We start from the raw sequence: 72,089 nt of genomic DNA, 5'->3' as shown, positions 1-72,089 counted from the left end.
CTGGGGAGCTGTTTATATTAACAGAAAAAATATTAAGACAAACATTTGCACAAACTCAAAATATTGTTGATAAATTACCTGGTCCATGAAGAAGTATAGAAATTGAAAAAATAACACTTTCAGGCGTTGCCTAGTATGTAGGTGAAATAATTCAATTAGATGAATCTCACCTGCATAAATAAAGGTTTCAGCTCTTTAACTTCACAAACATCAACAGATGAAAGAATTGAAGGAATATAGATGTTCAAATATAGGCAGAATGGTGAATGTTACACAGTGTGTAAAGTGGCCACTTAAACCAGCCATTGACAGGTCATAAGCCCTGTAGATGCCTAGACTTCTATATTACCTTAAAATGTTAACAAAATATTATACTTAATATACCTACTAGCTGTAGGAATATATATTTTTAAGTTAAATAAATTTTATGTAAAAAAACAAACAAAAAAGCACATGGACTAATGCAAGATAGAAGTTGTATAGGAGTGACTAATTGAGTGAGATATTCTTATTTTACATACGTAATTAAAAAAAGTTTCAACTAAAATATTTCAATAAATATTTTTTTAAGTATTACCGAAGGCATAATTTTACGTGAAAATAAAGGAAATTGTCACAAAAATGTATATGATTTAAAATGCTTGTATTTCTTTTCAAAAACAAAAAAAAATTAATTTGATTCGGTCTCTTTCATGTTCAATTTATTATATTTAAATTATTACGACAAATTTTAGTTCAATACCCATCAGTCTTTATTGAGATCCCAGATACCTAAGTTTAGTCTAAATTTGAAATGACGTAATCTGCCGGTCTAAAAGTAATTATATTTCAGTAACATAAAACTATCGAGTATATTTTTTTTTAAATACTTTTGCGTGATTAAAAAAAAATATTTGTTTTAAAATGGCAAAATCGTATGATTTCCTCATTTTGAGTGCGATTTACTAGACTACAGCCTTAAACAGAGATACTGTAGTAACATCTTTGATAGTGGATGAGAAATGATTCCACAGTCGAGCCTATAGGCACTATATGAGTAAAATAAGAAAGAGGAATTGTGGATGGGTATTTAGAGGATGCTTTGGGAATTAGAATGAAAAGGTTAACTATGAACTGATAAGTGTGAAAATTTTCATGGAGGTGTATAGGAGTATAGTAAACAGAAGTGAGAGGTAGTGAATCATGATCGTTAATAATTTTAACTCAGATTGCTCTATACTTTTAGGCTTTAAATACCAGAAATCATTATACTCGTACATACTACGATATTTCAGGTTGTCAGAAAAATTAAAAATAAAAATACCGAGTTGACACTTGGGAATTTAATCCAGGATTTCTTCAAATACAAATATTAAGCTAATATGTTATTTACTAATATGATGTGTAGCTAGTACGCATTGCGTCTACCTCCATAAATATAATAAACTATGGGTTAATTTTTGCATTTATATTTTTATATTATGATTTAAATATTTTGTTGTGAAATATTTAATGCTTACTGGGAACGGAATAAACATTTTATCAAAAATCGGAGATGAATCACAAATGCAATAGAAAGTTTACCAATGTGTCGCATGTTGCGAAGTACGCAGTAAAATAGTAATCCTAATATATACTTGTTTCACACACTGTTTACGTCTTACTCTCGATAATATAGGTATATTCGAGAACGGGAGAGATAATTTCACGCGTCACACGCGCGAACAGCAAACTTTCTGGTACTTCTCCCAGACACTATTTAGTACTGTTAGTAGCTATCCGACTTTCGTCAAATGTGGTTGTTTCGCCTGCGCTGCGAGCATTGACTAATGGGTTTTTCATGATTTTAGTAAATAAGTTTAAAATATTATTGCCTTTGACTTCAACTATAAATAATTTAAGCAATTGCATTTTTTCAACATTTTTTCGATTTCAAATCGTTCATTTTTTGTATGTGTAATGACAATATAGCACTGAAACACGCGGTTGTTTTTGGGACAGGAAGGGAGAGGTTAATTGGTAGATTGGGTAAGGCTTGATTGCACTAAATTTCATTCATAGCGGTAGGAAAAAGAAACGCCATTGGCGTTATATTTTACTTTTATCATTCACTGGTATCAAGAAAATATCATTTTTAAAACACCAACAATACATAATGTGTCTATTATAATATGTTGTTAATCTTGGTGACTCCTGAGATGGTCAAAGAAATTCAGTTCCAGACAAACTTAAAATATTGTTAATTAAATCAATTGGTCTAAAAAGAAGTACCAAAATTACGGAATGGTGAATGCTACACGTATACAGTGCCATTTAAAGCAGCCAACGGCAGATCACAAGCCCTATAAATGCCTAGAGTTCCGAATTCCCTTCTCAAAAATGTTCGCTGTTGTAATATGTTGACAAAATTCATATTTCTTAGAAAGATAATAATATAATTAATAATAATCCCCGAAACAAACATTTCCCACCTAAATTATACCTTAGAAGACACGTGTATACTCTAAAAACATGTTTTTTTTCAACTTATTTTACGTACGCAATCAATTGTTTAAAATATCCTCAAAGAAATGCCGCTCTGCCATAATAAAATTGCGAATCGGTAACGACTATCCAATTACTCAATACGGCCAATAACGTTAAAGGATAATCATCAATTTGCCGAGAACTTTAACCCGCAGTTTACCTGAAACAGATGCGCACTTAAACGGTTCGTGATGTATGCCCATTGCACATGATCACCACATAATTACACCCCCCCTCTTATATAATGCAATACTCATGATTAGAGATGGATTAAGGGATCAAAGAAAATTAAAAAGTAGCGTGTATTATGGAGCAAAACAGCAGTCAAAATAAAACAGGTTAGTTTTATGAATAATTTATTTTGTCCGTTTTTTCTGATTTTTTGCAAGAACAGTACCGCTCGCATACTAAAGAGTTGTATCACAGATCAATTTGGCTTTGTTCGGTAAACGCAAAACTCAAAGCAGTTATCATGTTCGGATTTGCTTCATTGCTCTCTATTGGGTCTCGCTTTGCGGTTACAATACAACCTGATTCAAAATTACGGGGCAAATTGTTATATTTAAAATCATTGGCGATTTTGTAAAGAAGTAGCATTGAACGTTGAAGGTTTACAACATAATACTCACAATCCTTCTATTATCCTGGTAACAAAGGAGGTTTGTACAGACGCATTTCTGAAGAAAGGGTTAAATACCTTCTGGCTTAGAATACACATGTGTAGAAATTGGATTACTTCTGCAAGCATAATTTTAAAAAAAAATCTTTGAAATTTCATCATTATCCTGTACTTAACTGACACCTTATGGTGCGTAGGAAATCTCTCGATCATTTGTAGAGGGTAAAATGATCAGTCTTATGCTTCATTCTTATTATTCCCCTCTCTGCATCCAGTGGTGTATTGAGCACTGTATTGGTAAACCAAATGCAACGTATATCGATCATCTGTTATATGAAGGTAAGGTTATTAGTCTTACGTTTTAGGTGCTAGTCAAGGAACAATGAAATATTGCAGTTTGATCAACCTTAAAACAATACTTGAACACTTTCCATTCCTCGGCATGGCACATCATTTTTCAGCTATTCTTTTTCCGTTCAAACTGCTAGCTGGAGTTTGGAATGAGCTACCTCTTCATAAAAAAATGCACTTTCTCTATCCACCTCTTTTTCTTTCCTTGGTTCCTCTTTCTCTCTTCTTCCAAACCCCTTATCTGATCCCACATTCCTCATCATTATTATCGGAAATCAAATATTTTGTGCATAATCGCTTACTTTGACGATTCGCCCCTGGTAGCTAGTAACATAATATCTAGTATCTATGTTCACGATGCCTCCTATATCGATGTAGGTTTGAAGATACCAATTATTCAAATATGATTTATTTTTAATAAAAGTTGTAATATAGAAAAAAAATATTACTTTATATTTATATGCAAGTATAATACATATTATGATTTGTGGTTAGTTTATTTTAATCTTATCCAAGTCGAAAAATATTATTTTTGTGGTCTTGTGGTTCATTTATTTTTCATCAGATTACCTATGTATGTAGGTATCTTGTTTTTAAAAACAATGTCACATTACTACCAGATTGGTAGAAACTTAGGTAGAACAGTTTTTAAATAAGTAAAAAAAAAACTGTATGCACATTTAGTATTAACTTTGTTAACAAGTTATATAATTGTGTACGCTTTTTTCCAAAAAAGTTGAACGAAATGGTATAGGTTATACGTCATTTGAAAAAACATTTTCTGTTCTAGAATATATTTTTATTTGTTTTTAAGTTACATTTATTATTTTATTTGTCTTTAATCTCTATCTCCAGTCCATATAATTGGCTAAGTGAGTCTTGTAAATAATATGTACAAAATACATATATCCCATTACAATTTAAAAAATCTTCTTTTCGTTAACTAGTGCGGTGCCTCAGAAGTAGGTACCACCAATCGTCGAGCATAGTCAACAAACACGACAGGTTGGCAACACAGAGGATCAGCGACGTAGGTAAGCATATAAAAGCACCGACGCATTGATCTCTCTTTCTTCTCCACCTCTGCAGCCCACCACTTACTACCAAGATCCAAGATCTACGTCTTCCGAAATTATTTTCAACAGCGTAGTAGAAAATATTCATATATTCTTTACTTGTTCAATTTTATTAGTTAAATACTCTACAACATACCTCGTTCATTTTATTGTATTTTATTTTGCTTTAATAAATTGTGTTCAAAATGCATGTCAGTACCGACTTCCTTTTATTTATGAAGATTGAAGAAACCTCTTGAAGAGCAAAGTAAGGGCCACGCGTGAGACGTAAGAAGTACTTCCTATTGTAATCTTCTTATTTTTATGAATTTTGCAATATTTGGTTCGCCATATAGTGCGTCTATTTCATGATTAAACCACCTCCACACTCCGTTCTGGTTGACAGCACCAAATATCTTCCTTAGTATTTTTCATTCAAATAATAATATCATTTCAATTTGTTACAACATCTTTGTTTGTCAAAATCGAAATCGTCGTTCATCTAAACTATTTTTGAGAAGGTAACATGGAAGTCTAGGTATATCTAGAATATCCAGCTGGTCTACAAACATTTTACACACTCAAAACCTTGTTTACTGATACCATGTTTTTATTTCTTTTAGTCAAAACCCAGCATTCGGCACCATGTGCATGGGTTTTGTAAATAATGATATATTTCTCAATAGATAGGTACTTACAATAAAAAATAAGTGCGAGATCTATGTGGATTTGTTTAGTTCTTTTTTTATAATATAAAACGCGAGGAGTACACATAACTATAACCTAATTTCCTGAAGTGGATAAACGTTGCGCTTCTAGAACGTAATACATACAGTTATATGTATTTTATTTTCTTTTATTATTTCTTTGTTTAATTGCTAAGTGAAAAAAAAACTTTTCAGTAACAAAGGAAACGCCGACATGCGACATTGCTAAGAACATTGTAGTGTGATTATTATTTGGCTGGTAATCAGTAATCGCGGACTATCAGCGTCGACACCGAAAAGTCGGAAACTGGACGAGATAAAGGTTCTCCCACGATGTAAGGGAACTACGCCAGACTGACTCTCCCAACACCAAATCAGTAGTTCTTCGTCTCTCTATTATATACTCTTTTATTACCATAATTATATAAAATCATAATTTACAACCCCCGCTTGCACTTGTATATAACTTAAACTACTGGGATGCTCAAATTAGTAGAACGATAAATTCATGCTTTTGCCAGCTGAGACAGATTAAATGCATACGCAAAAAGATTGCCAGTTGTAGTGTCTAAACTCGATTTTTGTAATAGCATCTACGAAGGTCTAACAATGAATAAAATGACTCGCCTACAGTCTGTATTGAATGCCGCAGCGAGACTTATTTTTGAATCTCTCAGTTCACTCCACTACTTTGGGAATTACACTGGCTACGTTTCCCACAGAGGGTGGAATACAAACTCTGTTGGCTTATGTATAAGTCACTGCACAACTCTGCTCCAGAATATCTAAGCGCACTGAATTCGGCGAACGTGCATTTGCGGTCGCAAGCCCTACGGCATGGAATGCTCTCCCAGCAAAGGTACGAAACTCTGAGAGTGAAGTGATGTTCCGGAAGAAACTTAAAACCCACTTGTTCTCTAAATCATTTGAATAGATCCTTAGCATGTGGTGACAAAGTACATTGTTTTTCTTAAATCAAAAAAGCTAAAGCGCCTTTGAGGTATTATTACGAAAATGGCGCTATATAAGTTATTTATAATAATAATAATAATAATAGCTACCCTTCGGACATCTATCTTTATTTTGTTAACCATAATGTTGAAATAGTGATTTATTAACTTAGTTTTTTATTGCTTACTTCTTGGCATGAACACTAAACTTGACAAATTTACTACTATGATCTATGTTTATTTTTTGTAAATTTATTAGTTATTTTAAGCTAAAATTTCACTCGTCCATGCGTTTTGTAGCTGCACGACGATTGGTAATCTAGCTTCCATATGTAAATATTATAAACTATAAAATACCTACATTTTGTAAATGGGATCTAGAATTTCAATGAGGAACTTCAGCCCTATGGGATATGGACACAAAAAATGTTTTCTTGTGTGCGGTAAAAATTAGAGCATTAAATTGTGCTACAAAGTTTCTTGAAAATGTATGAAAAAAATAATAAAAAATATTTTAATATAAACGCACTACTTTGATCGACGGCACTGTTTCATATGAACCAACCAATGATATGAGAGCTGCGAAGGATATCCGGTTGGAACCAATCGGAAAAACTAACAGAAAACAACTTCTTACGTCACACGTGGAGTTATTTCAGAAATACGAAAGTTCAAAAAATCATAGCGCTGATAATACGTTAAACTTAGCCAAAATAATTCATTTTGGCTAAGTTTAGCTAGTCTTAGTTTAATAGTCTATTAACAAATAAAAAAATAAAAAAAGCCTCTGAACTTCCCCATTGTCCATGCGCTTAGTAGCTGCAAGACGTATTATCTTACTCCATTATATTACAACTTTTTTAAAAAACTTCATTAATACACCTAATTTCTTTGTCAATTTTAAACATGTGTGAATGGGGCGCTAGATTTCTTACCATCCATACGCTCTGTAGCTGCAAAACGTGCGGTAATCAAGCTCCTATATGTTATCATATAAATTGATCTTGATTAGAAACGAGGAACTAGAATCACAAGCCTCCATACGCTCTGTAGCTGCAAGACGGGCTGGGATATTAATTTATTGTACAGCGCCCTTGAGGTGATTCTTACAAAAATAGCACTTTGTAAATTATCCAACTACATATAAATGGAAATATTTTAGTCCCAGTGTAGGTGGGAACCATTCTGACAATGTCGGTCACGTTGAAATCCAGCCACTGGTAAAAATTATAAATACAATTTAAATAAAACTACATACCGTTTTTAATTATAATAATTAAAATGCAGTTCCACCAAGAAAAGTCAGAACAAAAACTCAATCTATTGTATGATTATTATTTTGAATACAATCGACAGATTAATAAAGTTGAGCCCTAATTTATTGGTTTATAAATAGTTTGAAAAGTTAACAAAGTCGGAGTAAAGAACGTATCAAACTTGAATTTAAGGCATTTTCCAAAAAGGCAATACATTGCCTTGACGGCAAGCTTCATTTATGAAAAAATTACCTTATTACAGTGATATCCATAGATCTCTGATTCCATGTTTTTGTATGGCGGTTTTGCTGGAAGAGCACACCAAACTATCTTCCTTTGACGCGTCATTTGAGAATGTTATTATTTTTTTGGATATTTTTGATAGCGTCATTTTCCTAAAAACACCTCAAGAACCCTGTACAATAATTATTCAAAACACGCTATCTTGCAGCTACACAGCGCATGGGCGGTTGGGATTCTAATTTCCCATTTCCAACTATGAAAATTGTAAAAAACATATAGAAATGTGGAGCCACAGACGAAGAGAAATAATATAAACAAAACCTATTTGTAATAAATACCACTTTATCCGTTATCTCTGTGTACCGGCGGATGATTCTTCATACAGCTCTGCTCTCAGGTAAAAAATCTGAATAAGGAAATCGAGTGGAGATTAGTTCGCCTCTGTGTAGTGGTTAACGCATACACCCATCATTCTTGTGGTCCTGGGTTCGATCCTGGCAGAGTGGACGAGAAATATTGATTTGATAGGTTTTTTAACGGCATTTTTTATTTATTTCTGGACTGGCACCCGGAGCCTAAGACTGATTACCTTACCTTCATATAACAGATGGTCAAACTATGCTGTATTTGATTTTCTAATGCAGTACCCTATTCACCACTGGATTCTTAAAAGAGGATGATAACTCGGTAGTCAGATGGCAGAAGGGACCATCGGTAATTTTCAAAAATGTTCAGGAGAGCTGAAATATGACTAAATTTCAAGACTTCAATCCGCATACTAAAATATTTTAGTATTATACTTAAATAACAAATTACCATTCTAAATAATGCTGTTTTTTTTTCTATGTGTATTTACCGAAATACTTGTTAAAACTTTTGAAAACTAAAACATAGAAAAAAATACAGATGGGCCATTCTGCCATCTGGCTACCGAACTTTTTCCATATCCGCGTGAAATCAAGAATTCATTTCTGTGTATGAAATAGAAGCAGAACCCTGAAAGAGTGTTTTACGTTCGACTGGAACTCTAATTGAAACGCTTGAGGTACTGGATACGATTCCTGATAGTGGAAATGAAATATTGGCTTTAATAGTGGTTCCTGAAACGTAAGACTAATCACCTTGCATTCCATGTAATAAAAGGATTTTAATACACTCCGATAAGAGAGTCAATGCATTTTTATGCACCACTAGGTGCAAATCGGGAATCAATGACGATTACTACCAAAATCTGTGCTTTTTCCTTCTGATTCAAATTAGAATTGAATTGCCGTTGGTCAGTTTCTATAATATTCTTTCCAACGCCAACGTAAATATACTTATTCATGGTAATGAAAAAATGAGGATCTACGATTGATAACAAACGAATGGACTAACATGAGTATCTGCTGTTATCACTAACCTTGCAATAATGTCCTGTTTCTCGCTAGTTCGTTGTATTTTCGGGAATTTCCTGAGTATTGCGTCGCCAGCTCGCCCGCGCCCGTGGGAACTCACAATCTAATTTGGACCGAATTAACAGGAAAGCCGATAAGGACTTGATTGTAATTACGTCTAGCCTTGCTGCGACCGCGGCGCCGTAACGAGCGGATATGCGTGCAATAGAAAAGGCGTCAGAATTTAGGATTCAGTTTTGAAACATTCACGACTGATTACAATGTAATGAAATACTGTAAAACTCAAACTATCCGGATTAATAAGTGCCAGACGTTATGCGGATATGCGGAAATCCTGATAAATAGATAAACCAAGGCTAAGGCAATTTTTAAAAAGGAAAACGCAAAATTTGCTCTTAAGACAAGTATTTTTTTGCTTTAAAAAAAACCAACAAATTGGAAATCCATTAAAAACTTATTTAAACAGTTGTAGCGCCTTTTTTTATTTGTTACTTTATTTTTTATTTCCTGATAACGATCTGGATATTTGGTAATCCTGCATTACTGGAGCTTAGACTGACGGAGTTTTACTGTAGATAGTATTGTAATGAAAAGAAAAAATAATTATCAAAATAAAATTCAAGTGAACACCACTTAAGCCCACTACCAGTTGTCATTTCAAAAAACTCAAAAGGGTAAAATATTACATGGTTAGAATACAAAAAAAAACATTTGAAATATACTTAGAAAAATAATTTGTATTTTCAAAATCAATATTGTAGAAAAATATTTTCATTCATAATTTTTAAAATAAAATTGTTAAAAAAATGGTCTCCACAAAATCGCGACATGCTATGTCGCAAAAAATAGCTATTTTTTATGTTTATTTTTTTACACTCTTACACCTCACTTATTAACAATCATCATCATCATTCCCTTTACGCACCTAATGGTGCATAGGACACTGCATTGGTACACCAATTGTAGTGTATCTTAATATATTTTTTTACATGAAGTTAAGATGATCAGTTTTACGCTTCAGGTACCAGTCCAAGGACTATGAAATATTCTGGTGTGAAAACACCGTTGTAAATAAATATTTCATATCGACCACATGGTCGAATCGAATCAATATCGGAATCGAACCCGAAACCCCTTGCATGGTAGACAAATACGCTGACCATTACACTACGAGGCCGACTTATTAACAATACATTAATTTTTTTTCTATAATGTTGTTTTTTAATATGATTATATTTGTTGGTGGGTTCTTTCATTACAAAATTTATTGACAATGTTTTGAGTTTGTTAAAATTTTGGTAGACCTTTATATTTCCTTCTCTAAAATATTCTTAATCTCTTTTGTAATATGTTAATTTTGACAGTTTCCCAGGGAGTAAACTCCAGTCCCCGTCTACAAAAATTTGGACAAACTCAAAATATTCTTGATAAATCCACCTGGTCCATGAAGAAGTATAGAAATTTAAAAAATACAATTTTCAGGCGTTGCCTAGTATGTAGGTGAAATAATTTAATCAGATCAATTTCATCCGCATAAATAAAGGTTTAAGCTATTTAACTTCACAAACATCAACAGACGAAAGAATTGAAGAAATACAGATGTTCAAATATGGGCAGAATGGTGAATGTTACACAGCGTGTAAAGTGGCCACTTAAACCAGTCAATGACAAGTCATAAGCCCTGTAGATACCTAGACTTCTATATTACCTTCTCTAAAACATTCTTCATCTCTGTTGTAATATGTTAAAATTTATTAAGATAAAAAGTTTATTATGAGCGCATTCTGTGCTTGCTTTATTTTTATTTATTTATTTTACTTTTTGTACATAATGTTGATTGTACATTGGCGGGCTTGTTGCCAAATGGCATTTTTTTCCAAAAAACCAATAGAATAAAAGTTTATTTTTATAATTAAAGTAAAAACATTTATTCAATAGAAAACATAGAAAAAAAAAGCCAAAGATATATAAAAATAGAAATATTTTTTTTTTTTATAAATTACCTTAAAGCCTTCTAGTACCAATGTTCGTTAGGTTAGGACAAGTTTTTTTTCTTTTTATTTCTTTTGACGCCCATGGGGCTTTTACATTATACATACCATATAATAAGAAAAAGTTACACATTAAACATAATTAACGTTTTTTCAAATATAAAAATTAAAAAAAAATATTTTTAAAATTTAAAAATAAAGTTACATAGTTAACATAACACACTATTAAGATATAATACATCCATTATATTATGTTTATAATATAAGGATAGTAGGATTCAAATAAAACATTTTTTTAAAATTATTATTATTTTTTTTTTTTTTACACCGGTAAACTAAATTTTGAAGTGAAGTTATCCAAAATGTTTAAAACTGAAACTTTGTTATATTACGTAAGGTTACGTGCTATTTTTTTCATGTTGATAGTCATCCTTCTTAGGATGGATTGCCTAAATATAAAATAATAAAAAATTGAAAGTTTATAAATAAAATATATGAAATGATTTAAATGAGTAATGCGGAAGTAGGCGTCAAAAATGATAATGCCGTCCGTTCAAAATACTCACTTCCCACCCTATGTACATTTTTAGTATCCCAAAAGGTAATACGGAAGCTATTAAGTACGTTACAAAACCTTCGTAATCTTGCGTCACTAATCTTCAATTAGGCGATGAAAACATGCTGCTTTTATATTATGTGAATTGAGTATTGAGACACGGGAGCTGCAACTTGCAACAAAGGTCTTGACAGTAGAGAACCAAAGCATCGCCTTAGAGTAAGTATGGGATGCCGTAGCCAGTTGCTATACTGGGCTCTTTTCAGTCTGAATTGTTAGAAGATGAGGAGCCAATAATGAAAGCATTTTACCAAGACGGAAGTGATAAAGATTGAGGATCAGTAACAGTGGCAAAGTGGAAAAATATTAGTTTATTTATTTATTTATTTATTAACGGACATAGTCCATGTATACAACTTATAAGGTTTAAATATTACAATAAAAGAGTAGTTTAAAACATTTAAAGAAAAAAGAAAGAAGCATTGACAAACATAAGGGACATCGAGACAAGATCTGGACTATTTATTTAGTGCTCGTTTAAATCGTTGTAAACTTAAACCAAAAAAGTCCAGATCCTGTCTTGAGTTAACAATACGACAAAGGCGGGTCATTGGAGAATTTAGGCCATAGTTTGTTCTATGCTGATCGATGAACAGTACTTCACTGTTTCTCAATCTACGAGTCGGAATATTGAATTTTACTTGTCCCAGTAATGATGGAACATCGATTATACCATTTAGTATGCCGAACATATATATGGAGTCAATATTAGTTCTACGTTTTTGTAGACTAGAAATATTTAACATTGACTCTATTTCAGCATAAGAATAATTATCTCTCTCTAGTCCAAGCATCCACGCTATTTTTCGAAGCAAGCGATGTTGGACTGATTCAATGTGATTTATGCGATTGACATAGAATGGAGACCAGACCACTGTTTATATAAAATATCTGTCGTGTCTGCGTAGATGAAATTTATATACAGTTCTGTGAAATAGAAGCTAAGTACTGGGCGATTGGTTTAGACTTAATACGGTATTTTAATAATTTTTTAAATACCTGAGAGTAGCCATTGAGTCGAAAGCACTCGTCCAGGGTTTTGATGAAACAACAGAAACAAACAAACAAATCATCACGCCGTCTTACTGTAGGGGTAGGCAGAGAGGATAGAACGCCATATCACTCTGTCTTTGCATACATACCTCGCTTCTTCTACATTCATACATCTTCGCATGCACGCACGCTGATTATTAATTTATTAATTACGGAAATCATACAGTCTTTATATAAATACAAGGTACAAAAGAACAATTAAAAAAAGTAAGACCAATTACAGATTTCATGAATAATTTATTATGAATCCAGGAAGAGAGGGGAAAAAATAATTAAATTCCAAAAAAGGAAAAAATAATTAAATTCCAAAAAAGGAAAAAATAAATATTAAATAAAAAGAACATAAAAGGGAGGAGCTCCAACTTTACTTTCCTCCCTCTCTCTCTGCTTCCATGAACATTTATATTTCTTAGTAAAAATACACAACCAACAATAATTAATTAGATGCAGATAGTAGATGTACATATGAATAAGTATAAATTAACAGTTGAAATCAAATGTTAAAATTAAAATCAAAAGTAGAAGTTAAAATTAAAAGTTTGAATTAAAAGTTTAAATTAAAAGTTAAAATTAAAAGTTAAAAGTAAAAATTAAAATTAAAAAGTTAAAATTGAAAGATAAAATTAAAAGTCAAGTTAAAAGTCAAGCAGGAGATAAATTTAAAATGTCTTTAACTACTCTTGACATGTCCATTGTCAAGTATTTGATGGACTTGATCGTGGCATGTCTTTCTCGGTCTTCCTCGTTTTCTGCATCCATCAACATTCGCATCGTAGATTCTTTTAGCCGTTCTTTCGCGGTCCATTCACTCTACGTGTCCAAACCAGCGCAGCACCCCTTTCTTGATTCTGCCGATAACGCATGTCTTAGGCCGCGTCCTGGCTGCGGGCCTGAGGCGGTGGTGACGGCGGTGGCGATCTACCGAGCGATTGCGTGTCCAGCTGGTCAAGCGACAAGCCTAAGGAGCCTATCTAGCGACAAGTAATTAAATTCAGGGGTTTTAGACCATAGAAAAGTTTTTTTTTTAAATTCGACAGTCAGCTACTGCAATGGCAGAAGTTAAATAAACGCGATAGCTTGCTTAAAATTTACACAAATAGAGAATAAATGGTGAATTCTTTACTTTGTATGAGAAACGGAGACTAAACCCAGCAAAATAACCCATACATTAGAGTTGATGTTGAGTTTTGATGAAATAACAAGATAAGCTGCAATTGGAATATCTATTGGGCCCTATGCACCACTTGGTTTTAAAAGGAAAATGATGATGATTAAATAATTTAAAAAATACGATTGTGACGGACGTAAATGTATTTATTACGTGCGACGTCGTGTTTACAATACGCACATTTTGAATTACCCGAAATCGAGGCGTTTCACGTCCTATGGAACAAACGGCGCGTATTATATTACCACGCTGTACTTGTGCGCAATGTGTGTTAGAAGCGCACTCGGTGGGCATGACATTTGTTTTTAAGGAATAACCCGCTAAGCTTCTCTCTAGAGGTTTGTCAGCAGGTGGGGTAGAGGGAATATGGAAGGAGGTAATGAAAAATGCATCACAACACCTAAACTAATTGAGAAAAAATATTTCTTGGATTTTTTCTTGCAACTGGCGGGAATCGAACCCGCGACGCCAGTTTCACAGTTGGTTGTCTAACCAACTGCACTACGGCGCCTGTCGTGACGTGAGACGACAAAGTGACGTGACGCCAACTGCGAGTCGTTTTGTATGTGCTAATGTCTCCAAAGTTTTGTAGATAAGGACTAAGTTTACTATTATATATGAATATATCAAACGTTTAACTATATTGAAAATGAACCAGGTCATGGTCGTGATAAATCATAAGAACGCAAGTATTTATTTGCTCTCTATGGATTTATAAGAGGAAACGCGGTCTGACTTTTAGTCATACAACACATTCCCGTATTTTCTCCCCGAGTTCACTGAATTTTTCACTAATAAATAACCACAATAGGGAAATATCACATACTCCGAATACTGATAAAAATAAATGAAATGGATTACTGATAAAAATATATTAAATGGATTTATAATAATTTTTTTTTTTTCAAAATCAATATGGATATTGTGAAGAAATATTTTCATTCATAAATGTAAAAAAGAAATTTAATAAAAATACGTCGCAAGAAAAACGCGATGTGTTTGACCTTGGTTGTTGTGACGTCAAGATTCGCGATAATGTTCTAAACAAAATTCCAGGAACAAATAAATAGAATCGTGACGTATTAGGGGCGTGACCAATGGAATGGCCGTTTATGCGGGAATTCAAAATATTACAAATTTAAAAATATATTTTATGCTACTAATAATTTTTAAAAAATAATTTTTACAGGACAGTAATTCATAGACCTTTATTACTTTAAAAATGTAAATTTAAAAAAATACCTGATATTTCCCTATTTTAGAGCTTCAAATGTAAATTTTTAGATCCTTTGTTATTAACAATTATTTAGAAGGATTTTGGCTGGTTTGATATTCTTGCACAAATTAATATCTAACTGTATAGATGCCCATGATATCCTCGCTCAGATAAACCTTAATGTACCTCGCCGTAACTTGCGTACCAATTCTGTCTTTGCTGTGGGAAATTATAAAACTAACATCGGATTTATTTCCCTTTGCCAAGGATCCTCAGAATAGTGAACGAAATCTCACTAAACGGTACTGTCGATGTGTTCCTACAGCAAGGACAGGTATTTAAGAAGCAAGTTGTGTTGTCTCTCCTGACTCGCGATGTAACACTTACCAATTCCGCCTAGATTATGCTATATCCATACCTTTGTTAATTTAAGTAGATTTTAAGAATGTTTAAATGAAGTATTACTCATTAAAGCCAATCTATTAGGGTTTACTTAAGCCTGTTGATTGGCTTTAAAAAAATAAAAAATAATATTGAATACGGAAATCGCTTGATAATAATAATCGTTAATCTGAAAAACAAGAGTTATGATACACGCTGATTTGGGTACTTCTAACTTCCATAGTACTTCTTACGCATACACGTGAAAAAATGTATCAATACAACGAAGTTACTCGGTCCATTGAGTCCTACTTTATGGAGCTTTATCTTCCTTGTACCTCCGGTATCTGCCATCTTGCCTCTCTTTCCTCTCCCAACACTACTGCAGGCATATTATCATCTTCCCGACCGAGTTCCTTCAAGTTTGCAACAATGACGCATGGTGCAAACTTACATCAAGTGCCTTCTGAACGTTGCTATCTGCATCACGTATCATTAGATCTTTGTCTACGTCTAAAATATACTTAAATGAACAAGTGCTATTACTTAATAACTATTATGGATAATGTAAAATATTGTCAATGCTAAAAAGTCGACTGTTCAAGATAGACGACAGAAAGTCGATTATTGAGATTTTAATTTCGAAGTAAAAAAATGTTATTTTAGACGGCATTTTTTTTAAAATGCCTATTTATAATATAAAAAAATGTATTTTAGACAGCGTTCCTTTCAAAATACCTACTTATAATATAATAGTAAATAAAAAAGTACCTTATAATATTTTACAGAATAATTTTTTTTCTCTTTCTTATTTTACATAAAAATATTATATCCGTCTATTTATTATAGGAGCAAAAATTCATAAACATTTCTTGTATACCTACGAACAGGCCATGCCTTTGTGGGATTTTTTGTTTACTATTTTTCTGTTAATATGTATTTCATTGCGATGTAATTATCCTCTATTTTTTTGGTACTCTGTTTTACCTCTTGTGTATATTGTAAAAAAAAACAACAAAAACAAATAAATATAAATAGTATTTTACACAGCGTTCCTTTCACTATTACTTACTAATAATATTAAGTTTTTCTACTGACATTTCTTGGTTGAACTACATTTTTAATTATAATAATAAAAATACGTATACAGTTATATATTCATATAATTGTTATTACCTTATACTTAAATGATTTTAATTTAAACTCTTTTATTTCCATAATTATATAAAATCATGATTTACAACCCCTGCTTGCACTTGTATATAACATATAAATTTGTTTAGTCTCTCACTAGTCTGACGATATCAGTCACGACGAAACCCGGTCTCTGGTAAAAAATTATAAATAAAAGTGGAATAAAACTATATACGTATTTTTATTATTGTAATTACAAATAATATACTTGTATTATTACTATTATTTTATCATTATAATTTCCCTCTTCGCGCTTAGTCCATAGAACACTGTATTTTGAACCGAATGCTGCATTATTATTATTAATTATAATGCTATGATTACTTTCCTATTGGATTTTTAAACACAGTTTGGTTGATTTTTCTTTCTTAGCTGATGATATTTTAAAAAATGAAATAAAAAACAAATTTATAAAAATAGAAGTAAGATAACAACAAGTCTTGCAGCTACTAAGCGCATGGTTGGTTGGAATTCCAGACCTCATTTACTAAATTTGGATATTTGATAGTTGACAACATTTACCTATTGAAGCTAGATTACTAATCGTCTTGCAGCTACAAAGTGCATGGACGAGTGAAATTCTGGCAACTTAAAATTATCAATAAATTTTCAAAAACAAACATTGAGTATAATAGTAAATTTGTAGAGTGTTAAAAAAAAGGAAACAGTAAAAAACTTAACAGATGAAGCACTTCAACACTGTGGATAGCATAACAGATAAAAATATCCGAAGGGTAGCTTTCGTAGATGTTCGGTAGTCACTAGTCACTGTCGCAGTATCGCACAAGTGCAAATGTTTTTGCTAAATTCCTAGAAGATGGTCCGGTCCACGTGTAGTTGCCGGAGGAGGGAAAGAAGCCTATTGTTCCAACGACTTTGTATCCATTTTAGTCTGTATTATTTCGTTTTATAATGAGTATGAAATTCCCGCTCAATTTAATTAATTTTTGACATTATTATTAGACGAATGTGTGTATGAAAGTGGTTTAAGGATTGACGTATCATTTTGTATGTACGAGTATATTAGAAAGAATATTTTAAATCTATTGAGTATGTATCAATAAGTTCACTAAAGTAGCACTGTTGTAGTGGGAGGTAGTATTCCAGATAATTAAATATTGGTACATGCATCACAAATTAATACATTCTTAAACGATTTTAGTGGGTTCATTTACTTTTTTATGATTTTAAAGTAGGCGCACTGTTTTTTGAAAGTTTCCGTTATTCACTACTTGTCACATATTTTAGTAAGAACAAAGCGTAAATAATCCTTTAAAATTAATAGTCTTCTTTTTCCACTTTTTGTCTACACATCGACCACTTATAAACATTAACACAATGTTTGTTTGACAGTTAAGAATTTAATTTCAAATTTTAAGCTACTATTGGAGAGAGAAACTAAAATTCACGCCCAGCCGGTACGGAGGCTGAGCGCCTCAATATATGGCCACAAAATGTCTGATTATTCCATTGTACGAAATTCCCCAGATTTCCTTAATTGAAAAAAAATCCTATTCTCATTCCCAGTGGGGACTTTTAATCTGACATTATATTACTGAGTAAGTAGCTCTCCGAGTTTTATCAGGGGTAGTTCTTTCGCCCACGCTATGAGCTTGAGCTAATGGTTTTTTCATGTTTTTAACAATTAGATTTTAAATATTGTTACTTTTGATTTCAAATACCAATAATTGAAGCAATTGACTATAAATATTCCATTTTGCATGTGTAAGACTACACAGCACCGTAACGCGCGGATGTTTTTAGCACTAAGCCAAATGAAATAAAAAAATATTTATATTTCGTATTATCAGCGCTAGGTTCTTTTTTTAGTTTTATAGTTACAAGTTTTAAAGTTTAGAAATTACTACGCCTGTGACGTCACGAGTTCTCTACCGTGAATTCTTCTGATCAATGAATCCCACTAACTGGAAATCTATGACAATTCTAATTATTGGTAAATTCACAAGAACTCGTGAAGTCATTCGAAGTAGTTCATTTTTATAAAAACAATTTTTATGATTTTTTCCATACATTTTAGAGATACTTTACCATACAATTAAATGCTTTAATTTTTCTCGCGTGTAAGAAAACATTTTTATATCCGATTTACCATATCAATTACCTTCCTTATTGACAAGAAAATATGTTTGCACTCACACAAAGCTAGTACACTAGTAAAAATAATGAAATAAAAAGTAGGTATGGAATTTAAAAATTTTGATCTATTGTAAGGGCGGTCACGATCATGTAGCGTAAGAAACTCCCTTCGGATCATGAATTTACAAGAAATGAACAATCCCCTAACAATGCAATAACACAAATATTTATCAATTTTAAAGTAAATCCAGTTTCTGATTACACAAATATCATATATAGGCGGAGGATAACGTCTTCACAATGGTGTTGAGTTTGTCAAATTTCTATAAAAGATGCGGAGTAAAAAAGCTGATCAGCTAACAAAGCGTGTCCCAATATGGGATTAAATATTGTGAATGCGCCATTACCTCGGAGTTCTAAGAAAAAAAGGAATCGAATTGCACAGGTGGGTTCCGCACTATTACGTAAATTTCTCATGACTTGGAGTAGGGTAACCAACACCCAGAACCCAATTACTCCTTTATCTCACCGAGAGCGTTTAATATTTTGTAAGAGCGTGGGGTCAAAGCATCAGTAAATGAACACCCCCCCCATTAAATTACCATTGATTAATAAAACACAATATAATAAGAATTGCTACATGTGTCCAGTCAAAAAACTTTTAACACTAGAAACTATGACAAAAGCAGTAGGCGGACACATATTTTGGTAAGAAACAAATCTATCAGTTTTGAACTGTGACTTATCAAAAGGTAATAGTGCGTCTTCCCGTTATTGTTTTGAGATTGATAGTGTTTTTATAAGGAAAGGTGTAATAAGTGTTTTATTTGATGCTATTTATTATGCAATTCTTTAAATATATCCGTATTCTAATGTGTTAGTGCGTTTTATAATGTTATGATGTAACTAAATCTGAGTAATATTTTTACTGGGGTAGTAGTGGTCATTCACTGGTGATTCTGCTATTTTATAGAGTAATATTAATTATAATTGTTACACTCCTATTTCAATAAAAAAATAAAAGTATTTTGAAAAATTAATGTGTTTTTTATTGTTTTCTTTTATGTTGTACGCTTCAATAATGAAATTTATACCTTTAATGTGGATTTCACTACAAGCTGAACCCAAAACGGTCATTCATTGGTGCTTTGGCCCTACTCAGCTCACGAAAAAAAAAACATTTTTAAGAGAAAGGTTCAGGATTGGATTTTCCGTAACTCTCAAAAGGCTGTGATACGAAATTCCTTTACGCGCGGTGATGTAACAGCGTGTTACCTCAAGCAAAAAACAGAATATTCTGAAGTCCAGACATTTAAAAAAAAAACATAGTAAATAATTGTTTATCCATAATTTATAAAAAATATGATATAATTTTGGCCTCCTATAGTAAATTTGTCGGCCTCGTGGTGAAATGGTCAGCGCATTTGCCTACCATGCGAGAGGTTAGGGTTCGATTCCCGGCATGGTTGAAATGAATTATTTATTTAAAAGGGCGTTTTCACACTAGAATATATATGTTTATTTTATTTTTTTAATTATTAAAGGAATAACCCGCTAAGCCTCTATTTTTGAGGCTTGTCAGCAGGTGAGATGGAGGGAAAACGGAACGTGGTAGTAAAAAATATTTCATAGTCCCCTAGACTGGTACCCGAAGCGTAAGACTGATCATCTTACCTTCATGTAGCAAAAAATGATCAAGATACGCTGCAATTGATGTACCAATTTAGTGCGCTATGCAACATTATGTGCGTAAAGAGAATGATGATGATGATGATAGTAAAATAAATTAAAAATCATAAATACGCCGGACATGTAAATAGCGTCCATTCCCGCTTACTGCCAATAACCGACTGATTGAATGAATTTCTTCTTTCGTTTTTGTCTCTTTCACACAAACACCGGCCACAGAACAGCGTCTCTGTCTTCCTTGTTATTTGTTCTATTTTCGTACTCATTCCTATACAGTAAAACAGATTTATTGTGGTTTTGGCATCACTTTCATTTGTATAATTATTCTTCGCATAGTAAGGATACATATTTTTTGTATTAAAACACAGTAGGTACATTTATACTAATTTTACTTTCGAAATTCGATGTGAAAATGTCTATTTGAAGATTATAAAAAATACAATTACATCATTTAAATAAATAAGAAAGATATCAAATATTCAACCATATTTTGAGTTTGTCCAAATTTTTGTAGACAAGTACTGGATTCAACTCCTTGGGGAGCTGTTGATATTAACATATTACAACAGAGATAAAGAACATTTTAGAGAAGGTAATAGAGAAGTCTAGACATCTACAGGGCTTATGACCTATCATTGGCTGGTTTAACTGGCCATTTTACATACTGCGTAACATTCACCATTCTGCCCATAGTTTAACATCTACATTTCTTCAATTCTTTCATCTGTTGATGATTGTGAAGTTAAAGAGCTGAAACCTTTATTTATGCGGGTGAGATTCATCTAATTAAATTATTTCACCCACATACTTTTATATTACCTTCTCTAAAATGTTTTTCATCTCTGTTGTAATATGTTAATATCAAATCTTGTATCCTATGTAGACTTGTGTGTCATCTTAGTCACACAAGAGTTAAGGTAATAGATTTGAGTTGGAAGCGTCTCGATGTTTTATTTTTTTTGGTTATAAGTATTTATTAAAAAAATTACATGTGTTTTGTGTATTAATTCAATATAAAATACAACATATTAAACAATAACTCTCCCGATGAACTATGAACTTATAGTTTGTCTTCTGGTGCTTAGACATTTAGTTTTAAAAATAAACAAATAAAAGACTACAAACACAAATAAAACCTTTCGCGTATTTTTAAATAAAAAACATAAAAAAGGAGAGAGGAAAAAATACAGTGAAATAAACAATTGATTATGGTTTTAATGCTTTTAGAACGAAAAATTATGAGAATTAAAATGCAACTAAAACACGATAAAAAATTAAATTAAATAAACAAAACAATATAAGAAAAATATGTGCGTATATTAAAAATAAAGTACCTATTAAGATTAAGATAACTATGTAATAAATATAACTATGAATGTAGCTATAATAACTATGTAATAAATATAATTTACTTTGTCCCCATTTAGATATTTTTAATACAAAATTTTGACTAAAAAAAAATCTTTTTGAAATACTGTAAAATGAAACATTTGTCAGTGTGTAATAAGTTTATGTTCCTTTAATTGTGTTTATTTTATTATAAAATAAAAATTTTTAATTGGTCAACTATATTATGAAAATCCTTCTCCTCCACTCCTCCACTCTATTTCTCATCCCTTAACCTTCTTACGAGCTCTTTTTTTAACAGGTTCTCTCATTATATTTGTGAAAAACTTTAACTGGATATATGTACTATTTTTATATTTTGTATTCTTATATAACAACTGTTGTTTTTCCTTAATAAATAAAAATAAAAATAAAATAAAAATAACTTGAATAATTACTTTAAATATAAAAGATAAAGCTTAGAGAAAAAAACGGATAAAATTATACAAATGAAGAATAAAAATAGTGTATTTTTAAATTAAACTTACGCATAAATAATTAAGCAGTATTTGAAGAGTCGATCCTCTAGCCAGTTTCCTAATAAAAGCTAATTAATGATAATAATAATTTTATTTATAATAAGAAAAAAGATTACGATCTATTACATTTTTCCTATTTTAACGCATAGTGTATCTTTGATAGGAATTGTTGTCTAGTTTTATTTAGAAAACTTCACTATTAATCTTATAATTTTGAAAAAATGCTGTGTATAAAGGTAATTTTGACATCTAGAGGATATCGTTATTTAGTTCCATATTAATAGTGGGACCGGTCACCCCAAATAGTATCAATAATAATTCGTGGCAGTGAATGTGTATTATTCTCGTAAGTAGGTAATCTATCGGTGTAATGTTTTGATAGCAAAATATTACATTGTTAGAAAGAATACTGAATGGACGTGAAATCTACCTGCTTCACTCTCGTCCTACAAAACACAGAACTGACAAAAACCTTTTTCCTTGTAGGCAAAGTCGCTCTCAAAGGACGTCAGAAGGGCCGTAAAAAATGATACATTGTCCTTTTTAATCCGAATGACCCTGAGATTGGATCCTCGCGACTATTCATAACGTTTTACTATAAATTTTGAATTTCGGAAATACATCAATAAGGCGATTTATAGTTCCGAGAAAATTGCCAGCGGACGATTGTCTGTGACGTCAGAGGTGTTGAGTTGTCAAAGATTGCGCCGTAAAATAATATTCGGCGAATAGATCCTTATCAACGGTTTTTGGGAATAGTTCTAGGTATGTTATTTATGAAATATTTAATGGTGTGTGTTATATTTATTTAATTTTTTTTAAAGGAAAAATAACAGATAACTGGACTACATGCATATTATGTAACATTGTAACAAAGGTACAAGAAAAAGTTTCTAATTAAAAATGTAAATATGGTTTAATGTATAAATAAACAAATATAATGTTACTATACCCGTCACCCTTTATATTTGTACACAACATACAATGTGTTACGAACTATAAATCAGCATAAGAAATAATAAAATGTAAAATCTAAAGATACCGTTTTTTAGGAAATAAAAAAAAAACAATAAAAAAAACATTTTGAAAAACGAAAATATAAATTTAAGTTAAACTATTAATAAAAAACTAAGAAAATAAATGAGAAATACATAAAAAAAGCGTCGTAAAAATTACCTTATGGTTACTTGTAAAAATTATCTTATGATAATAAAATATTTTTGGATTGATTCTTTTTTAACATTCACCATTTTGCAGATGTTTAAACATTCACGTTTTCTTAACTCTTCCATCTGTTGACTTTTGTAAATCAAAAGAGCTGAAACCTTTATCACGTGAGTGAGATTCATCCGGGTGAAGAGTTGAGGAAATGTGAATGTCAAAACATGGACAAAATTGTAAATATTACATAAGCCCTGTAAATGCCTATACTTTTTACTTTTCATTTATTATAAATTGTTCTTGGCATTTTACAATAGGTGTAATTTAATTAATTTAAAAAAAAAATAAAATAGGTGTAAAAGTAAGAAATACAAAAAAAAACTATTACATAATTACAAAAAAAATCCACAAAGGCGTGGCCTGTGTAAAGGTTTACATTTTATTTTAATTTTAAAAAAGGCTTCAGGTAGAATACGATAGATATCAAAAAATAAAAAATAAGTAGGTACTATGTAAAAATGTAATTTTAAAATTCAAAACTTCCATATTTCCCTCCTCAATAATATTTTCCCTCTCTGTTGCAACAAATTAAGATAATTTAATTGTTTTTTATTAGTTAAATCCTTACATATTTACTTGTTATACCATAAAATCCTCGAATTTTACCCCATTAGGCGTATAAAGATAAAAAAATAATAAATAAAATTTTCGTTTTTATTTGTAAATTTATTTTGTACTGGTCATTTTTATTTGTCAGAAAATACTTGGATACTAGCTTTGAGGTATAAAACTAGAGTAAGCATGAGCGTTTGAAATATGGTCCCTCAACCTGCGGCCAATTGGCATATGTTTGATATAACGGACTTTATTCTGTTGCGAGCGTTCGCCGGCTACTTTTGGACTTTTGTCTCCTCGCAATTACTAAAATGTCTATTGTGCCCTAAGATACTGCGATGGTATAACCTTTTGCCGGTAAATAATGTATTTATCTTAATCAATACTTGTTTAAAACAGCTTTTTTGATGTTAAAAAACGGTTTATTAATATATTACTAGTCGTGAGCTATCTCCTGTCTTTGTCCTGCTCAGTTAGTTAAGCGGATATTAAAACGATAATAAAGGTGACGCGTACGCGGAAGGGAGCGACATTCTGAATAGAACTTACAGTAGACCGATGCAAACAGTTAGTGCTTTTTACTGTAATACGTGTTTTGCTTGCCAAAGTCGATGTGATATGACGTGCGACACTTGTTACCTCCACTGGTCATTCCCTTTCCTTTGAGGACGACTTTTTAGCTCGGATATGTATGGATATGGAGTGCCATCTCTTCATATTATATCTCAATGAATACTAGGTACTATAATGATCATTATCACTTTTTAATTTAGGGGACCGTTTTTAGTAATATTAATCTGTCATTACTCCATTCGCTCTTGGTCGTCTAAGGCAGAATAGTAAAACACAATAATAACATAGCCGTCTGTCAAGCTGCACCATAAAACGTTCTAACATGCGTAACCAATCGCTCCAGAACGGTGCTAACAAAGTAATCGTCCATTAAACACCATAAAGCAGTCATGAAACTTCTGAAGGTATCCACCGACAGAACTAAATAATTACGATAAAGGCCTGTTGAAAAACATAGTGCCTTTATTCACCCTCGGACTTAATAAATAATTATTGTTCCGTTGATTTTTTTTTATTTCTCTTCTATTCTTCATTCCTATTACAAATAGCTACTTAGCAAGTCACCATTTTATTAATTATTTAATTCAATATAATACAAATAAATAGTTTACAAAAAAGATGTTTATACAATAGGTACATTCAATATCATTTCCTTTTTAATTATGGATGTAGCCACTCCACTGGCCCACAGGCACGTTCCGAAGTGTCAGAGTATTGTTTATTTTATACATAATAGTACATACTTTCACATCAATTGTCAAGTCACATCAAAATATTATAGGTGTAAAAATATAAAAAAGATTTTAAAAGATACCTACATGAAAATGAGAAACGACTTTCAAGAAATTAAAATTATGCTTTGATATATGAAACATATTCCTCAGCTTCCTATCTAGTCCTTTATGTAACACATTTATGGACTAGAGTTTTGAAAACATTATTTTTCATTTTGCTTACCCATACTTAAAAAGTTCAATAGCTTAGTAGCCAGAAAATTATAGTGTATTTATCCCTAATATGTTTTTTTCTTTGGTAGCAGAAGTATTGTTTTTTGTCTTAGCGTCGTAAATTTGCAGTCCGTCATTATGTCTGTCAGGCTTTTGAATAAAGTGTCTCAAAATTGTCTTTGTGTATATTTGTCTTATGTCTAGTACTGGAAATTCCAAAAAAACTGTCGTCAGTATTGGTAGCGCTTTTTGTTAGCTTTCTCAGTAAGGGTTTTTGTGCTTTCATTGATGGCTCTTATGTGGTTTTACTTATTCCTTCTCATCCTATTATTACGTAATTGATAATTGATTGTACTAGAGCATAGTATACATGAATTAAAGTAGTTTTGTTTAGAATGTTTCTAATGTTTTTAAATAAATATATAATTTTTCTTAGTTCGGTTGCTGTCTTATCCACGTGTATGTTCCATCTTCAGTAACTATCTATGTGTATACCTAAATATTTTATATCATCGACCTTTTTTATAGTTTGGCAGTCACAGTCACAGTTTAATCTATATACTTATGGTCAAATTTTGAAAAATGCCCCCATCAGTTTTGAACAAAAATTAGTTCATACAATTGAACATGCTACAGTAATTAAACATTTTAAATCTAATAGTGAAGAAATAATAAAATTAAAGCGTTCATTTTAAGAAAAAAATACAAAAAAAAAGTAATTATACGGTGGGGATAATTTTTTTGATCGTTAGATTTAGAGTGTCCAATTACTAATCTTCTTCTTCTCGGTCGTTCCACAGTTCTAAAGGTCGGGATTGTTGGTACTCTCCCCAGACATTCCATTGACAATGCGTCTCCAGTCTCCACCCTTCACGGCTCTGCGCCCTCCCACAACTCCCACAACTCACCCGTGACGTTGTTTTCACCTGGTCGATCTATCGAGCAGCAGCTCCGCCTCTGCTTCTTCGTCCTGGCACATTGCCTGTGAGCATTATTTTTTCCAGATTTTCTGGGTCACGTCTAATCTAGCTATGTGTCTAAAGAACTGCAGAATAAGTTGGCAGCATATGGCCAGTAGGCAAACGTTTACGGTGAGTTCCTCCAGGAGATATTTGTTCTTCTGGCAGTCCATGGTATTCTCAGCATTCGACGCCAATACCACATCTCGAAGGCATCTATTCTCTCGTGCTCACGTATTTGCTATAGCACCAATTACTATAGCACTTGCCATGTTTGTTTAGACTATCAAACAAAGCAAAAAAAATATTTTCTAAGAATCGTATTATCATCGCGGAGATTTTTTAAGTTTTGTAATTTTAAAAATTCCAATCGAAACTTCAAAATTATGCCGACCGTGTCCACGAAGTCACGAGTTTAAGTTGGCAAGTGTTTCTGACATTTGAAAGGTGGACTTTACAATTACAATTCTAAAAACAAATTATTCGTTCCCGCTAAACGTCAAAACATGACTAACCCCGAAACCCGAAATCTGTTTCCGGTTGCCACAAGAACATAATAATGCTTTAATTGATTAGTTATTGTAAACACGCAGTTACACTAACCTGTGAAGTACGAGTACATTAAAAAATATATATTATTGATTATTTTTAATAAACTTCGCCGATCAATTGAATGCTTTAATTTTGCCGCGTGTAAGAAAAAAAAAATATTTCCAATTTCCTGTAGCACTTAACTTCCTTATTGTCCATTATAATGATAATCTGCACCGTCTTTATCATCTTGAACGGAAACTTGTTAAATGGGATATCGTACCTGGTTGGTCCGGTGTCCGCCATTAGCAGAATTAGATAATCTCGCAAAATAAAAAAGAAAAAAGATACGGAATGGATTTGTCAATGAATCACCGATACTGATGGATACATAATGATGGGTTTTATTCGGGTAAAAAGGTCTTCGTGGATGGTCCATAGTGAGAAAGAATGTCGGTGTTTTTAAGGTTTTTTATTGATCAATAGACAGTAGGAACAAAGCCGACAGGAAAGGAAGTATAAATTTTACCAAATGTAAAGAAATATATCTTATATATTTTTATTAATATCCCTACAGAGATGAGGTAGAATTTTTTCAAATTCGGGATTATGGATATTCGACCGTTTACAGGGCTTATGACCTGTCATTGGCTGGGTTAAGTGGCCACTTTACGTTTTACAACATTCCCCATTCCGCTTATTAGCGTTATAAATATATCTTAGTTATAAATTTTGTTTCTACTTCTGGGTCTGCACTTCAATAGAAAATCAGAGAGTCACCAAAGTTTTAGAAAAATGGAGAAGTTTTACGCAATTTTCTGTTCTACAAGATAATGTGTATGTTTTTAGGTTATGTATTCTTTTGGACTCAAAATTAAATTACAATAACCATACTAGGGTAGCAGCAGAAAGTCGCAAATTTGGGTTGGATTTCCAATGTTTATTTAAACAGAACCAAAACGAAGTTCATGATCGTTGACAGAGAATTAGACTCCAAGACCTTGAAAAAGTGTTTTTTTTTGTTTATTTAAGCTCATCCCTCTCTGCGGGTGGTGCATGCACATAAAAAAATTAAAAGACGCATCTTAATTTCAAAAAATGTCATGACTCGAATGACCAAAATTTGGCAAGATCGGGGCGTCTCGAAGAAAACTAAAATATTAATAATGTGGACGCTTGTGTTTCCAATATTCTTATATGGCGCAGAAACGTGGACAACGAAAACACGTGAGTAAGAGAGAATATATGCCCTCGAGATGTGGTGTTGGCGTCGAATGCTGAGAATACCATGGACAACCAGAAGAACAAATGTCTCTGTACTGGAGGAACGCAACGTAAAAGTTCGCCTATCGGCCATTAACTGCCAACGTATTCTGCAGTTCTTCAGACACATAGCTAGACGCGACCCAGAAAATATGGATAAAATAATAACCACGGGCAGTGTGCCAGGACGAAGAAGCAGAGCTATCTAATAGTGCTATCAAACTGTTTCAAGAATATCTAAGTGAAAGGAACCAAATAACAAAAATAGATAACTCAGAATCGGAACCGATTGAAAATGAACTAGGTGTCCCCCAAGGATCAGTGCTAGGACCAATATTGTTCATTATATATAAACGACATCACACAGATAATAAAGCACTGCAAAGTACGACTATTCGCAGATGATACCCTTATATATATAGCGGGAGAAAACTATGAAGACTCAATTAATAAATTGAATGAAGATCTACAGAACATATCGTCATGGCTAAAGATAAATAAATTGAAATTAAATGTTAGTAAAACAAAATATATGGAAATAGGTAATAAAGCACATGGCATAACAATGAATGTAAATATTGATGGTAAAATTATTGAAAGGGTTGATGAAATGAAATACTTAGGAATTATTCTTGACTCCAGATTAAATTTAACATCACACTTTGAATATATACATAAGAAAATTTCAAAAAAGATTTTCTTCCTAGGAAGAATTCGAAAAAAAATAAATAAAAAGAGTGCAGAACTTATATACAAAACAATAATTGCCCCTCATTGGGACTATTGCTCTACTATATTATATTTAGCTAACGAGGGAGACATAAACATGTTTGAAATACTACAAAATAGAGCAATGAGAATTATACTGAAAAAAAGCAAATATAATAGTGTTGAAAAAATGAGAAAACAATTGAACTGGATAGGAATAAAGAAAAGACTATTGTATAATGTATTTGTATTTATATATAAAGTGTTTAATAATCTCATGCCAAAGTATTTTATAAGTGAAATTATATTAAATAGAAATGTACATAAATATAGGACAAGAAATAGAAATAGGATAAGACTACCACTTAAGAAAAAAACAAAATCACAAAATAGCTTAATGTATAAAGGGTTAAAACTGTATGATGAGATGCCTGAAAGTATGAAGAATGAAAGAAAACTTACGGATTAAAAAAAAAAATGTTTTGTTTATTGTAATAATGTAGTTATGTAAGAAATATTTAATAAGTATTTGTTATAATTGTAAATATATTAGTTAATATACAATGTAATATTAACTAACTTAAGTAAATAAATAAATAAATAAAAAAAAATAGAGGCAGAGCTGCAGCTCGATGGATAGACCAGGTGAACGTATCCTGCAGTTCTTCAGACACATAGCTAGACGCGACCTAGAAAATATGGATAAAATAATAACTACGGGCAGTGTGCCAGGACGAAGAAGCTGAGGCAGAGCTGCAGCTCGATGGATCGACCAGGTGAAAACAATGACACGGGTGACCCTATATGGAGCTGTGGAGAGGGCGCAGAGCCGTGAAGAGTGAAGACGCTTTGTCAATGGAATGGCTGGTGAGAGTATCAATGATCACGAACCTAAGAACTGAGGAACGACAGAGAAGAAGAAGGAGAAAAAGTCATATAGAAACAATAATTAACAGGGCATACAAAATACTAGATTTATCATGCGGCTGTGGAGATCTTTTAAAATCTTAGGTACATTTATAACGCCATGCCTACATAACATATGGACGCCCCCATCTTAAATATTGCACTGCTATCTAGCCCCGTGTTTATAAATCGAATATTGATAGAATCGACAGTGTTTAAAAAAATCCTGAAACAAGAAGAATGCAAATTTCATTTGCATTTTCCAAATTATATACTTCTTTAATATTTCATAACCTTGATTCATTAACATGCAGAAGAAATATTTTTGATCAGATTTTGCTTTACAAAATTGTACATAATAAATTTGATTACCCAGAACTAATTCATCCACTTGCTTACCGTATCCCCTCCAGACCAACTTGACTCTCTGATATTTTCTATATTCGTAATATTAAAACTAAGCACCCAAAACATTCTACCATCCCTCGTATATGTTAATCATTTAACAATAATTTTACTAGTCTTAAGTCTTGATATAATATATTTAACACTCCATTTAATAGTTACAGAAGAGATCTAATAGGCTTGATTCAAAATAACAAAGAATAGTCGTTTTGTCGCTTTTCTTGCTCTTAATCATTAAAACAAATGCAATTTTCCACTCCTACTATCCTTCAATCATCCTTCCCCACTCTTTGTCAATTTCCTTATTTTCGTTTCCACTTTCCTTGTTTTGTCCATATTTCTTTTATTTTAATATGTGGTATAATTATATAAAAGTCGTCGAGTGGAATAATTTATTAGACGGTATTGTTATTTACGCCTTACAACGGAACGCGGACCTGACGTAGGAGGACGCACACGAATTGGCAGCTGACAGAAAAAGCTGGAGACTTTTTCTGGATGCGTTGAATGGAATGGACATGGGATCACGCTAAACGATTCTAGGATAAATTTAACATAAATATAACAGAGAAGAGCATTTTAGAGAGGGGAATTTGGAAGCCTAGGCATTTACAGGGCTTATGACCTTTTACTGGCTGGTTTATGTCGCCACTTTACACACTGTGTAACAGTCACCATTTTGCCTATGTGAAAACAGCTGAAACCTTTATCGATGCAGGAAAGATTCATCTGACAGAATAATTTCACCTTTATGCTAACTAAACGAAAATCAACAGTTTGAGGGATTGAATAAATATAGATATTAAAGCAGAATGCTGAATATTTCAAGGTTTTTAAAATTGCAATAAAACTAGCCAATGACAGATCATAAACCCTGAAAATGCCTAGACTTCCGTATTCCCTTTTCTGAAATGTTTTCTATAATAACTTCCTAGGGGATGAAATCCAATATTTGTCTATAAAAATTTGGACAAACTCAAAACATTGCTGATAAAAAATTTAGGTAATAATATTGTTTAGAGGGTGTGCAGGTGCGTAGTTAAAATTATGTAATCACACTACGCACAGGTTTTTTTTAATTCCTCGAAAAATCGACTCAAACATTAGTAAGAATGAAAAGAAGAAAATAAAAATATTTTTGTCATTTATTCACCCCTGATTTTTGAAGGGCGGAAGTCGCGTGCCAACTGATGGGTCATTAGTAAAAATATTTTCAGACCTTTTAAAAAAAAAATTCAAATCGTAAATTTATTGATTTAGAACTCTTGTTTCAACATATTATATTACCAAATGAAACAGTCGCTGAAAAAATACGGATATTATTTAAAGGCCCAATGAATTATTCCGACATCCTTTATTTATTTATTAATGGACAGTCCAAGTTATGCATGCTGACGCAAAATATAGAATATAATATAAAATATAAAACTAGGACAAAAAAAAAATAGCAGACGCGGATACCGAATGTGACTATCAAAACGGCATTTACAGAACGCACGATCGAGTTAATGCTGTAAAATGCGATTTCGTTGAGCATGGAGCAAACGGCTAAAAGGATGTATGATGCGAACGTTAATGGATGCAGAAAACGAGAAAGACCGAGAAAGAGATGTACGAGGTGTGTTCAGAAAATAACGGGAATTTTTCAATACCGCGCGTTTGAAGAGTCCGATTGTCAGAACATTAGCGGCTGCTACGGACAAAGTAAACAATTAATATTTTGATATATTTTGTTGCCCTTTAATAATAAAGAATATTTTAAAGTTTTTTTTTAATATTTTTTATTTCCTTTTTTAGCTACTATAAAAAAATACCATATAATCTTTTACAGAATATATTTTTTTTTTCTTATGTTACACAAAAATATTATAACTGTCTATTTATTATAGGAGCAAAAATTCATCAACATTCCTCGAACAGGCCATGTCTTTGTGGGATTTTTTTGTTTACTATTTTTACTATTAATATGTATTTCATTGCTATGAAATTATCCTTTTTTTATGGTTTGTTTTACCTCTTCGTAAATAGTAAAAAAAAAAAAAATACATCTGAAAATTTAACATACTTAGGGGCATGTATACCAACATAATAAAAAAATTGACAGTCGGACTCTCCAAACGCGCGAAATTCAAAAATCCCCGTTATTTTCTGAGCACACTCGTACAACAAATACTTGTAGACAGACTTGTAAAAAGTTGGAATAACACACGCGTAGAATATATTTCATTATAAATACATTTGGTGCACTTCCACTAGGTACTTTATTAACTCTTAAAAGGCTGTGCTACAAAATTCCTTTACACGCGGTGATGTAACATTGTGTAACCTCAAACAAAAGACAAAATATTCATAACATTTGAAGAAAAAAAAGCTACTGTTAAATCATTTCTAAATATAAGTTTTAGTATAATATATATGTTGATATAAGTTTTAAGTTATAATTTCGTACTGGGATTAAGACATTAAAAATATAGTATACTTATTTGTATGAAAAAAAAACTGGAATAATCGGCTAGTTTCTTGGCTCACCGCAGGCGCTGGGCGCGCTTTATTAATATTTATATTTATATTAGGATAAAAATACAAACGGTGGAAATGATTAAAAATAAATGGCAATCATTTATTTGTTTTTCTGTAAATAAAGTTACAATAAAACATTATTATCGTAAGTCAAGTTATAGTAAGCTGCGCATTATCACTTCTATACACGGTTCGCCCCTGATAAATACTGTTAAATCATTTATTTTCCATAACTTATAAACATTCTAATATCATTTAGGCCTGTTATATAAAACTAATTAAAAAACATAAATAAGCCGGTCATAGAACTAGCGTGCACTCCCGCATACGGCCTATAACCGACTGATTGAACGAATTTCTTCCTCTATTATTTTTATTTTTAAGCTGAAAGATCAAGTCTGACTCAGTCGAACTTAAATCTTGCATTTTAAGTCAAAACTTTTTTGCTTCCATTAATGTTACGAAACTGATTATTTTATGCGTGGAAGATAAATTAAAAAAGAATGAGTGAGAAAAAAATATTCCGAAAATTAAAAAAAAAAAAAAAGATTAGGTCGAAATGTTTAAAAACTCGTTAAAAAAATCGTAACTCCGAAACTACGCAAAATTGCGGAACATACATCGCATCGGGGTGGTTCGGATACCCCTTAATATGAGACACCTACACTTTACCTTTAGACGTCACTTCTCCGTCCTCCTCCTGTATATCGGTATCAAATAATTACACCCGTAAAATGTTGCATGTCATTCGAACAATATTTTACTTTACGTCCTTTACGAAGTACAATATCGTAAGTCATTCATACGATATTTTACGTTATGTCTTTTCCGAAGTATTATATAGCATGTGCATTTTTACAAAAATCGCAAAACATGTTTTATGCAAGCTTATATGAAAAAAGATATAAAAATAAATACGCACACCGTTTTTTTTTATTGTTTTTATATTTAGATTTTTACTGGACAAAAATATATTTAAATACTTCGTAGGTGGTTGAGCCGACAATTTATTTCAATGTAACTAGCCAGATGAATCGCATGTAAGTAGATACTGGCTAATTTTGGTTTTGTGAGGTTGCCACGCCTGACGGAACATTTTGTTGATTGGCAACACTGCTTGTCTTCCGCGCTTCTCTTCGCCTTTTCGACGAGTTATATTCGCACGCTTTTCTATTTATTGAAAAGTATTTTTCGCTATTTCGCCGTGAAAGTTAATATAACTCACACAACGCCGCAAACATTTTATCATCCATCGCCATTGATCATCATCCGCCGCGCCGCCTCCAGACTCCAGACAATTGTGTACATGCGGTTTTCCTGACCACCAGTTTCCCCGTTAGCGCGTGAGCTGATCGTCGACTAGGAAGAAGACTCAACACCAGGTTAGTCAGTGTTATTACATATTGATTTTCTCTAGTTCGAGTAGATCTTAATATATTGTTGGCTGCATAATCCACTAGCTCACATTGGCAGTTTTGGAGAAAATAATTTGAATGTCCGCTATCATAAAATATATATTTAAATCGCAAAAGGTGAATTCTATTTACACGGATTCTCCAGTAGGTGTCGTGAGATACTATCGGCGCATCGACATTATGTAGTTTCTACAACAAGTTTAATCTGGATAGAAAATTTATTTTAGTATTAGCAAGATATCAATACAAATAATTATGATTAAACTTAGTTTCCCCTTTATAAGATTTCGGATGAAAAAAAGAGCTATAGAAATATAGAATTAAAAAGCAGTATGTACTTATAATACCATGTACCGATGTACCCAAGTACAGAAGCGATGTTTTCATTGTAGATTTAGCGTACAATATTTCTTACCAGTATTCTGACGACGTACATAACTTGCCATTTGGATTTCCCCGCAACAACATTTTTCGCAGTACTGTTCCTAAGTAGATACTTTGTTTTGGTGATATGTGACCGGAATAATAATAAGGGTCATATAAATACGATTAGAAGAAGACCAACAAAACATTAATAAAAACAATTTACATAGATATACACATACTAACATTCATGTCAGGTGATGCTCAGATTACTTGTGCCTAATAGTTAGTGACAGACCGATGTTTTAGTTTCGGCCAGTTTCGACCCATTGAAAAAAAATCTATTTAGTCTATTTATTTTAAAAAATATCAATTTTTTACACTTTTAACATTGTAAGTATTATTTTATTTATTTTTACATGTAACTAAATTCCCACCAAGACACTTTATGAGGCTTGTTGGTGGAGATTTATATTAATACTAACTTTTATAATATTACTTTAATTTATAAAAAACAATGATACATATATTCATAACAGCCGGAAAGATCAGTAATATAGATACATAAAAATTGTTTTTTTTTTCTTTTTTTTCTTTTTTTTCAAATACGAGAAAGAAAATATATACAAAAATGGACCTAATTTTCAGATTACGTTATTTTTTACGGAAGTATCCTAAATTTACATTATTATTCATGTTTAAAAAATAAGCACGATTAGAGATATTGGATTGTTGTCCAAATAATAAGTTATTGTATTGCCATTGTCTAACATAAAAATTAAAAACTAGACTGATTTTGTGATTTGTTTACTATAGTAATATAAATATATTCTTAAAATAAAGATCTTTAATTTTTTTATCATAATTCTTTGATAGGTAGTTAATAAGTTAAAGTTCCTATAGCGTACATTGAAGAACTGTTATTTATATGTTATAAATATTGAATAACATAATAACGCACCAAAACGCTAAAGATTTACAAATTTCCTCATTAAATTTATGCCTTTTGAATCTTTGTGTATTTTATTTAACTTTTATTTTTTAGACTCGTAAGGATAAATAATGAAAATGCCGAATTTTAGGCGGTTTGAAGTGATTTTTTTATTTAAATACGCTTCGGTTTCGGGGCCGAAACTAGATTTGGTTTCGGTTTTGGCTGAAAATCTTGTTTCGGTCGGTCACTACTAATATGCAGTTGTATATGCAAGTCTTGTTCCTATAAATATTTTAAAATTTGCAAATTCATTGAAATATTTGTAAAAATATTGCATCGGGACAAAGTGGGAGTAAAACTAAAAAATCCAAGGTATTTATTGAAATATCTTATGTCGGTACCTCAAAGCGAATCGGTATTTTGCTTATCTGCGATCGATATTTAGCACAACACGAACGAGTCAAGTACACTGTGAAAACGGACACACTTCATAGTTCTAGAAAAAAATAAAAGATTTCAATTTGCAACAAAAATGAAAGTATCAAGATGTTTACATTATTCTGCCGACAAAGGACGACGATTCGATCAAATCAAAGATAAAAGTAGGAAGTTTATTTGGGATCTATGAAATGTCGCTGGTTGCAAGACACTTAGCGAAAAGCCACGTAGCAAAATGATGTCTTGTGACGTGATAGGTGGGTCTTCGTTACTACGTGGTAAAGGCAGCGGCACTTTGTAGGTTCTGGGCGGTAGGGTTAGCCAAGTGGAAATGTTTGCTTTCAGAGGGGGATGAATTGTTCAAAAGCGGAGAGGTCTATTCATTTTGCAAAACATTTTTTTTTTTAATTTCAAGTATGCACTAATAATATCTGCTTTAATGGCATTATTATCATTATTAATGTTTTTTTATGAAAATTCGTGTATGTGTGTTATTTATAAATAATTTGTATTATTCACCGTGAAAAATGTAATAGACCCCCTTTTTTAATTTTCAATATTTTTTTGCATTTTAATTCAAATAAAAACTACTAGTTTTGGAGCAGCAAATGCTTCTTTATTGAAATGTTATTGAGAATTAGATATAAATACTATTGTATTATTTTAACAGTTTGAAGTCCGGCACATAATATAAGGTAATAAATCAAGTGTATATGGAGTTAGGAGTGAGGGGTGAGAGGGGTCACATCGTGGTCCGAATCCAGTTGATATTTTTTTTAAAAAGGCAATGAGAAAAAAACAACCACAAACTTCAAATATAAATTTTGAAATAATAACGTTTTTTTATGTATCTTTACAGATATTTAAATTTTGGGAGCCGTTTTAAAGAGTTGTCAATAACTCGCTATTAGAGAATGGTAATCAAATTGTCGAGGAAATCAATTTATATCACATTTATGTTTTTGATATTTTCCTTAAATAAATCAAATAAAATATATAAGTATTGTGTATCTGTATTACATACTACGTAAAAATCTTAGGCGCTGTATAGATTAATATTTATCTTATTTTATTTTGCACGTTCTTATCCAATCATCCTTACTTTAGGTTCGGCAGTGGGGATGGAGCCTTCCATAATAAAACGCCATATACCTTATAGTGCCTCTACAGGAGGGTGCTCCGGACACTTCCTAATGGCGGCGCCTTTTCAGATCTCCCAGATCGATATCACCCCTCAATAGAAACACTTACCGGAGATAGCAACATCAGGGTTGAAGATTCGCCGACGGAATATATTCGGAAATAGAGACGCTCAAGTGAACAATGGAATATGGAATGGGAAGGGATATACCCGACACACTTAAGGAGATTTTATCAGATTTTTTCTTCGTGAGAAGAATACTTCTATCATAAGCAAATAAGCAGTTATTCGCACAAGCTATATTTTGATATATGACACTTTTTGTATTTATCAACTTTTGGCAAAATTAAAAAAAATCTGTAATTAATCATAAGTAAAAAGCAGTGTGTCAATTGTATCGATATTTTTTGTAGATATTTTTTGATAACACTCCATGGTTAATGATTTAGATAAAATTATAAATAAAACCAGTCCTGAAGATGCCTTCTTAGACGAAAGCGCTCGTTGGTCAAAAATAAGATAATAGACTAAACCAAAAAGTTTTATTGATAATTTTATCTAAATCATTAGTATGTCAATTATTTTTAAAGCAAAAAACCTGTGTGTAAAACCGGAAAAAATCATCTTTCTTTATTTTGAGCAAATCACAAAAAACTGATACAATACTTAACTTCTACAGTTTTAAACTTCAATTTTTTATTATAATAATTAAATATTTTATACGTAAGCAGTAATGACATAAGCATGATTATGTTGAGAAACAGTAGTGAAATAATAAAATTAATTTTATACATTCCAACTTTACAATACTCAAGTAGAGGTTGCCATGTTTGCAACAAACCCGATAATTTAAAAGTCAAGCTCTTACAAATAAAGCCGTATTTTTAACCGACAATGTTATGATTATTGTAAAAAAATGTATTCTGAATAAGTTTCAATTAATATCTCAAATTTTTTAGATTTCAGATTTTGCCGGGTTTGCAAATAGTACCCTCATATTCATATCTAAACTGAGTTTTTGCTAATTAATCTATATATATTTTGTTATTGCTTAAAAAACATTAAAAACTTTATATTGCTTTTCGTACTGTAATATTTTTTTTACCGCTCATTGCTACATATCAAATGGTACGAAATCGATTGTAGAACATTACATCAATATAATTATGAGTAGTTCAGAAACCGCATACGCGCATCAAACAGAAGGCGACTAAACTACTCTTAAACGAGTAGTTTTACGTTTTGACATTTAGTTTTATTGTAGACGTCGCTCAGTACCCAACTCCCGATTTGAATTCAACCATACCGTGTTGTATCGTTTTAAAGTGTAGAAATGCTGCTGGGATAAGAAAGAAACAAGATGGGATCACATCTCATGTGTTAGTAGCAAATGCATTACTTAAAATTGAATTATTTTTCCAAGAAAACAAAATAGACATTTTGTTAGTGTTGCCATGGTAGTCCGATTTTTTACACTTCTTTGCTCATCCAATGAGAGAACTAATGAAAATTAGACCCCTCGGATTAAACAACGCCGTGGTGGACATTACATAAAAATATCAGTTTTATGTAAAATAATATTTGTTTTATTTTTCAAGTTCCAAGTTCATTAATGAAATTACTCTTACTAAATGACCCTTTACTCATCTACTCTGTTGAGTCAATAAGTATTTCTGCGTGTACAATAAAATTTTAGAGAAATTAACAAATTGCTTTTTTTTAAAAATAAAATAATTATCTTACATTTGTGTTATGCTTATATTTTTCACGATCTGGCAAAATTACGCGACGACTTTACGCATGCGCGCGGTGAAAGTAAGACAAAGTGGGGGGGGGGGGGTTTAGGACACAGACCGATATATTCAAATATGATTCTACGCTCCTTCTGGACTATTCTTAATTCTATGATTATAACTAAATACAATGCCAAAATAAATAAAAAAAAGCGTACCCGTGAAAAGCCACTCCGTATCATTCTACTTGTAAAAAATAAAAAATTTACAATAAAAATGAAATTGGAACAGTGAAAAGCAATATATGAAAAGAAAAATTAAATTGTAAACATTATAATAAAATGTATTTATGCGTAATGAATGAACTGTGAATAAATTCTAAACCAATAATAATTTTTCGTTTTCTTTCAAACCATTAATGCCTACCACATGTTTTTAGTATTTTTTCTCTAATGCATGAAAAGTGACAGAGAAGTGTATAGACATGTACGCAGCCAGCTTACAAAATTCGAAGAACGCGCATTTGCGGTAGCAGCCCCCATGGCATGGAATGCTCACCCAGCTGAGATGCGAAACTATGATAGTGAAATGAAGTTTCGAAAAAACTTAAACCCACCTACGCTCTAAATCATTTGTATTAATCCGTGGCATGTGAAGACAAAATAATCTGTTTTACTTGAATTATAAATGTTAAGTTAAAATTAAATTAATATTCGTAAAATCACTTTGCAAGGCGCCCACGAAGTATTATATTACGAAAGTGGCGCTATCAAAGTTATCCATAATAATAATAAAACAAAGAATTCTAATAAGCAGGTAGATTCATTTCTTAAAAATACTAAACAGATTTTTGCATTGTTTACCAAATAAGGCAATCAACTAAAAGTACAGGTAATTCGGTAATTCCAAATTGGAACATATGTAATCAATTTTATTTCTGTTTGACAATTTTTTCTGTTAAAAAAAATCCGAATTAAAAAAATTGTAGTCAATGATAACACCGAATTTATTTTTTTAAAAACCGCTCTAGAAAATGCGTTTTTTTCCCAAAAAAATATTTGTACGAAAAGAAACCGAACAAACAAACATTTTCTACATTTCTATAGATAAACGAGTATTTTTATACCTACGTCCTAAAAATAAAACGATCAACGAAACTAAATTTATATAAATATAGAAAGGTAACTACTTATTTATTTAAACTCATATGTGTGCGCTCCTATATGATAGAAGTACTGAAGCACTATTAATTTAACAATGAAAAGCTCAAAGTCGTTTAGAGAAAATTATAAAAACAAATAATATTGCCCACCCCTCTCAACGAGAGCTTTCGGGAGAGGGGGTCGGAAAATTCAGGAGAGCCACCCTTCCTGAACTTTCTTTCGCCCCACCCTCTTTAAAACAGACCAACCACGAGCCTCTATTCCCCACTACACCCGTCTGTCATGCGGGGACCGCCTTCTTTGCATTCAGAGGGGACAAGGTTGCTGCGAAAAAAATCAGTGTCTCGTCGAAGCTCTTCGGTTGAGGTCGCGTCGCTCTGAAACAAAATATTTATCTTCCAAATTCACGATCGACAAATCGTTTGTTATTCATTTACATAACTGTAATATTTATAACTCGTTTTTAATTTGAAGTGACATTGAGATACCGCGGTTGAATACAGTTGGTAAATTTTTTTATGATAGTGTAGTGGTCACTGAGAAGTGAAGTTTTTCACACGCAGTTTCTAAACATTTGTAAAAATACCCCGCTCAAGTGAAGAGTCCAGGATGCACTCGATGTCTGATGCAGCAGCTCTTGCTGGAATGCTTCCCTTTGACTCCATGGGGTTGTATGAACAGCCCAAACCAAGATTCATCTTCAAGATGCCGAGGGTAGTTCCAGATCAGAAGGCGAAATTCGAATCGGATGATCTGTTTAAAAGATTAAGTCGAGAAAGCGAGGTAAATACTACCTATTTACTATTTTTGTGCAATTATTTCATTAATATCTAAAATGTTTTACCAAAACATTTCACTCTGCATAAAACTATTATGCCCAAAATAACTGTGGCGAATCTACGATGTTCTTACGTAAATATAAATTTAATTAAATTAATTATTAAAAATAAATATTAACAAGTGCTATAATTATTTTAATGCATTCGGTTGACGGTTTATCATTAATTTGTTTTTAGGCGACTGGCGATTCTCCAAAATATTCGCAAAGATTTACAAATTATTCATTGTTTAAATAAATAAAAAAACTGTAATGTCAGATCGGGTATTGAATTCGGCGTGGTCTGAAAAGTTTGGTTTAGATAAGGTAATTTTAATCCAATCTTAAGAAATATATTATAAAATACATTGTATCATTACATCCGTGTATTTATTTATATTGGTACTGAAAAATATTTTTAATGGTTTTGAAAATTATACAACTGACCTAAAAATATTTTGTACTAAAAATTTAAAGCAAAATTCCTCTCTAAACAAAAAACATCTTCCAACATTAGAGAGGTAGCAACGTTAAATATATACACAGGCGCCGCGGCGCAGGTGGTTAGACGGCGAACTAAGAAAAGTCGTCGCGGTTTTAATTCCCGACAGTTACAAGGAAAAATCTAAGGTTTTTCTTCAATTCGTGTTGTGGTGTATTTTTTTACAATTTCCTTAGGCATCTTCTCTCTTCCATCTGCTCAGAAACCCCGAAAAAGAGACTTGGCAAGTTATTCCTTTTAAAAATAAATATACCTATAGATGGGGTCTATGTTCGAGGCGCATGGAAGGAATGCAATAGTGTGCAATAGTAAAAAAACAAAGCGTCTTTTTTATTGAAACTCAACCGGGCAGCGTCACAACACACGACATAATTACTTTTGATAGGTATTAAACTTAGGTACGTTATTTTGATATTGTTTTTTTGATTTACCTTTATCAACGCTTTTATTTATAATTATTATAAAAACGCTCTTAAAAAATACGTCGTTTTTTTATGAATACAAAATAATTATTTGAGATTTTCCAAACCATTGTAAACTAATTAAATACTCGTATAACTGTTTTTTTAGTAAAATAAATACACTTCTTCGTAATATGAGCTAATTGCTACTACTCTTATGTCTCTGTATTCAATTTACTATTGTTGTAACAGGTAGTATCAAAAATGGAATTTAATATATTAATACTTAAATATGGTAAAATATTGAAATTGTGTTTTAGTAATTAAGTATTTGAATACATGTTACATTTTTGTTCAATTTAAATGCTAATGAGTTTGAAAACTATTTTGAGTTTGTTCAAATGTTTGTAGACAAATTAAGAATTGTAGTTGACAAAAACGCTTGGAAGATTTTGTATCTCTAAACCTGATAATTTGAATATAAAAATAATTCGTATTGCTAACATGACGTTCAATTTTATTTCAAAAGTACAATGGGGGAAAAAACAAATAATATTAAGTAATTTAGTCTTCAATTATTCTTTACATTTAATATCCTTAAAGTGGTGTAGATACTAATTTACGATTGCCTATCATCGTCACTATAATATATTATGACTATCAGAAACGAGATTTGCAGCCGAAACTGAAACCGAATTTCGGCTTCAAAACGCCCAAAATTAGGCGTTTTTATTGTTAAACTTTATTTATTCATTTACCATAAACAGTTTAATACGCATTTTTGGGACAAGTTCCAACTCCATGGGACCAAAAGTCCTGTTTTGAGTATTAAGTTTAAAAAAATATATATGGAACATCAATATGGTAAACAGCAAACTCAAACATTTGCTTTACATTTGATAAAAACAGATTTTTCAGTGGGACAAGATTATTAATAATTTATAGACCGGATAGGAGTTGATTTAAAATGAAAAGGCAGAAGGTTAAGGTGAGAAGAACCAATGTAAAGGAGTGACTTCAATCCGAATTCAGAAGAGAGTTCAATTCACGAAGAAAAATAATAATAAATGAATAAATACATAAATGGTTTTCTGTTCAGGCTGTTGATTCGCCACGTGACTTTTCAATCAATATTTACTCTCTGTTAATGACTTAATCCTTAGTAATCACAGGTAACCGCATTGCGCCAAAAATATACCACACTGAATTACTCTTCAAACACTGTGTAACGATACAAGTTTTCTCTTACTAAGATGTTTTGCCAAATATTATCTTAAAACACGATTATCTTATCGATAACTTAACAACTCTGACCAAAATAAGGAAGTTCAGTGCTACGGGAAACTGGATATAAAAATGTTTTCTTATGCGCGGTAAAAATTAGGGGGTTAAATTGTACGGTGAATTTTCTTGAAAATATATGAAAAAAATAATAAAACGGATTTTAATGAAAACGAATTACTTTGAACGACGTCACTAGTTCTTCAGAAACAACCTATGATTGATTTAGTGTTGGTATAGATTTCCGATTTACGGGAAGCCAATTCACCAATTAGCAGAACTCACCGGGGAGAACTTATGACGTCACACGAGGAGTAATTTAAAAATAAAAAAACTTAAAAAGGAGAATACGATACTTAATTTTTATATTTTTTATTTTGGCTTTTTTGATTTGAACAAACATTTTTTTAAAAACACTGAGCTACCTCATCATACGGTGTGGTTGTTCGAGATTTGGCTTTATGATGATTACGAGATTTTTGCCAATTTGAATATTAGGTAGATATGTTTTGAAGATAAATCAGTAAATAAATGTTAGTAAATATTCGTATCGATGTGAGATTTAAAATTTGCATTTAAAATACTACTTTACGATCAACCAATGTGTTTTTTTAATCAAATTTTGCCTTCAGCGTAAAATCTTATATTTTACGGCAAGTCGTAACGACGTGATATTTAGAACCGGCATTTATAACGCCAATTGTATGCTGACTGCGCTGTTTTCAAGTCAAAAGGTGGAAAGGGGTAAGGGAAGAGTATAAAATAAATATAAATAGGGTGACCATTATAATGGGTCATCGTCTGAGCTATATTAAAAAAATTATAAAATATTGATAAAAGTTTTCGAAGATAATTCAACAAAAAAAAAAGTTAAACTCTACGAATCAAATCCTGCTTAGCTATAATTTATACAAAGAATATATGATGAAAATGCAACAAAAGTTAACACTTTTATAAATGACTAGATGTAAGTACATAATGTATAAAACTAGATTCTCAATCTCTGCTACATTATCTGTCGATTTTAACATTTATTTACTAACATTTAAACATTAATTGAATATAAATTCTTATAGGTATTATATGATATAATATTATTGATTTTTTTGTGTAGATGCGTATTTCTTAATAAAACTCCATGGTTATTAATTTTGACAAAAATATTCATTAAATTTCTTGGTTAAGTTTCATTACATCATTTATTGGCCAACGACGCTTTCGCCCATGTTGGTATTTTTATGTCTGGTATAAAGATAAAATAAATTTAAAAACCAAGAAGTTTATATTGTTATCAAAATCACAATATATTATAATAATATTGCATAAAAAATAACGGCCCAAACACGTAATGCCTGTATAGCTTTATTTTAAAATGTAAATATTTATGAATTGTAAAAAGTCAACAGCAGATTTTATAGGTGGAAACATTAAAATGAAAATAAATATGATGCAAAAGTAAACAAAGTAGTAAATGTGAAAATAAAAAAAGACAAATAAAATGTTTAACTATTAAGAATAAATTTTTAAACCGTATTTTATTTTTCATCCAATTTTATGCCAAACATAAAATGACATCATTATTTAAGTACTTATAATAAAAAAACATTTAAAAAATACATTTTAAATGATAAAAGAGGAGGGAAATATTACTTAAAGTAAAGGGGCTTTGTGAAATTCTTAACGAATATATCGGGCCCCATATTTAAGGTGCAAAATAAATATCAGGAGCCCGAAGACCTCATGCATGGTAGCCAAATGGTAGCCAAATTAACCACTATACAAAGGGACTAGGTCACCAAAAATCTAGTTACATTATTATACTTGATTAAACATATTATATTATTATTGTGGTAGTCATGGTTCGTTGATCTCATACATGTCCAATGATTTCACATAAAATATAGAGCAACGACCTATAAAGCAAGTCATCATTTTATATTGAATACAATAAAACATATTCCGCAATACTAACAGTATTAAATTTAAAATATCTGTCTTCACAAGAGCAACGTCCTTCAGCACATTAATGTCATTTCTACCATGGAGACATGAAGAAAAATGGAACGAGGCCTATAAAGAGACCACAAGGCTTAGTAACGTCAGTCAGCCCAGACAGTGAGCCCAAGCAGTCAGTCCAAAGAGTCAGCCCAGTCAGCTCAACGCAGTCACTCATTCCCAGCATGTAGTCCAAGTGCAGTCAGTTCAATTCCTAATCGCCGTTACTCTCGCGCTCCATAATAAAACGTCGTATCTTATTGAACATGCTATAAATTCGCATTAAACCTCAAACCTCGTGTTTTCTGTCAATCTCCAACTGGGGTAAGAGTTCCGCAACCCTCAACACCACCACAAATCTTACATTATTATTGATGTATGTGTTTGATTTATTTATTCATTCGACGGCGTTTACTTTTAACAGAATACAAAAAAATAATCAATTAAAAAAATACCAAACACTTGTGTAAAGAAACAAAACTTTTTTTTTCTCAAAACAGTGACAAATATAGATATGATAAATAAGATCTTAAATAATTTAAACATGAAATTTCAGCATACATATTATTTATTAAAAAAACAGACTTTTGAGGCAAAGTATCATAAAATTGTGTTTATAAGACAGCGCCAAAGCCGGTACACTACGCAGTTTACAATTATTATCATTAAATATTGGTCCGAAAATACTATAAATTTTTCAGATCATTTTCAGATAAAATGACCTACGTGTCTATTTTTTAATCTTATCATTTAGCCAATTGTCTGTCGCTTATACTCGTAGATATGTTATTTTTTCAGCATTCATTTAAGGATATTTATATATTTGTTAAAGGTTCGCTTCACCGGGTATAGAGACCGGCCTCTGGAAGAAAGACAAGTGCGGTTCCAGAATGGGTGTCGAGAGGGCCACGCTGAAGTCGCCTTCACAGCCACAGGAACAAACCTTCAGCTCGTATTCAACCACGCCCCATACGCGGAGAGAGAATGTGACTTCCAGAAGGAGAGAGGAAAGGTAACTAAATATTTCATTTTTTAAAATGACTTGTATCGGGGTCTGCGGTAGGGTATCGATCAAAATTGGCGCCATTATATTGAAGAATATGAATATATTCGTGAAATTGACCGGATAATTTTGATCTAAACTTAGCTAGGCAGCGTTAAAACACATTACGGCATTCCTTCTTTGTCTTTAACAAAGAACCCGTATGTATACCTTCGGATCCAATAAAAATGTATTTATAGGTTTGATATGGTCTCCGAATTTGTAATTTTTTCGTAAAAATGAATACACTTTTCTTTTTTTATCGCTTTTGCCACATTATTAATTTTATTTTATTTATTATATACGCTCAGAGGGCTTTTAAATGACAGGTACAAAATTTAAATTTTAGCGTTACATAGTATGACTAGTCAAAATGTAGGTACTTATCTAATAAACAGAAATTATTATTATTACACATATTTTTTGAAGTATCAAAGTAAGTATTCAAAAAATTATAACAGTTTTAGGCAACAAAAAAAAAACAGTTTACAGTAGATATTATTTAAGTGTATGTGAGCAAAATACAAAAAATCAAAGTGATTTCGTTCTAATTTGTTTTTTAAGAACATTTTTTCCACTTTGTTTTTTTTATAGAATCAGTTATTTCTATTATTAAAAAAAAAACTAAAATACCACATATTATACGTAATTCGTTTATATGGTAAACTGTCTGCATTATTTAGCATTTTACAAACAAACTATCCCCCGTTTCCCGTAGCGATAAGCAGAGATGACATAACGCCATATCAGTATGTCTTTGCATACATGCTACAGACCTTGTTTCCTCTACATTTTCATACATCTCATCTCTCTCTCACTTCAATCCGTGCCTCATGTCTGAGGGTGGTGATCACGCCTGACTCCAGGCATGGCTCGTCTGTGGACAGTCTCCCTCCATCGGGAACGGTCTCGTGCTCTTTTGTAGGCGTTCGTCAGTGATAATTCGGATAATTCAGTGACTAAACCGCTCCATCTTGTCGGTTGATGTCCACGCGACCTTGTCCCTTCGACACTTCCCAGGAAAATGGTTTTCTCCAAACTATCAGAGTTCCACCTAGAAATATGTCCAAAGAACTGCAGGATTATTTTCTCGTACACGCGTGTGGATTATTCCGACTTTTTGACATGTCCATCTTGCCATCTTAGGTGACCAATTATTTGTTGGATTTGGTCATGTCTTTCAGTCTTTTAACTGGAATAAGATGTATCGTAATGCTATCTGAGGCCATCCAGCTGTCACGAAAACTGCCAAACAAAAAAGCGTTTTTATCATAATCAAAGAAATCAGTCAATCATTATAATACAAAACACTCTCGACTATAAAGATGAATTCCGCGTTGTTGAATCATGATTATGTGTAAACCATTAAGTCAAATGACTGTTTATTCTAAACGTAAATGTAGTAGAATTATTGGAAAGGTCGCGTGGGTTATTTTTCTTTACCTGCTTAGTAATACAATTTTCTAGGAAGAACAGAATTTCAAAATATCGCTGATCGACGCCTTTCCCTGTATATTAATTTATTTGTTTACTAACGGCTCTAGCCAATTTGTACAAGTTGTATAACATGGTTAAAAGATAAAGTAGAACATTGTAAAGGGAAAGCATAGTTTGTACCTTATATAATTAAACGTAATAATGGTAAAGCACAGTTAATAAAAAGACTATAAAATTTGTGCTAAAACTGTAAAACATTGTTAGAAAAGTATCAATGTACAAGTACCTATCATAAGTTCATAACATTAAGAATTGACTTTTGCAATATTTGGAAATAACCGCAGTAAAGCACTTGGTTTTTTAATAATAATTGTATAATAATCATTATATCACTGTTTTTTTTTATTTAAACAAGTTGTGGTAGCTATCAACGTTTCTTTGTAATTTGATTTCACTAAACGTAATTGAAAACTATTAGAATAAATGTAGGTATACCTAACGACTTTTTAAAAAGTTACTTTATTTTGTTTATAAAATCAATCTTTCCACATATTTTTTGGTAAAAAGAAATATTTGCGTTCTTATGATTTACCCAAATATTTCATTTTGAGGACCATTTTTAAAGAGTTGTAAATAACTAACTATTAGAATATGGGAATCGAGTAAGGGTTGAGTGGGATTCGAACCACGGACCCTTGATCCGTAAGTACGAGACACTAACCACGGGACCACAACCCGATTCATTTTTTATTTTATTTGTGGTTAACATAAAGAATAAAAGTAAAATAAAATTATAATTATAATAAATTTTGACAATTTTGACAGCGTCGTTTTCGTGAGTAATCACTTCAAGGGCGCTCAATTTTGAATGATAGAGGGATAGCAAAAGCGGAAATTATCATAAATGAGCGTTGAGTACGTAGTATAATATTTACTCATCTAAAGATGCCTGTGAGAAAGTGAAAGCGCTAATTACTGAGGTTAATAATGAATGTGAACGGATTTTTTCTAATCAAGATATGTTAATAAACTAATTTGATAATACATACCTAACCACTAACCATAGTCTGGTAGCAAAAAATATAAATTAATGAACTTTGTTTACTGTGTACGCAATGGTGCTTGTAGGAAATTTACTATTGATAAAATTGAATAATTCAGAAACCCAAATCACGTACATACTGATTTGCTGAAATACAAGTGAATTTAATAAAATACAGTGTTTCTGGAAAACACAGTACTTTTCAATTCCTGTTTTATGTCCTGTTAGGTGAGAATATATCAATTTATTTATTACATCGTTACCTACTACCATCACGTTATTTTCCCTAGGGTAGGCAGAGAGGATGGACAATCATACGTATCTATCATGCATAAATAAAGGTTTCACCTCTTTAACTTCACAAACGTCAACATATGAAAGAATTGAAGGAATATAGATGTTCAAATATAGGCAGAATGGTGAATGTTACACAGTGTGTAAAGTGGCCACTTAAACCAGCCATTGACAGGTCATAAGCCCTGTAGATGCTTAGACTTCTATATTACCTTCTCTTAAATGTTCTTCATCTCTGTTGTAATATGTTACTATTAATTAATCATTTAATACTGTGACGTCACGTACGTATAAACCCGTTGTGTAACGTTTGTTTGTTTTTGAACAACAAGGCTGCATACTTGTTTCTTAATAGTAATGAAAGTGGCTCTTGGGTCAGCCGTCGCCTTGGGCATTTCTACTCTTCGGTGACGTCACCATTGGAAAATCCGATATCCGCCCAATCAGACGGTTCGTGGAATTCTATTAAGCTGTCCCATCACACGCCATCGTTTTATAAATTTCCCGAAGTGAGCTAGGCCAATGTAAGAATACTAATAGGATTTTTGTACACAAATACAATTATGTATATTACGCCGTCAAGTATAAATGTACGTTATTGACAGAGAACATCACGTTTTGTAGGTCATCAGATTTTTATAGGAAAATCGTAATTTTTTTATTTGATTTTTTACGTCATCATCATCATTATTCCCTTTTCGCACATAATGGTGCAAAGGACACTGCATTTGTACACCATTATATACAATTATGCGGAGCATTAGCATTTATGTTCCGGATCTTAAGACAGCGTCAGCATAGACGGTTCTGCATTCCAATATACAGGAATAATGGTCTACATCAGGTATGGGTGACCTTTATCTTGTTTGGGCCAGATTGTCAATTTTCCCCGAGTTGGGAGCCGAATATCAGAATAATCTTAGAGTAATAACACGCCTATAGCTAATGATAGAGTCGCCCATACGGACAACACCATTTACGATTATTAACCATGAAGTAAGCTACAGCTTACAGCAGTACAACGGGCCGTAGGTACTCGGGTCGAGAATTATAAGCGCAAACCGAAACCGTCCGTTACACGTTTGTTGTTAAACTAAAAACCAAACAAAAAAATGGAACGTTTTTTTTCTATGCAATAGAGCTAAAGGGCTTCTCTCGAGAATTATCTCCTCTTTTAATTAGCTCTTCCAACCTCTATCACAACACGGACTATCTCTTCGTTCTAGTAACGGAGAGAACCCTTTTAATACCCTTTCATCGCTCTAATTTTCTCGCCTCCTCTTTCACAGTAGTAGCTGCTCGATTGTGGAATAATCTACCCACTAATGTTAGAGACGCCCCTTCTTTATTTACATTTAAGTCAAGATTGAAATGTCACTATCTAAATATTTAAGTTGTTCCTTTGTTCTTCTTTTTTCCTTCCCATCAATGGCCTCAATGGCATCAATAGCCTCTTTGAAGGGCTACCTCTATATTGAACAATATTGCTTTGGACATTGATATTTTTCACGTCTCTGAGGGAGTTTTTCGTTTGCAAAATAATCTTATTTTTTAAAATATTCTCAAGATATTACTACGTGTTATTTTTATATATACGTAGTTTTATTGACCTGTTTTGTTATTTGTTATTTTTAAATAAATAAAATTGAAAAAACACCAACCTTACAATTATACATGAACGTAAGATTAACGCTTCAGGTTCCAGCCCAATAACTATAAAATTTATTAATATTTCGTATCTTTATGTCGGTAATTGAACTCGAGACTTCTTGCATGATGGGCAAACGCTCTGACCTTTAGACCAAGAGGAGAAAAAAAAGTTGAAAACCCACTTTGAGAAAAACTGATCTAATCGTTGTGTTTTTGAACTAATTATTTCATATACGAGAACGAAAGCGAGACCTCTCTCAGGAAACACTCCTCATCAAGATATTTTTTTTTCTTCTAATATTCTTGGTTATGGTTAATTGTATAAGTATTTAATATATTAAATGATTCATGCTTTTTATATTTCTGTAATGTTTTTTCCTTATCTTTTTATAAATAAATAAATAAAATTAAAATATAACAATATATAATAACATAGCAAACTCTGTGGTGTTGTGGTCAAGACGCTTGACTCACAAACGAAAGGTTCCGGGTTCGATTCCCGGTGAGAAAACTAACATTCAATGTGATTTTTCTCTAGCCTGGGTGTTCTGTGCTGTAATTCACCACTAGTATTAACAAAAAAATTAACAAAAAAATGTATCCATGGATAAAGTAAGAATATCAGTTGAATACTGGAAATAAAGCGATGATTTAATTTATTTAGAATATAAACAGATGTACTGGTTAAATTATAATAAATAGAAATTTAAAAAAAAACGTTTTTAACGTAAATAATAGGGCCTGTCATTCAATAATACGTACACTAAAATAAAGCGATGACGGTTCAAATTACATAAATAAAAAAAATATCCTATAAAATAAAAGAAAAGAATAAAAGAAATATGGAAATACTATTGGTGAAAACAGTTTAAGATTATTTAAAACAGTATAGGCTATTTAACGTTAACTATGTACTATTATATTTATAAGTTGTTTTAATGTCCAAGAGGTTTGAAAACCTAAAAACGTTTTTTTTCAAAACTTCCTCTTTTGACATTCATCCTTTATATCTTATTATATTTTATATTTATTTTATTCGTTGGAAATTCTTCAACTAATAAAAATTGCTTTATTTGGATGAATAAATAACGGTAGAAACATCCATCAATAATTTTTTTTAAAACAGATCAGTTATCAATTTACTAAGCTTAGTGAAAAAATGTAATATGTTAACAGTAAACTGAGATATGCATTTATTTAATGTACGAACGTTCAAAACGGTTTGATTGAATTATGCTTTCTATTGTAGAGCCAAAAATATACAAAAAATCCTCTTAAGTACGCACAATATTTTGATCCTTCAATACATAAGGACCCTCTCGAAATGAAACAAAATACATACAGGATTTAGATATTGTTTAACACAAAGGAAATACATGGGTGTAAAGGGCACCCTGGGCAGGGTGTAATAATAATAATTGTAATTCTATCTCCACGGGAGCCGGTTCCGACTGATACTATATATCATTATATATTCAAGTCTCTCTGGTTCCAACTTGCCCCAGGCTCCCTCATACGTTCGGAAGAACGGTCCCCTTTTTACTTTCACAATGAAAACTGGTGGGGGAAGGTTCGCAATGAGAGTTGGAGGGAGACGAACAGGAAACGGTGGCCATGTTGAATTTTCGTTTTCGCGAAACTCGTAATACTTTTCCTTTTGATATCATGTTAAGTTCCCTTCGTCACTGCAATTACATTACTAAAATAAACACCAAATACGTAGGTGTCGAAAACTAGTAGGACATCAATGTATGAGTTAGATTATAACAAGTCTTGCAGCCACTGAGCGCATGGACTGTGGACGATCTAGACTCTAGTTGATAACAGCAGTCAAAATACGATCTCTTAGACAAATGTGTGGTAAATCAATGTATGACAGGGTTACGAATGATGTAATCAGGCGATGATGAAAATCTGAGACAGGTTTAATTGATTAGATTAAGAAAAGGTCACAGAGGTGGTTTGGTTATGTAGGGTAAATTGATAACGAAAGAATTTAAAACAGATATATGTGCCAAGAATGATGACAACCAGGGAAGAGCTCAATTAGATTAATCAAAATCTTAAGTTTTGTCATGTCAAAAGCAGACACAACCGAAGAGTATGTATGAATGTGGAAGAAGCTGGGAATGTTTGTCAGGGTAAACGTGTGTGGCAGTCCATCCTCTTTACCTACCTCTACGGGGAAATAACGTAATGGTAGTATCAGTAGTAGTAGTAAATTTTTTAATTCTTTTCCATAGTATGTTATACGCGCAGTATTTTAAATTTTTGTACAATATTATCCATGCATATTTGAATAATGGATTTAAAACTATGTCCTTCAAAATTATTTTATTCATAATCACCACTTCCCTCAAACGTATTTCAATAGTACATTTTGTTCATTCAAATCTATGACCTAAGTATTATTTTAATGAGGAACTTAAGCTCTACGGTAAATTGGATACAAAACATGTTTTCTTACGCGCTGTAGATATGAGAGCATTAAATTATACTGCAAAGTTTGTTGAAAAAGTACAAAAAAATATTTTAGTAAAAACGAACTACTTTGAACGACGTCACTAGTCCACATGAATCACGCAATGACGTCATACGCTGATTATTTTAAAAAATACAAAGCTATAAAAAAACATAGCGCTGATAATACGATACAAAAAATAATAATTTGATTTAGTTTAATACCTAGTTCATTAACAAATAATTTTTAAAAAATAAACAAGGATTGAACTTCCTTATTAGGCAGTTTTTTGCGGAATTTTTTTTTGTATTCTACCGACATTTAGTGTCCCTGAAGATACAAAAAAATAATTTTGACTAATTAGTCATGGTTTGGCCTGCTTTTTTTTAAATCGGAGATGCATTTGAATTAGTTGGGTGCTTAAAAACGTAGTACAATTTCACTTATTTTAAGGGTTGAAGTCATTATTTATTCATTTAATTCTAACCTAACCTAACTAACTAACTAACTAACCATCACGCCATTTCCCCGGAGGGGTAGGCAGAGAGGATAGAACGCCACACCACTCTGTCCTGGCACACTTCCTTTGCTTCCTTCACATTCATACATCTTCTCATGCACGCACGTCGATTATTCCGACTTTTCACATGACCACTTTCAAGAATTTGTTGTACTTGATCATGCCATGTCTTTCTCGGCCTTCCTCGACTTCTACAACCAGACACATTCGCATCATAAATCTTTTTAGCCGTTCTTTCATCATTCATTCGCTCCACATGACCGAACCATCGTAAAAGACCTTTCTTAATTTTGTCGATAATGCTTAACTCAACCTAACCTAACCTAACCATTTTTCTTTGTATGCTCACGATATTAGATATGGTAAATATTTAACATTATATTTTCAACTACATTTCAGTTTATTTTATTCAATATTGTTTTGACACTGGCCTAAATGCTAAAAGCGCACATAAAAACTTTATCGTCGTTAATAAATAACACATCGCATTCTAATGTTTATAGACACAATTTATAACCTCGTTAAGTACTTATTATTGTTGCCGTAGTATATTTTATTATAATAAATTTATGTACTATTTTAAAGTACACGAAATGGATTTGGAATAATGCTTGATATATAATATTTATGTAATATTCAACACACTCCGTCGAGTACCTCCTCATTAGGGGCGCATGCTCCCCACTCCCCTTTCATCTCGTAGGAGGAATTACCGACATATATTTTATAGCAGCAGGGCCAGCAGGGCTTTGAAAGAATACAAGACATATAATTAAAATTCAAAAGTATTTTTAAATGTCTATTTTTCAATCAGAGGCACTGAAAATAATAATTATTTATATTTGCACGCATTTAAGAAGAAAAAAATCCAGAAACTTAACAAATATTTTGACAGTTTTTGACGGTAAAAAGGCTTCAAATATTTCAAATATTTTTGTACATTCATACATCGTAACGGATGTCGTCATTATTTTTATTATTTATAATAAAACATATAAAGCGTTATTTTCGTAATAAGATACCTGAAGGCCGCTTTGAAATGGTAGCTATTAGAGATGGGCGTTTCGGTTATTTAACAGTAACAGAAACCGTTTGACAAACTAAACTGTTTCTATATAACAATTAAGAGTAGCGTGGGCAAAAATCTGGTACAAGTATCTACTGAAACAGTTTCACAATAATATTTTTTTTTTTTTAATGAGTATCGGAAACCTGAAATACGTTAAAACTCTCTTATCATTGGCTGAACGACTAGCGACGTCACGAGGTAGTTCGTTTTTTATTTTATTCCGTTTTCAAGAAACCTCGCCCTTACAATTTAATGCTCTTATTTAACCTCGTATTAGAATACAATCTTTATATCCAATTTCCCAGAGTCAGGATTTCATATATCTATAAAATGTAATTTTTATTTTATTTAAAATCGTAATAGTTTTATTTTTAACATGAAAAAACTTTCTCCTGAAAAAATTACATTTTGTAGATATTTCGCTTTGTTAAAACGGTCCTCAATTGGCCGTCTAAACAACTGCGCCATGTCGTCTGTCAATTTATCATTGATTTCAAACTTTTTCTAACCTTTATTTTCCTATTTGATATTCTGTTTTGGTGGCCCTGCAGCGGTGTTTAAATGATCTGTAAATCAGGGAGAAAGCGTCGGAGTTTTGGGTAGGCGTGTGGGCGGCGGTGCGGCTGTGGGCCGGATCGATACCGCCTGGGCGGGGCGTCGGGACGCCGCGGCCGCCATGTTGGATGCGCCATAATCATCCGAACACACGCCTGAAATCGCAAATCAGAGCCTGCTAAGATAAGAAGCATTAATTTTAGTGACCTTATCGCTGGTAAAGATAAGTACTCGTAGTTGAACATATTTATTAAAAAAAAAAGTAAATATATCATATTTTTCATACAGAAAACTTAATTTTACTTTATAGATAAAATTGATGATAAATTTTAACTTTTCTTTAGAATTCGGGCCCAGGCGAGCTTTTACGATGAGATGGAAAAAAAATTAACCCATGTTAGACGATATTGACAAAACTATACATACCTACTTGAATATCCATATTAAACAATGAATACATAAAAAATCTAAAATTACTAAAATGTAATTTACCTAGACAAGTGGTCAAACTTTAGCGAAGAAACTAAAAAACATCAGTGATTTTTTTTTGTAACTTTTTTAAGATAACTGTGTCAAAATATATTTTTTTTATTCAGATATCTAGTTAAATAATTTAATATGCAATAAAAAATTGTAATTTACATATTTTAATAAATTTAATAAATGAGAACTTAAATTTACATAACAGCATAAAATAATAAAAAGTAAACATATAAATTAATATTATAAATCTTGTTATAGAAATCGCGATCAGACTTTTCTTCACACAAACGTATTCCCGTATTTTGTCCTTGACATAAGTCACTTGAGCATTGTTTTTTAAACCAGATATTTACCATTGACGTGTCTCTGAAGTCTTTCTTTTTTTTATAAATGGGTTTTAATGGGAGCTAGGACTATCCTTAAACCCATAAAAAGCACCCAGGTGTATCGGCCGTCTTCGGACGTGTGGTATACAAATATGATAAATGATTTTTAAAAACGGAAAATATATCAACACAGAAATTTTTATTTTGATACTCTTTCTTAAAAAATAAAAACAAATCGGTGCCGTTTTAGGTTGAGGGAAACGGGAAAACAAAATGTCGATTTTGACGATTTTCAGCCCGACGTTCAGTTTTCTTTTTCGAACAGTATCGGGATATTAGAGTTATAACCTAATAGAGTCTTCAATACCGTGAAAAACAATTATATGATTATTGACCGCGAACTTAGCTACAGATTACAGCAATACAACGGGCCGTAGGTACTTGCGTTGAGAATTGCGAGCGTAAACCAAAACCGTCTATCACACGTTTGTTGTTAAACTAAAAACCAAACTAAAACTAAACAAAAAATTTGGAAAATTTTTGTTGTATGCAATAGAGCTTAAGGCTTATCTAGAAAATTATTACTCTAAGGTCTGGAGGCATTTTCGAGAGAGTGATAGAAAAAACAATGTTTATTTATTTTAAAGAAACAAACAGTCGACAATGATATAACATTTTTTTAAAATACGGTTTGAAGACAGACCAGAAAAGTTTCCAAATAAGAATCATACATATTATTAAATTGTGTTACAACAAATGGGTGTGTTTATGTGTGTTTGTATGAGAGTGAGTGTAGATGTGTGTTTATGTGTATTATGTTTAAACACCTATTATCAATGTTGTCTGCCACGGAATATCCTCTTAAATGTGAGATCGGTAAATTATTTTTGAGAAAAAGAAGTCCTAATTCACAACATTATCACCGACATTTTTTATATAATGGCTTCATAGTTATTTCCATAATCATTGCGCAAATATTGTTAACTTAGTAGCGTGTTATTTAACAAGTAAATATTAGTAAGGTATCTACTTTTTGCAAAATATAATACGTTTCACTTAATACACACCTATTTAGTAAAAGTATACTTTTCCTACAGACCACCTGACACACACACGCATATTACTCCCACAGGTCGAAATAATAATGAAAATACCAGCCGCAAATTAATAGCCTTGGGTCGTTTGCATAAAAAAAATGCTGAAATAAAACATACTTGGTCTTACAATAGTCCTAAAAAATCTCTTTTATATTAAATGCATTTTTTTTTTAAATATATGATTATCACCATCATTATTTTATAAATGTATCATAACTTGTTCATCTGTTACATAAGGGTAAGGTGATCAGTCATACGTTTTGGTTAACCTTTATCAATATTTTACGTCCATCATGCCAGTAATTTGAGGCGAACTTGTCAACCACTTCACCGCAAGGCGAACTTATCTTCACTCGATTTACTTAGTCAGGATTTTAACCTGAAAGCAGCCATCGAGTCGAAAGCACTCGTTTAAGGTTCTGGTCTATTTCACACACAGAACTGAGTTCTTCATCCGCCTGAACACTTGTTGATAGTAATATGCCATAGATAATCAAATGGATTATTATTATTATAGAATACAGGTACATATCGCACCCCCCCCCCCCCCATCACGTCTAGAGTGCCATAACGCTAAATGCATCTAACTGAGAAAAACAACTTGAAGATTTTGACATTCGCAAGTTTTAACCATAGATCAATATGAAACAATGTACTCAATATAATTATTATTGATTTAACGACTCATTTCTCCGCTATAAACGGAAAATGAGTCACATTGACAGTAATTATATTTAACCTTTTAAAAAATACATAAATACATAATAAAAAAAGTACTTAATCTAGTACACATATTTAGTTATTTATTTTAAAGAAACAAACAGTCGACAATGATATAGTAACATTCAAAAAAATACAGTTTAAAGATAGACCAGCAAAGTTTCTAAATAAGAATCATACATATTATTAAATTGTAACTTAAACATAAACACCACATTTTACATCAGTCCATAAGGCACACTCCACACTCCATATTAACAACAGTAAAAACTCCATAAATAAAATCTTCTTCTAGTTGTACTGTTCAGAAAATTATATTATGCATATTTTATTTTATTTTCATTTTATTTATTTTGTATACAAACAGATGTACAGGTTAAATTAATATAAATAAAAACAATGTAAAATGTATGCATAGTAGGGCCTGCCATCCAATTATATGAATTCACTAAATCATACTGTAATAAAGCGACGACGGCTTAATAATAAACATAGTGTAAATTAAAATAAGAGAAATATGGACATAAAAAGGAGATAGTGGGAAGGAAAAGAAGGAAATTGATAAGGAGTGGTAAAGGATGATTGAAAGAAAATAAAGAGTGGAAATTTGTATTTGATTTAATGATTAAATGAATTATGAATGGAGAGCAAGAAAAGAGACAAAACGTCTATTTCTGTTATTCTGAATCAAGCCTATTAGTTCTCTTCTGTACATATTGTATGGAGTATTAAATATATCAAGAGTATTCATTTTTTTGTTAAATGCTTCACACATACGAGGGATCGTAGAATGTTTCCGATGATTAGTTTTAATTTTACGAATATAGAAAATATCAGAGAGACTAGTTGGCCTGGAGAGGACACGATAAGTACATAAGTAGATTAATAAGTTCTGGGGAATCGAATTTATTATTTACAATTTTGTGAATCAGGATCTGATCAAAAATATCTCTTCTGTGTGCTAATAAATCAAGGCTATGAAATTTTAATGAAGCTATATAATTATATTACTACATACTTGCACTTGTGAAAATAATATAGACCTAAAACTAAGAATACTCAATACTCCTAATCAAGACCTATGTATGGAGTATCTTGATATATGGCTGCGAGACATGGTGCCTATCCGAAAGAGATAAACGGAGACTAAAGGCTTTTGAGATGTGGTCCTATAGAAGACTACTAGGAATTTCCTGGAGAGACCACATTGCAAATGAGGAGGTTCTCCAAAGAATCGAAGGTGGAAGGCACCTGCTCAGGACCTTGTCCGAAAGGCGAGCGAGATGGATCAGCCATGTAATACGTCAAGAAGGCCTCCTGCATGTCATATTAGAGGAGATGACCGAGGGGACAAATTCTAGGGGACGCCTGTACCTGGAGACGAAGAGAACCTGGAGGACCTATTGAATTATTTTGTTAAATTTTGAGCCCGACTGGCATTGACTTATTCGCCAGGTATTCTAATAAACATTCAATTACTTTTTCAATAATGCATTTTTACGTTACTCGTATATCGAGCCCCTTTTTGAGCTTTAGGGTTACTTTTGAGTTAACTAGTATATTTATTTACATTTGTTGTTGGCGTAAGACATTATTACCAAAAAAACATAAACCTAACACCGCATCAATTACGTACACAGCACAATACACTATATATATATAATCATCGGAAACGTTCTACGATATCTCGTATATATGAATCATTTAACAAGAATTTTAATAGTCTTGATATATTTAACACTGTATACAATAGGTACAGAAGAGAACTAATAGGCTTGATTCAGAATAACAAAGAGTAGACGTTTTGTCTCTTTTCTAGCTCTTAATCATTAAATCAAATGCAATTTTCCACTCCTACCTTCACCACTCCTTATTAATGTCCTTCTTTTCCTTCCCACTATCTCCTTGTTTTGTCCATATTTATCTTATTTTAATACAGAGTATATTTATTATTTATATAGTTTAAATTTTAATCCGTCCGCGCTTTATTACAGTATGATTTAGTAAATACATATAATTGGATGGCAGGCCCTACTATGTATACATTTTACATAGTTTTTTTAAAAATATTAATTTAACCTGTACATCTGTTTGTATTCGAAATAAATAAAATAAAATAAAATATTACAGTATAATCTGCATCTCTAACCTGTCGAAGTTCCGTTGTTTTCTGCCTAATTAAGACGGCACACGCTATTCGAGACTCGAGTCTACAGCACATGTGTTGCTTCATAAAAAGTGTTCCGGTGTAGGTCCCTGGACCCGGGACCGGTACAATTAGTGGCACGAGACCTCCCGAAGCCCCTTCCGCCGCCGCCGCCGCCGTATGGCGCCGCGCCCTTACGCCACTCACCGCCGGTCCGCGGGGCTTCGCCTCTCCACCTGACACCAACATGTGCAATAAATTATTTATTATTATTCCGCAAGAGAGTAATATCATTGATATACTGCCCGACGTATCTGGTGGTCTGTAGTGATTTGAGATATTTTATACCGAGGGGGGTCATAATCAAATAAAATATCAAAAAAAAAAAAAAAAAACTTAAGTGTATATTCCAGAATAAAAAAATACCAGTTCTAATTCCAACTAAAATCTCACTTCTTTAGATTATAATACCGTCAACTTTCAACAAAAAATCAGAAAATATAATATTTCTCTTTAGCTAAGTTAGAATGTAAATATGTTTACGTATACAATATACCGTAAAGCGCCCATGAGGTTATTTTTCACAAAAATGGCGCAACTTAAATCAGCCATATTTATTATTATTACAGTAACATTTATTTTTAAATTATAGAAATAAAAGAAGAGTGATACTTCAATCGGTTAGTGATCGGTTTTATCACTTTCGCGGCATAATATGTATTTGAAAATAGTTTTTTTAGCATTTACTCGAAAATGCCCCCCCGATTCAGATTGAAAAAGACAACTGCACGTCGGGCTGAATAATCAGCACAAGCCTAACTAAAATCGACGTTTCGTTGTCCCGTTTTCCACACCGCAAAACTGAACTGCTTTTTAAAATTTTCTGTTTACCTTTTGCGTTTTTCAAAAATAGTTATCATACTACTACCATCACGCCATTTCCCCGTAGGGGTAGGCAGAGAAAATAAACCACCACACACGTCTATCCTGGAATACAATCCTAGCCTCTCCCACATTCATACATCTTGTCATACATGCCCTTCGGTTCTGTCTGCTTTTGACATGACCAGACTTAAGATTTTGGTTTATCTGATCATGCCACGTCGTTTTGGTCGTCCTCGTCTCACGTTGCCGTTCATTTTCGCCATATATACTTGTTTTACCATTCTTTCGTCGTTCATTCGTTCTACGTGACCTAACCATCTCAGAGACCCTTTCTTTATCTTATCAATTATACTTGACTCAAATTTACACTCTCGCCTGATTTCATCATTCGTAACCCTGTTATACCTCGGCTTTCATCCTTCCTCTGCCAGTTCCATGTTTCACTTCAATACATCAATACATAAGTGTTGGGACTAAAACTCCGTTGTGCACTGCCAGTTTAGCTTCGATTGACATATTTTTATTAGATAGTTATCATACCTCTTTGGATACCGTACGTCCAAAGACGGCAGATAAAACTGGCCGCTTTTAAGGGTTTTATGTGGTTCTAGCTCCTAATGATAAACATCTATAGTGTGTAAAAAAATGAGCTTTGTTCAGGGCCCGTATAACAATGAGATGTTAACATTTATCATATATTTTACCTACAAAGCAAAATAAAGTTTTCCATATAAAAAATAGAATATGCATGGAGAAAAAAAACAAAATTACCAAGGAAGATACTTTTATTAATATTTAAAGCATTAACTTTGTGGTCAAACATTTTACTAAATGTTATTAAATATTTGTATATAACCACTTACCGACTTTTCTATGTCTACCGGTTTCGAGACGTATCCGTCTCTTCGTCAGGACACCAATTAAACTGTTGGTTTAAACTGCGATTATCAACGCTATCTTCATCGGTAGGTACATATCGAGACGGTATAAAGTTTAATTGGTAATTACGTACTAAAATGTGTAAATTTGCAAAAAATTATGTACTAAAGGTATTTATGTACTAAAATGTGTAAATTTGCAAAAAAAGTATCTTTTAAATGTTATTAAATATTTGTATATAACCACTTACCGACTTTTCTATGTCTACCGGTTTCGAGACGTATCCGTCTCTTCGTCAGGACACCAATTAAACCAACATGCAAACCAACATGCCAAACCCACTATACACCTTCACCATAGTTGTTGCACAAAAATATAAAACCAACACGACATGCGTTTTAATGCACATGCACTGATTAGGACAAACATGCACTGATTCAATTATGAAAATATTCTCTTGTTTGAGAATTAATGAAAAAAGTAGAGGGGATGGAGGGAGAGGATAAGCTTAATAGGTTTTATAGGGAAACCATTACAGTGGAACAGTATAGTGGGTTTTGCATGTTGGTTTAATTGATGTCCTGACGAAGAGACGGGTACGTTTCGAAACCGGTAAACATAGAAAAGTCGGTAAGTGGTTATATACAAATATTTAATAACATTTAGAAGATACTTTTTTGCAAATTTACACATTTTAGTACATAAATACCTTTAGTACATAAATTTTTGCAAATTTACACATTTTAGTACATAATTACCAATTAAACTTTATACCGTCTCGATATGTACCTTCCGATGAAGATAGCGTTGATAATCGCAGCCTTGGTGTCATAATCCAGGGAAAAAATAGGTTTGCATGAAAAAATGTCAGACTGCGTTTCCTCTTAGCTTCCCACTGCAATTGGGCCTCCTGACCCTTTGTTACTGACGAAGATAACATATATTTTTTTTATACAAATATACAGCTAGTTCTCATTGTGATCTGGGCTGCTATTAAACTAATTAAAGGCACTGCTGCGCTAGCTGCAATGAACCATTCTGATAAAAAAACAATTTTCTTCTTGCCTAATGTGTCGCGTCTCTCCCCAGGTGCACCTCGTGTCCCGCTTCATCATGAACGGCGTGTGCGTGGCGTGGCGCGGCTGGCTCGACCTGGAGCGGCTAGACGGGGCGGGCGGGCTGGAGCTGGACACGGAGCGCGCGGCGCACGAGGACGCGCTGCTGCGCGAGCAGATCGAGCGCTACAACCAGCGCCTGCGCGACTTCGAGGAGAAGCAGCGCGCCTACCGAGACCACGCGCACCAGGACATGGAGGTTGGTACACGCCATGCTTCGACTAGACCGGGGATGGCGAACCCATGACCCGCGGATCAGACTCTGACCCACGCAAGCTTTTTAAATGACCCATATGTTGATTTTTATCAACTTATTTTATATTTTTCCAAGTGACGCCTTCAACTTAGTGATCCAAGAGTCAGTACCGAAAAAAAAAATTAACAAAATTTGACTAACTGCTCAAAAAGGTTCGCCATCACTGGACTAGACATTAGATTACTTCATTAAACCTGGTCTACAAGATCTCGTTAGAAGTGCACTACATAAGTACACTTAGTCTTTGGTAGACACCAATAGTGCGATTCAAAACGATCTCGGGGGTAGAAAAAGCATTGCTAGCACGTAATGAGGAAGAAACTACTGAATGTTTTAAATAAATATATATTTCTTAAAGACTGTCAAACTGAGCCATTTAAAAAAAATAAAAAAATAATGTATTGTATTATCAGCGCAACGATTTTTTTAAGTTTTGTAATTTTGAAAATACTCCGCCAACTGGCGTCACTACGTCACAAGTTCTAGTCGGTGAGTTCTGCTGTTTGATAAGTTCTTCTGTCTGCTGCTGGATACCGGAAATCTATCACAACACTCTATAATTTATTGATTTTTAAGAACTTGTGATGTAATTCAAAGTAGTTAATTTTTTTTTTTTTTTTATGCACAGAGATACTTCGCCGTACAATTACATGCTCTAATTTTAGGAAGCAATTTTTATATTGAATTTTTCATAGCACTGAACTTTCTCGTTCGTACGTAAATTACGTACTAGCAACGCGTTCTCTACCCCCAAGAGAGCGTTCTGAATCGCGGTAATCGAAACGTCGGAACGAATCCAACCTACACGGAATCACCCAAAAAAGACAATGCATATAAGTAATTGAATTTTGTTTTTGAAAGATGTCATTTTTGCGTTCTGATGATTCACGAAAATAATTTAATTGCTGAGCCATTTTCTTTTGGTCGTAAAAACCCATGCTAGGAAATTGGAAAAAAATTGGGGTAGAGCGGGATCCGAACCATGGGCCTCCTGATGCACGACACTTTCCACGGGACCATAAACCGTCTCTTAAAATTAGTTTGCATATGTTTCCAGACATTAGAGATAACTATTTATGTTATTGAATACGTATAAATAATAAGCACTTTAATAGACGGTGATCTTCAAATTATCAATTATCATTTTTATGTACTATATAATATAGATAAATGTAGTGTTCTATGACATAAAATTAAATGCAGAATTATCAATTTATTTTTCAGCAACTGCGCATGTCTGGCGGTCTGCACCAACCCCGCTGCCACCAGCAATCCCCCCGCCATCCGCAGCACGGTCAGGGCCTCAAGCCCCACTCCCAGGGAGGCATCCTGTCGTAGTGCCGCCGGCAGGGAGCGCCCCAGCCGCCGCCCTGCTAGGGCGACCCGCCCGCCCCCAACACACGTCGCATACAGATCAGAATCCCATTAACCTGGAAGCATTGAGTAGAAAATACTATTCATCTTACCCTTAGAGCCTCATAAAGCTCTGCATAGGTACGCAGTGCGATCATTTATTCACGATCAGAAGTCAGTCAAAGAATCGTGAAAAAATATTTATTATCCTATGTTCTCTCTTCACATTTGACATAAAGAAAATTAAAATAGTAATGGAGTTACTACCAAAGATCTTCTGATTTTCGTGGCTATGTTCCATTAGGAGACAACGCCTTCACGAACATAGTTGCTTCTTATACAACCTTACATTCTACTAAGGTAGATAATGAAAGCCATATTTTGGCTTCGTCTTGTAAATTGACGCCCCCTTGATCTTCATGATCCCTTGACAACATAACTTATTTCCTGGGGGTACTTTGAGGAAGTAATTTGTGTTTAGTCCTCGGTTATGACCAAAGATGCTAAATAATATTAATTTTCAAAAACCTACCCAATGCTTCTAACAACAAACTTAAATTATGATCACCTACACTGATTCGTGCATTGCTAAACGAAATGTTAAAACCAGTCCATAATTTGTATAATTAAATCTGAATTACTAGAGTTCTGTACCTACCAATAGAATAATATTATGACGATATCCAGCACAACTGTTTAAATAAATTTATAGTAAAATGAGAATCATGTTAAATGACGTTTATAAGTTTTATTTTTTACGGAACGATTCGTTCATTGTTTTGTCATAAAAAATCAATAGTATTAAAAAACATAATCGATTAATTTAATAATACACATTTGTAATTTCATTATTTTTCATTACAGACGAGACAAAAATGAAGATATGATTTTAAGATAATTAAACTACGGTAAACTTCAACTAAAAATGAACAGATCTTATGCAATACTGAACATCCTTAATATTTTAGAAAACAAGGATTGAATCAAAACCTGTTTTGATAAAAATGTTCAGGGCTTATTATTTCATTTAATTCTTCAACAAATGTCCTGTAGATTCAAAATGAATCAAACTAAATTAAGTTTTGATCTAATGACTGTTCCAACAAGATCTCAATAATTAATTTCAACAAAAAAATCATGACTACGATGACATATTATGTACATAATGCTAACATAGCTGGATTATGTTGGTATGAATAATTGATTAATAAATAGTTTTATTTTTAAGCGAGAGTTTAGTTAACCAAATTAAAATGTTCGTTTTAGTGCATTTACCGGTATATATGTTCGGTTCGTTCAACTTTTATTAGATTTGTATAAAGTGTTATTTAATTTTAAGTTCGAATACCTATAATTATGTGCTATCTTAGAATAAAATTATTATGTGTTGTGATATTTGTAAATAAACTATACGATTTGCAAACTTAACTGGTTTCACTTTCCTAACCACTCCCTATTTCTTTTTGAATTTCTATTTTTGTTATTTTTTTTTTTATAATTGCAAATTATTCAGATACTTATTATTTACATATTTTTTGAATTCATAAAAAGAAAACAATTTAATAAATGTTTGTCAGTCTTGTCCATAGGTTCTAAAACTCAACGCCCCCCTATATTCTCTGGGTCTTCTACCGCCCCCCTGAAGGCCTTCAGCGCCCATAACGGGGCGTCACCGGCCTATTTAAGAAAGACTGATCTAGTCCTTTACAATAACCATGCACAAAGTTTACACAAAATTCACTAAAAAACCGTTGGTTTAAAATATAAGAGTTTTAATGTTGAACGTAGTACTTTTTATACATGAAAAAAATGCGTTCAAGAGAATAATAGATAATAATTATGATCAAAATTTGGTAAGGTATCGTAAACAAAATACTTTTATTGGATTGAATTCTACTTCGTTTCGTCTTGTAAGGACATTTACAAACTTTTAAAGAAAGTCTGATGATGTCCTAACAACATGAAACGCGTCACATTATACACCCTTGTATATTAATAAAAATAAAAGTAGAATTTAACACGGTTAAAGTATTTTATTTTGGATTCCTCGCCAATTTTTAATATGAAATTCCACCAATTAACTGCCATACACTATAAATATTAATATTTACTTAGGTTAGTTTCGATTTTAAGTTAATTCTTAAGTCTTTTATATATGTGATAGAAAATGGGTAAAATGTGGTAGAGCGGGGTTCGAACCTCAGACCGATGAAAAATTGGCTTGTTTTTGGATAAGATAATTATATAAATCAGCGCAACGAGGGTATATGGTGATATAGCGACAAAGGTGTAATTAAAATATTATCTACCGCATAAATTCATATAATTAACATACAAAATTAAATTTGGGGGAGGTCGCTCAATACTGGATACAAGGTTTTTTTGGAAATAAAAATAAAGAAAGTTTTCAGCACACATTTGTTTATTAAAAAGTATTTTTAATAATATGTCTAAAGGACAAAAGTTATAAAAGACGTACATACTATAATACATATTTAGCCTAATTTTAAGGTTCAGATATAGTAAATAGAAAAAGTGTCCCCTCGTTCCGAACACTTTGTTTATTTTAAGAGATACGAAGTAGGTTTTATTTTACTAGTTTTTTTTTTAATTATACGTAAAATTAAGAAAACAGTTACGTAAAAAAACATTGAATACCCAGTGATCAAACAGAGTTCACTATAGATTTCAGATGCACTCCGGAGGGAAAGTTTCTTCCGCAAAACTTTTTCTAAAGCTTTTTTGCAATTTTATAATGTCTTAATCCTTCTTCATGATATTCTGTAAAAATAAAGCAATCTGACAAAAAAATAAGCAAATTGTGAATTGTTCGGTGTTAGGGGTTATTTGATGTGTCCGGTCTTAGGGACCGTTAGACTTCAGAATAAAATATTTTTAATAAAATAATATACAATAACTCATAAGATCTGCTTCAAAACATAATGAATTACTTATCTGCAAATAGAAATTAATATTATTCAAGAACGAATATTTTGTTATTTATCGAGTCCAACAAATGAATTCAAAGAAAATGTGGCATGATTTGCAACTGCCGAGCGCTCAGGGCCCCGATTACAATGGAAAGTTAACATAGTTATCTTCGACTATCTATAAAGGAAAACCGATATTTGTGTACAAAAATGAGTAGATTTGCATGAACATTTCAAGTACCTTCGTCAGTAACCTATAACTGAACATGTTTAAAAAAAAAAGTATCCATATTCTGCTTTTCATCCAGAAAACTTAATTTGACTCCGTAGATCAAATTGAAAATAAATGTTAACTGCCCATTGTAATCGGAGCCCAGGTCTGCGATCTGCGAGCGGGTAGATAATGCCCACCAATCAACGCCTGCTGTGCTCAACAAACTCGCATTGGTGAAAGTAAAAGTAAACTATTATCACGCTTTGTTTCGCTGGTAAAAGAAGTGTCCGACTTTAGAAGCTGTCCGACGCGTGGGGAACTCCCCCTGCATGTCTTAGATCAGTGATTCCCAAAGTGGTCTTTATCGACCCCCAGGGGTCTATGACAACCTGCAAGGGGTCTACGTCAACGAAAAAAAAATTGGGGGTCCATGAAATGAAAATGGGGGTTCACGATAGTGCATCTCAACATACACTGATGGTACTTCTGTACTTCTGGCTGCAAAAAAACATACCCGTTACTTATCCTGTATTATGGAATATAGCGAGGAAATTTTTAATTTCCTTTCCATCGTCATACCTAGTGGAAAGGGGGTTCAGCGCTGTTACCAATCTCTTAACGAAAAAAAGAAACAGACTGGACATCATTGGCCGAGGAGATTTAAGATTAAACCTGACAAAATTTTCGCCAAATGTTGATAATTTATTATTAAAGCATCAGGTTCATCCTTCCCACTAAAAACATTTAATTATTGCTTAGTTAATTTTATGTTTATTTTATGTTACGTTTATTTTATATAACAGATACACAATTTTATTTTGAGTAGTTTTAATTAAAATTCAATTGTATAAAACTTAACATTTGTTTTAACTTTAAGTTTTTAACACTTAACTTCACTACAGTTAGAAATTTATGAAAAATCAATATCAGGTAAGTAGGGGGTCTACCAAAAACCGAAAAACATGGCAAGGGGTCTACGACACAAAAAGTTTGGGAACCTCTGTCTTAGATCGTTTAACATTTTTTTTTTTAAATCACATTACATTTTATATATATTGTATAACATTATTTTAGTACTCTTGTTTGTCATTGCCACATAGTTTTGTTATTTTTGTTCTGTTTCATGGACACATGTTTTTTTTTAATATGACTGTTATCATTAGCTTAGGCCGTATATATAATAAATAAAATAAAATGATGTTGGTACGTACCTGTATGTATTGTGTATAGATACTACGGGTACACTTATAATACCTACTATTAAGTAGGTACCTACAATAGCGTGTAAAGCTCAAACGTAACATGCGTTGGTACAATAGTCAGTAACGATAATTACCGACAAATTAATTATTGTTACCGTAAGTATTGTGTTACAGCTCAGTAACCGTGACATCGGGGGCGTTCTAGGCGCTTCACCTACACGCATTGGGGATCAAACACTGCCCATAATAAACTAGTATTATGTAATGAAAAACAGCGTTGTAAAAGTTATCTACTGAAGCATAGTTTTTGCTTGTTTATTCTAAGTTCAATATTAGTTTTACTATCTACTGAGTTCTAAAAGTAGAAGGTACGATTGTTAAGTAAATAACAGCATTTATCGATACTATTCCTGGCCGATTACCTTTCGTTCCCATCCTTCCTTTGACCCATCCTTATAGTACCTACCTAACATCAAGATAGAAGATATTCAAAATTGGAAGATTCGGATTTAGAACAAAAACAATACAACATTTTTGACTTGACATAAAATCAGATAAAAAGTGGTTGGAATCGTCGCGCGTCGTGGAAAACATAGTTATATTTTATAGTTCATTTTGTGATCCAGTGCCAGAAATTGAAGAACATTCAAATAATTTTAAAGGTAGGTATCCAATTCCATATTCCTATCCTTTCTCAAATATTTCCAAATCACAAAACCGAATGAAATTCGATTTTCATTTATAATCCGTCTTTTCGTTAACAACGATAGATTTTAGATTAGACCGTAGATAAACTTGATTACTTAAAATCCTCAGGTGAAATTTTCATCCGATAAAATTATATGTCAAAGTTCATATGTAAGTATTTATAAAAATATTTGACATGCTTAGGATGAGTTTTCTTCATACAAAAGTATTCCAATATTTTCCTCCTGGATTGTGGGAATGGAGCAGTGATTTTGTTAAATAATATATTTTACCATTGGCGTGTCCGTATAGTTTTGCTTTTTAGATATTTTTTTTATTGTGGGAATTAGGTCCCTGTTCAAATCAACTATCACGACCAAAACCCTTAAAACCGTCTAGTTTTATCTGTCGTGTTCAGACGTACGGTATACAAATATGATAACATTTTTTTGAAAAACGCAAAAAGCACCGGCACAAAATTTGATTTTGATACTGTTTCTCAAAAAAAATACAAAAATATTGGTTCAGTTTTAGTTGGCAAAAAACGGGACAGTGAAACGTCGTTTTTGATAATATTAGCGAGGCATAATCATTTCGACGTCCAGTTAGAGGCATCAGAAAAACAATATTTGAATATCTATTAATAAAAAATCTAATCCTCTTCAAAAATATAAATGTAAGTAAGTACATAATATTATTGTGTATTTTTATGAAAATTGTACTTACTTGAATTGATTTTTTTAAATGAATTTATTAGCTACATAATATCTTTAGTTGCGTTTTACCATATCTACTACAAAAAACAATAAGACAAGTGAGACTATAATATAATCCATTTATATATATGTATACATAAATATATAGCGCCATTTTTGTGAAAATCACCTCAAGGTCGCTGTACAATAAATAAATATCCCAGCACGTCTTGCAGCTACAGAGCGCATGGACGGTTGGGATTTTAGTTCCTCGATTGCAATTATGATATATTACAATTATGATATATAGGAGCTATACTACAGTTCGTCTTGCAGCTACAGAGCGCATGGACAGTAAAAAAATTAGCCCCTATTTACATTTTTTTATTTTACAATGGAGTTTGGAGTTTACGTGATATTTAAAAAACGAAATAAAAACAAATTAATAAAAATAAAAGTTAGATTACAACAAGTCTTGCAGCTACTGAGCGCATGGACGGTTGAAACTCTAGACCCCATTTACTAAATTTAGATATTTGATACTTGATAAAATTAACCTATTGAAGCTAGATTACTAATCGTCTTGCAGCTACAAAGTGCATTCTTCTTTTATTTTTTTTCGCTGACAAACTAAAATGTTTTATCTATAGTTAAGAATTTCGAGGAGTTGAAAGTGTAAACAGCTACTTACTACACAATATTTAACGAATAAGGAGGAAATAAGACATTTCGTTAAGACATGATTTAACTAAAAAATCATAAACAATGTTGTTTCAAAGCAAAACGAAAGTCTTTTTGTTGAAATCACCCAAAAATCTAAATAATTAGGGTCCTTTTGTGATGCGTCTCCACCCCCTCAGTTTTCCATTTCTTGCACGACAGTTGTGATATTTATCGCCAGGAGGCGTGCGTGTCAGCGGGGCCCGCGCATTTGTAGCCATTTAGTCGGCAATTACCGCGGCCCTTGGTTCTCTGCAGTCCGTGAAACGTTTCAAGGTAAATACGAGCTGCGAGCAGACCCCATGGCCCATGGGCTAACGATGCGTGGACCGGAATCGAACAAAAAAATGGTCGGCGATCAGCAATTACTGATATTCCGGAGCATTTTAAAAGGCTATAAATTTTATTGACGTTAAGTGTTTTCGGGGCAATTGAATAGTGTAACGGATGAAGCGATAGGACTAATTTCGTGTCATTTTCGACGGTGCCTATGGGTCGATAATGTCTTACCTGTTTTTGAACTAATGACAATGTTGTATACAAATGAAATAAACTGACGCATATCGTGCATTCATAGGACTTGGAAGATTCTTAAATACAGATTTATCATAGAAACCTACATGATTGTACTAATTTATTTTGTGGAATATTAATTACATTTGTAAATTAAATTAGTAAGGGTCTATGAAATACTATCGAGTAAAAAAAAATGATTTTGTTGGTCTTCATTAATTTTTTTTATAGGAGTTTCTCATTTTTTGCCTTGCTTATTATGTACAAGGTTTATATAAACTGCAAAAGGTATGTTCCTTCTAATTTCTCTGACTACAGTGTGAGGATCTAGTAAGATAATCGGCTGTGGTCTTGTTAAGGAACATAGAATTAAGAATAGTCCAGAAACCGCATACGCACATCAACTACTCATAAATGAGTAGGTTTACGTTTTGCCCCATTAGTTTCTTTGAAGACGTCGCTCAGTACGCAACTCCTGATTTGAATTCAACTATGCCGTGTTGTGTCCTTTTAAAGTGTAGAAACACTGCTAGGATCTTAAAGAAACAGGATGGCATCACATTCCATGTGTAATTAACAAACGAATGTTCAAGTAGCAAATGAATTACTTAAAAATATAATTATTTTTCCATTTGTCAGATTGTCGAAGAAACAAAATGGAAATTTCGTTTGTG

At 32.3% G+C, this 72,089-nt stretch overlaps 1 protein-coding gene across 1 annotated transcript; it reads left to right on the top strand.

Moving 5' to 3' along the window:
* The first annotated feature begins 40,466 nt into the window (after positions 1 to 40,466).
* Bgb (core-binding factor subunit big brother) lies at positions 40,467 to 65,877 on the top strand. Its single transcript, XM_088236022.1, has 4 exons — positions 40,467 to 40,911; positions 45,957 to 46,136; positions 62,820 to 63,044; positions 64,326 to 65,877. The coding sequence occupies exons 1-4, from the start codon at positions 40,738 to 40,740 to the stop codon at positions 64,437 to 64,439; spliced, it is 693 nt and encodes a 230-aa protein (XP_088092148.1). The 5' UTR covers positions 40,467 to 40,737; the 3' UTR covers positions 64,440 to 65,877.
* The last annotated feature ends 6,212 nt before the right edge of the window (positions 65,878 to 72,089 follow it).

The sequence above is a fragment of the Micrasema longulum genome, unplaced genomic scaffold (genome assembly GCF_059751315.1).
Source record: "Micrasema longulum isolate JH-2025_06_02 unplaced genomic scaffold, ASM5975131v1 h1tg001492l, whole genome shotgun sequence".
NCBI classification, from domain to species: domain Eukaryota; kingdom Metazoa; phylum Arthropoda; class Insecta; order Trichoptera; family Brachycentridae; genus Micrasema; species Micrasema longulum.
This window is presented reverse-complemented; position numbering and strand designations above follow the sequence as displayed.

Coding starts and splice junctions, on each gene's coding strand:
- Bgb (XM_088236022.1), top strand. CDS start 40,738: ATGCACTCGATGTCTGATGCAGCAGCTCTTGCTGGAATGCTTCCCTTT. Junction 40,912..45,956: donor GATTAAGTCGAGAAAGCGAG/GTAAATACTACC, acceptor TATTTGTTAAAG/GTTCGCTTCACCGGGTATAG. Junction 46,137..62,819: donor TCCAGAAGGAGAGAGGAAAG/GTAACTAAATAT, acceptor GTCTCTCCCCAG/GTGCACCTCGTGTCCCGCTT.